Source organism: Equus asinus, chromosome 12 (genome assembly GCF_041296235.1).
Source record: "Equus asinus isolate D_3611 breed Donkey chromosome 12, EquAss-T2T_v2, whole genome shotgun sequence".
Classification (NCBI taxonomy): Eukaryota; Metazoa; Chordata; class Mammalia; order Perissodactyla; family Equidae; genus Equus; species Equus asinus.
The window spans coordinates 44,923,326-44,995,414 of NC_091801.1; the positions used below are offsets into that span (position 1 = coordinate 44,923,326).

Sequence of the window (72,089 nt, forward strand, 5' to 3'; positions counted from 1 at the left end):
AGGCCCATTCAGTGCTGGGCACATCGTTACGCCTGATGTTCAGGCTGAGGAGAATGTGGCATCTTTCCTAAGCCAGAACACTGACAGCTGCATGAGAAGGGCCACTATAGAAGATTCCATGGGAGGTCAAAGGAAGAGGACCCTAAATCCGCCAGGTCAAAAAAGAAGAGGAGAAAAGAGACTTCAAAGAAGAGACTTCTAAATGGCAGGTAAGCAGGAATTTTCCAGGTAGGCAGAGATGAAGAACATTCCAGGCTCAAAGAATCACATGGGCAGAGGCATACAGGCAGGACAAAGAGGAGACTTTATGAGCAACTGAGGGACAGCTGAGGGGCTGGGAGGCAGGGGGCAGATTCTGGAGGGTCTCTGTGACTTTTTAAAGAGTTTGGCCTTTATCCTATAGGTAATGGATGACTCAGAAAGTGTGATGATCTGATTTGCCTTTTTTTTTTAAACTGTGGAGGCTGGATTGGAATGAGTAAGAGTAGAGCCGAGGAGAATAGTTTAGCCATGTAGTAGACACTGCTCAGGATCACCCACATAGTTTCCTCTCCTTCCTGAGCCGATGTGACAGCTACGCTTCTCAGCCACCTTGCAATTGAAATAAGAGTGATGTTGTGTGTGACTTCCAGGCTGAGGCACTTAAGAGCTGGCAACCACCTCCACACTCTCCCTCATGCTGCAATGATCTTGAAAGGTCCCACTTGAAAAAGTTCTGTCACAAAATGGAGGAAGCCTAAATTCCAAGGAAAGCTCTCCAACCTCCCCCGGCCCCCCACCTACCTGCCCTTGCAAACAGCATCGGCATTTGCATGAATAAGAAATAAACTTTTGTTGTGCTAAGATATTAAGTAAAAGACTTCGGCCTACCACAAAGGACCTTGTCTGTTAGGAAGATGGGGAAAAATACTGATGAACCAATCAGAGAATAATACAAGCCAATACACAGCTGGGAGGAAAATCAGATGGATAGGTTGTCATGTGAGGAGTAGTCTGGAAGGCTTCATGGAATAGGTAGCCTCTGTTAGAACCTTGAAGAATGTCAAGTAGAACTTGAAGAGGTCACAGAGGTCATTGGGCAAGTGGTTGAAAGGAACATCACAAATATGCCTGCTTTAATTGAGAAATGCTTGACTCCTTGTAATGCAGGAATCTATAAAAGGATGGTGATAGCTCAAGTTCCATCTGATTGTTTTTCCAAGTGAGGAAGATCGAGCCTGGTTTGTTTTTTTAACAAACCATATTTTTAGTGGAGTCCATTATGAATCTTACATTTTTCAAGCTGTCTCAAAGCTTATTTTATGCTGACATATTTCAAAGCTTGCAAAATTCTTGCTCAGGCTGAGATGGGAAGTTCAAAATGAAAGGAAAGTGCATAGACAAGAGCATTACTTCATAACCCATTTAAGAAGAGAGAACTCGAGAGAGAAGTGACCATTTGTGGAATCCCTCACATTATCATCCTGCTATTTTAAAACATTCCTGTTTATAGTAGGCCTTGCTTGGTGAGAATTCATTACAGACCAGGTGGCCACCTTCTGCCCAGTCCCCTCCTCAGAACCTACTTCAAAACAAGTCACCCACTCTGTCTGCTGCTTGGCAGATCTGAAACCACGATACACAGGGAGCCCTTATGATTCCTTCACCCCAGTGTCCTATGGCCTCACGTACTACAGGGCAAAAATACATGCTCCTAGACTTGCCACAAAACTTGGCTCCTTTAGTATATTTCAGTTTCTAATACGTGATCCTAATTATTTGTTTGATGATTCATTCAACAAATGTTCAGTGACCAACTACTGTATACAAAGCACGGTGCTAAGTGCCAAAGGACAGATGGACACAAAGAAGATGTGACTCTCATCTTCAAAGAACTCAGGCTTCTCTCTTCTCTTGGCTCTGAGGTTAGGCCAGACGTTGCTCCAGATAGGTAAATTGGAGTTTTCCCTGGTGTTGTGGGAAATCAAACTACATCCTCTGATTCTGGAACTATGCCTCTCGACTAGCTATTTTTTGGGCCACAGCCAAACTGAAGTGTTGGTCAGCCAAAGTCATCACCCTCTCTTCTTTAGCCAGAGTTAGAGTGCCAGGGCAGGACCTCTAAGAGACCCAGAGACTGCTTTGAATACCAAACCTTCTCATCGAGCTGTGGAATCCATTGATCATCCCAGATTTTCACACAAAAGTAAATCAAGAACGAAGCAGTCCTCCCCTTGCTCGCCTGCTGGATGCGGTTTTACTCAACCATCAACCAAGTCAGTTAACAAAATTCATAACTAGGCTTGGCGGCCTGAACAGAAGTTACACTAAGGGAGCTCTTTGGCATCGAGAGGGAAGGAAACATTCCCCTAAAATGTGATAAGTGACAGTCTTAATTTAATAATCAGAAAGAGCAAAAGCAGTAACTCATTTCTCTTCCTCCATTTAGCTTCCAAATACACCTGGCTCTGACATTCACAGGAAGAGAGAGTGAGGTGGGACTGAAAAGTAGAAACATGCCACTATTTAAAGGCGTCAGCTACGCAAATCAAAATACTGACCATTATCTTATCACATGAAAGAACATGGGCTTTTATTCTTAGCTATTGATGTTTTCCCGAGTTCTGTAAATGCATATATAATTTTTAACGTTGCAGTAAAATACACTAATTTCACAGAAAACCTAAAGTAGGCAGTTATGGCTAAGGGAATAATGGGTGATTAGCGATGCCCTTATGCAGAATCTTCTCTCTTGGTTTTTCTAATACATTTTATTTTGCTGCTGGTTTGTTTTACGCAGTATCTGATTTATTTGTAGGCATTGTTTTCAAAAGTAGAAAACATTTATTTTGTTTTGTTTGTCAAACAACTGCCTTGCAAAATGCACTGTTGTTCTGAGGCATTTAATTGAACTGGCATCACCCTGCGTTAAAACATCATAGTGTCGAGTAAACTTGACCTGTGTCACCAAAGCACTCGTTCCTCTCCAGCTGTGCCATGCCACCAAAACGCGTTTGCACATATGTCATACCGGAACTTCTCTAGCTGAACAAGAGTAAACCTCCTCTAAAAAGTAATTAGGACCTTCTCCTCGCTTACCAAACTCTCAGAATCTTACCTCTTTTTGAAAGCAAGACTCTTGCACCAAAATATAGTATTCTATTTACTACTCCCTTGGCAAAGTATTTTCCCTGGAATGAGCTGCCAGAAGTGAGTGTCCACCAAGAGGACTGGACTCTCCTAATGAGCTGTGGGGTTATGTTAAAAATGGGGCAAAGTATTCAAGAATCCTAAGAATCAGGCAAGAAATTATGCACAAACCCATTCACTACTACATTCTTCATAATTGCAAAGGAAAAGAAAACAAAACTATCAATATTTGGGAGAGACTTGAGTAAATTATAGTGTAATTCTTATGATGGAATATTATGCATCCTTTAAAATTATGTTAGTAGGGAGTTTAGATGGCATGTGGAAATGAGCATTATATAACAAGTAAAAAAAATCAGAATGCAAAATACAGAATGGTCTCTGCTACGTGTAAAAGTAGAGGGAAAAAACTACTAAAAGTAATAAGCTGAAATGCATATCTATCATTGTGATGGAGGGGGGATGGGAATGGAGAGTGGGAGTTGAGAGTGATTATCCTGTTCTGCATTCTTTATATTTTCCACGTTTTCCACAATTGCATACATCATCTCCATGTTTGGTTGTTTATGCTTAGTAGATACTCAGGCAAAGGATGAAACAGGATCTACCATGCCTGGAACACAATCTAGTATCACCATGACCAATTTCTAGCTTATTTTAAGATACTTTTGTGATCCTAGAAATTGCACAGTAACTTATGCCTTAGAGAGAAGATTGAGTTTGGGAGGAATTTAGAGACAAAAAGTACTTTAACTTCTGTTTTTAGATACATGGGGAGTTGGAGGAGAAAGATCTAAACAGGAAACATCACAGAGAGGAAATAGGCATCGAAGTTATGAGGGCATCACGGCACAGCCTTGTGTGCGGTCAGGACAAAAGTGGCAGGTTTGGAACTCACAACTGACACCTACATGTCTAAGGAAAAAAACACATGAAACATACAGGTTTCACTCACACTCACCCAATTGTAAAGCCCTTTTTTTCCTCTTTTAGGGTAGCTGACTCCAAGATTTCCAAATGTTGATCCCCTTTACTCAATGCTTAAAGCAATCAAATAAAGCTTGACAAGCTCCCATGCTATCAATAACCCTTCCTGCCCCTCCCCTATTTAGACAGGCAAATAGACACCACCTCGCAGAGAAAATGAGCTTTGCCAGGCCTCTTTAGGGCAGTGAGAAAGCTGGGAGTAGAAGACACAATTGAGTCCCAAGCCTTGCTCAAAATACACCAAGATACATGCGAATTTCCTAAGAGTCAAAAGAATGAATGAAGAGGAGTAGATAACGATTTAAAGAGAAATGCTCTGTTCTTAAATTTGGTGCACCTCTGGGTTCTTAGGATTTAAAAAAAAAGAAAAAAGAAAAAAAGAAAGAAAAACACAGAAAAGAGCCCCTTGTGGTTACAAAAATCACATAGCTATGTTATGAGGACCAATAAAACTATTAGCTATTGGCCCAAAGCCAAGAATCCATTAATGACAGACTGGTATCTATCCAGGAATGTAAAATGTTTTACTAAATAAACACTAGAGCAGGAAACATTCAACTTCTGTCATTATGTAAAACTTAAGTGTGATTCTTTCCTGAAGTGGAACAGCAAACAGGCCAGTTCAAAAAGAAAAAAAAAAAAATGAAGCAGCAGCAGCAGGAGCAGCAGCTCTCTGGTACCAGGAGGAACCAACAAAACTTAAAATATTCTACAGTGTAACGTACAAAGCCTGCTATCTAAAGCGTACCACTCTTGTTAGAGAATGCCAACGGTGGCATTTAAAAGCGAAATGAGAGAAGGAACTTGTTTAGAAGGAAGTAGGGTTAGCCACCCTGGATAATGGTTAGTAATTAAACTATAATGACTGATTTTTACAGCTTTTCAAGGCTATACAAACAAAAGATTAAGGCTAATTGAAATATGAGATTAAAATAACAATTACTATTTGTTACTTGAGGTTAACTATAGCTTTCTCAGACATATTTACATATTTCTTCAGTGTAATGAAATCTTGTGAAAAATTGCCAATAAATAGATAACAAATTCCCTGCAAGCATAGAGTGCCCAACAAGATATTCAAGCAGAATAATGCCTCACCACTACGAAAACACTTAGGACTTTGTATGTATCCTATGCCATTTAGGATTTTTCATGCGAACTTGATCTGCGTTCTTGTAGACTACAGGGAATAGCTCTTAATCTGATTATGCTTGAATCAGCATTAGCTTTCATCGGGATTTAAAACCTTATCTCACTGAAGAATCAGTTAAGGAGATGTATGGGAATTATGCAAAATTAAGTGCCATTCAAATATTCTAAGACACATAGGGCAGCCCCAAAGAAGTCACTTTGACTAAAACAATCATATTTAACTAAAAAATACTCATCTTGCCATTTCCTCCTAACACACGCTTCTCATCTTCTGACATGAATCTGTTGTGTAACTTCTATACCCTCTGGATATCTTTCATCCTTGGGAAGCCAAAATAATGTTTTTAAAAAAATGACAAGACCCGAATTATATTCTTGAAAGCAACTCAGGCTGTCAGTCAATGATGAACCAGCTCAGACTTCTCTATTTGTAAGACAAGACCATTTTCAGGATATAGTTTTTCATCCTCAGCTGTCAGATGAAAGCACAGTCATATATTATGCAGCTCAGGGAAAAAGAAGTGTGAATTTAGGTACAGGCTTCAAACCTGAGGATATGAAATAGAACCAGAACACAGTCAGGACACCAGCTACTGCTACAACCTGACAGCCAAGTACGAGCTCCATTAAGGAGCTCAAAATTTGCGGGGTAGCTCTTTAGAATTCCAGGGTCAAGTTAGTCACGTCAGATCCTTGATCTTTACAATATTGTTACCACCTGTCCATAACACAGAGGTAGGAAAATCTCCGCATGATGACACCAACAAAGGTCACCATGGCGACAGCACTCACCCAAGTCCTTCTCCAGCACTATCTGTATTTCCATTATAAAGTCAAGTTTTAATGTTTTTTTAACAAGACACAAAAGAAATACTACAGAAAAGCTCACTTTTGAAACCTACTTACTAAAAATGCTTTTTTAATAGAGTGATAATTCAGGCAACCACTTTAACAGCAAGAATAAATTCTGGTTAGTAAAAAGTCTGAAATGATAGAATTTTAAAGTAAAATCTGTTTATTTCAAATACATAAACTGCTTGCTATAATAAATAATCTGTTTGAAATTAGAGAATCTCCGTAAACTTAGAAAACCATAATCAAAACTTCCATTTCTCTAGATCCTGTTGATTTTGTCCTTCAATCTTTACTTCTAAAGATTCTAAAGATCAACTCACAATCCCACAAGTCTGCATTAGAAAATATCTCCTAAAACTCCCGTAGACCCAATATTCTAATTATTAACATCCACTGACCTATGCAGATTTATGACCATTGTCCAGAGTAATATCCCTGAGGAAATACAATATCCATAAATTGAATACAATTATCATATTAACCAGAACAGAAAAATGGGATGTATATCTACAATGTTTAACAACAAAGAAAAAAACCTTTGTGATGAAAAAATTAAATTACTCTATCAAGATTTTACGATACATTCTCAAAAGCAGTTTGCTCTCTACACTCTGTTCTCCACGATTCTTATTATTTGCTTAGCCAACCCTTCATTTCACAGCAAGGGCATAGTTAAACCCAGTTCAGGATGAATTATGGCAAAGTCTAAATTAGGGAACTCTTAATTAACGGGTTTTTACCATATTTGGAAATCTCTACCCACAGCTTATTTTATCAAAAACTCTGCCACCTACTGCTGGTAACAATCACACCTGATTAGACGCCAAAGTCAAGAAAAACATTTTACCAAGCCTTGTATCATCGGTGTAACAATAATTAAAGAACAGATATTTCCATAACTTCAATCAGTAAGAATGATTTTTAAAAAAATAAATTCAGGAAGGGAGGAAATTTTTTTGACATGCTACAACAGTACTGAATCGACGGTAATTAGTAAAAGAGGAAAGATTAGGCTAAATCTGGAAAACCTCAGAACAAAATTGTCCAAGATTGGGAGTGGAAGCAGCTCTGCTATCTGAAACAACAAAAAGAAATAAAAGAATGGGCTGCATATTATAGATAAAGCTTGATAACCCAAATGCATAGAATTTTTTACATTCTCTAGCATTTGTGATCTAATTATTGGATAAAAAACAAAATGTGAACTAATCGAGCAATTATTTGTAGTATATACCAAGAAGCCACTAAAATAACATTATTTGAAAGGATTGCAATATACAAATTTGTTTTTTAATTATGCAAACTAAAATATACATGAAATATTTATACAAGTGCCAGAGGATAGCAATGTCCTTCTTAGGTCTTGGTATTAATACGGATACGGGGTATATGTTCATGTGTGTGCACACCAACAACTGGCAACAGTATTCCATAAACAGATAAAGGCTAACAGTAGGAAACGTGAAGGTGGAAAAGTGATAAAGTCCTTATGACTCTCTTAAATGGAGTTAAGACCTATTAGGTCAAACCCTGCTGGGTAAATAAACTGCTCCCTGGTGTAAATTAGAAACTTTTGGAGATGCATTAGCTTTTTCAGGCCCCTAAGGTACTGTTTAGTAAATTACTGTTCCAGAGAACTAAATGATACCCGAGGGGCCTGAAAGAGTTAATGCACCTTCAAAAATGAGCAATCTACTCTTGTCTCACCAGTAGGATAACACACACCTGCACACTCGTGCTTCACCAACGAGTACTTCGGGTAAGATGTATTTGTTCATTCATTCACTCGCTCAGAGACTGTTCACTGAGCTCCAGCTCTGAGCTAGACAACATTCTAGGTGCTAGGAATACAGCATTGAAAGGACAGAAAAGGCCCAACAGATCACAAAGTTGACATTCTGGCGGGGAAAGACGAACAGCAAACCAGTAAAGAAACAAGGCAGGTCAGCAGTGAAACCTGCGAGGGAGATGGGAAAACCAGGTGATGTGCTAGGAACAGACTGGGAGGCTTCTCTGCTCTTGGGGGATTTTGTTACAAATACTGCAAGCCTCAGATGCAAAGAACCAAAGGAGCCTCCTCAAAGAACAAAACAGGCAGTGCACCTTGAGCGAGAGTGGCCAGCAGGAGGCGAGGCGCCCACCACGGACGGAAACTCCTGGCCCTGGCAAGTTCACTCTTAGAAAGCAATCTGATGAGAACAAGGGAGGTGAGGGGACAACCATAATTTTTAAAAATTAGAAGAGAAAAACATCTCTGGTCTGCTCAGTAGCACTTGAACAGAGCTTTCCAGGAGGAAGGAAATAACAACCTGCAGAGGATCCTAGAGGAAAGGTTAGATGATCGCTAACAGTTTTAAAGAGATCTTGTCCTAAACTGGACAGGTTCTGTATTAGTTGGAGTTCTCCAGAGAAACAGAACCACCAGGACGTGTAACCCTCTCTCTCTCTCTGTCTATATATATATATATACACACACACACATACACGTATTTAATTATGTATTATTTTAAGGAATTGGCTCATGCAATTACGGAGGCTTGGCAAGTCCAAACTCCTCAGGGTAGGCCTGTAGGCTGCAGGCCCAGGGAAGAACTGCAGTTTGAGTCCAAAGGCAGTCAGCTAGCAGAGTTCATTCTTGCCCAAGGAGGTCAGTCTTTGTTCTGTGAAGGCCTTCAACTGATTAGATAAGGGCCACCTACATTATGGAGGGCAATTTGCTTAGCTCAAAGTCAACCAATTGAAATAGGAAGCTCACCTGAAAAATACCCTCGCAAGAACATCTACAGTAATGTTTGAGCAAATATCTGGGCACTGCAGCCCAGCCAAGTGGACATATAAAATTAACCAGAACAGGTTCACAAGAGGACAGGAGAGCAGATGATCCATGCCAGGGGTACAAGCCTACCTCCACACTTCCAGAGTCTTGAGTACCCACTTCTTGTCTTCACAGACTCCACGCCAGGCGAGAAACTGAGGGTCCTCAGGCAGCTCTGCAATGCTTCAAGGTCAGAAGAGCCCACAGCCTCTGCCATTCTCACGTGAATCTGGCTTCAGAGTCAGAAGACCTGTGCTTGAATTCTGGTTCTGTCACAGAACAGCCATATGAGCAAGCACTGTAATCTCTCTGAGCCCCACTTTCCTCATCTGTAAAAGGGGACAATAATTGTGACACCGCAGCTGAGAGTTTTTTGGCGGTGATAAAATGAGATAATACAAACTGTTCCCAGTTTATAGTAAGCAGTCAATAAATGCTAGTTTGTTTTGTTTTGTTTTTTCCTTTTCCTCCCCAAAGCCCCTCGGTACATAGTTGTATATTACATATTTTTTAGTTGTGGGTCCTTCTAGTTGTGGTGTGTGGGGTGCCACCTCAGCATGAGCCGTGCCACGTCTGCACCCAGGATCCGAACCAGCGAAACCCTGGGCCACCAAAGCAGAGCACGCGGACTTAATCGCTAGGCCACAGGGCCGGCCCCAGTAAATGCTAGTTCTGCTTGTTCACTGAAGAATCCTTCAACCCTGTCTGTTCTCAAAAAGGCTTGAATCCTTGTGCATGTTCATGTGTGTGTGTGCATGAGTGCTTTTGTGTGTGTGCACAAGTGCAAGTGTATGATGCATATGTGTGTGTGCGCACATACACAGAGATAGCAAGACAAGGATGTGTTCACAGTAGAATTTCCCTGAGCGAGTTAGGAAACCACAATTCCCAAGTGACCCAACATATTTCAACAACCAAGGAGAGAACAAGGAATTTCCTTAGGGGACACAGAGAGCAAAGGAACTCTCATTACCCTCTTCTCCTCTCTCCTTCCCCCTCCTCCTCTGAATGTTCTCAACACCCCATTTTCTCTAAAAGCTCAGGAAATTCTAAAGGCCCAAACATTTCTTTTGCATTCACCAAACTACAGTAAAGCAGGGGAAGTTTATTTTCACATGAGGACTGAAGGAATTGGCTGCAGAGTCTCTTTGACTCTCTGCAGAGAAATTGGGAGGTAAAATAACATTTTCTAAATAATTTCAAAAAGTATTTGCTAAATAATAATTCTATCTTGCTGTTAAACATCCACATGAATCAAGTATTTTATAGGCAGTATAACAATAAATCCTAATAATAACATACCTGTAAAATCAACGTCTTGCTGCTAAAATACCACCAATAAACATAATGGGTTAAACCCCTACTGTTACCTGAGATATGTCTGAGTAAGGATGAGGCCCTGGGTCTCTCCCCTCAGGTCACTCACATATTTTTCAGTAGCCAGAGCCTTAAAGGAGTGAAGCCCTTTGAATGAGGAGAGTAAATGCACCATGCAAGTTGTGTCAAGTTGGGTCAGACAGTCACATTATGTGGGACAAGCCTGGCAGCTGAGAGCATCCACATGTTGCAAGGCAAATCCTGGCCAGATTTTGTCATAATTGTTTTACTGAATGTAAGGCAGCCTATTTAGAAGCTGCTCTGCTTAATGGGACGGCTTTTTAAACAAGCCATCCCTATCTAAAAGTGAGAGGAAGAGACAATTACTCTCCAGAACTGAGTATTTAGCAATTGCCTGTGGGTAGAGCCAGTGGAAGAAAGCCAATGGACAGCAAACTCGTCACTAAGCAGAAGATAACTTGATAAGATAAAAAAAAAAAGAAAAGTATTCTGTTCCGGTCCAGTTTTTAAGGAAAAAACCAAGCAAACAGTGATTGGCATCTAGGAGCTAGTGTTCCTCGTGTACTAGTAGCCCTACTGCTCACAAGCACTTTGATGCAATTGCCAGATAGAGAGAAAGCCCTGAGATGCCAAACCAGGAATGATGCTTTGGGCTCTGAGTCTCAGCTAATTCACTAAGTTTTGTGCAACTTTGGGTCTGGTCCTGTGGCCGAGTGGTTAAGTTCACATGCTCTGCTTCGGCAACCCAGGATTTCGCCAGTTCAAATCCTGGGCGCGGACATAGCACTGTTCATTAGGCCATGCTGAGGCGGCGTTCCACATGCCACAACTAGAAGGACCCACAACTACAACATACAACTATGTACTGGGGGAGCTTTGGGGAGAAAAAGGAAAAATAAAATCTTAAAAAAAATTTTTTTTTTAATTTTGTGTGACTTTAAATATGAAGTTTAGAGAATAATATATATGGGTCAAAAATGTCAGCCTTACGTTTTCCTATTCCTTTCCTATGAAACCCCTACGATAAAGGTAGGCTAAGGGTGGTGATGCTCACTGAGTCTGCCCAAGGTCCCTCGACTGCTACACAACGGAAGCAAACTCGCAATCCTCATTCTCCAATTTCAGCGTCAGAGCTCATTCCCCTGAAGTGCACTGCAAACAGTCACACATTTTGAGGGCCAGGATCACATGTCAGCCATGTGTGAAACAGGTATGTGTGCCTGTGTGTGCCTGCGTATCCCCGTCCCATCATGTCAACAGCAAGCTATTATTGAGTGAGTGTTCTATGTTGAAGGCAGGTTTAGGATATTAATAATTGTGTAAGTGACTGTTTTAGAAGAATATTTTATGACATTGGAAAATGTGTGTAGCATTGTTAAATCAAAAATTTACACAATGATATATACAATGATTCCGATTTCGTAAGAAGCAAAATATAGGCACACGTGACTGTGACACACGTGTGAGCAGACAAGCATCTTCATAGAATGGAGGACCAGGAGACCTGCGTCAGCATGTGCACAGTGGCAATCTGCGAGTAATACGATTATAGATTATTTTTAGTTCTTTTTTGTACTTCTCTATATTTTCCAAATTTTCTAATATAAACATATTTTGTTTTTTTAATTAGAGAAAAAGGAATATATATTATTTATAAACTAGGAAATCTCTTCTTCCACTACAAAATAGTAAAGTCATCTGATGCTGATATAATGTTTAACTCTAACAATGAACTCTTATAGTGACTCATAAAAGTATACATTTCTGCAAAGCTTTTAAAAAGAAATTTGGCAATATGTATTATGAGAATTAAAATTCTTCATACCTTTTGACCAATAACCCCACTTCTGGAACTTATTTTAAACTATTCATCCTAGATGCTTGTGGCCAATGATATACACAGCATTAGTTAAAATAGCAAAAAAACTGGAAATAACCAAAATGTTTAACAATCAGGGATTGGTTAAAAAAATTATGACATCCACTCAATGAAATATTAAACCCATGTTAAAATGATGTTCGCTCAGAAATCTTGAAGATAGTGGGGAAAAAATCAGGATGTAAAATAAATCTATAGAATGGCCAACACGTACAGATTTGAGTGTACAAGCCCAAGGGTGAAAAAAATATTGTTATAGATTGATTTCCCTTTTGAGATATGTTGCTCAGGGTGCTAGAAACTTAACCTCAGAATCCAGAGCTCCTTCCTTTCTCCTGAGTATCAACAGGGCACTTGGGTATCCATGGAGAAGTCCACCCCTAAGTCTGACCATGGTCCTCATCTCCAGCCAAAGCCAACTTCCAATCATGAATGCTGCTTCCAAACCACAGCGAAGGCACAGGACGTTCAGCGTGACTCATTTAGGCTTTGTTGCCTGGACACACCCACAGGCATTTCTTCCCTGTAATTTTAACACCTCCCCAGGTCCAACGTGGAAAATAGGAACAAGCTTCTCCTCTCTCAGAAGTGACCATCTGTCTCAAGTTGTTGCCATTTTCCCGGGGATAAACCTGGAGAACAGGGCCTAAGACCCTCCTCTCTGGAATCCTCTGAACTTCCCCTATGTTTTCTTTCTCTTCTCCCAGGGGAAGTGTGTGTGCGTGCGTGTGTGTGCGTGCGTGTGTGGATGTTGGGGAAGTAGGGGGAAGGGAAGGTTGCTATACTCCTCCAACCCTGTTCTCAGAACTCTGCTCTATGACCTCTATGCGCCTAAGCCCATGGGCTTTTCAAACCCCAAAGCCAGGGAGAGATTCTCATTCGTCTGTTCTCTGCTCAGTCACATATTTTTCCTGACGCAATGGGCCCAGGACAGTCCAGCTGGTTGGGCAGTATTAATAACCTAAAATACTATGCTTATGTAATCATTAATAAATAGAAAGATATTAAGCACAGGGAAAAAAATCCACTAGAAGTAAACATGTTGAAATGTTAGTAGTGGCTATTGATTCCGGAGAATGGTCTTATGGGGAATTTGGCTTTTTATTTCTTCCCTCTTCCAAGTCTTTCAGAAATCTGAGACTATGAGGGGTGAGATATGTAGCAACCATTAGTGAAAGAAGGAAACCAAAAAGGTACATGTGCTGTGGGAAAAAAACATAACTGAGATGTTATTGAAAACATGCACAGTGCCAACTTTTACAATCTTTTTGAAGATATATTAGGCTAAGGTATAACATGCAGTGCATTAAGAATGCCACTGGGATGATATGGTAAGAAAAACTTGTTAAGCACCACTAGGTTATATATTGCACTGACTATCTCCAAATACACAGTTCAGATCTCTTAAGGCTTCATTTTACAGATAACATCTGGTTGGAAAACATGTTTATTCTACCTGGTGAACTTTGAGAATTTCTATAACATGAGTATCCAAAACACCTCCAGGTATTCTGATTGTCTGGTCAGTTAGAAGAGTTTTAACAAAATGAGAAGTTTTTAATAGGATTGACCAGAGAATGTCTCTGAAGAAGCAGGTTTGAAAGTTAAATTTATAACTGTGCTGGTATTGCTAGTTTATTAACTGCTCAACTCCATGAAGTCACCAGGATCCAAATTAGCTTTTCTTTCCTTTGGCTTTGCTTACTGTATTGTCAGTTTTACAGCATTTGTAATGTGCTGTCTAATTACATGCTGGTCTAGATGAGCTTCTACTTTTGGTCCCGCCCCCATTAAAATTAGGTGTTCTGTTTCTGACTCTTGAATAAGCAAGTTCCTATGAGGAATACTTACTTTCAGTTTGTCATTGACTGGCGGTGTGACTTGAGTACATCATTTCCACCTTCTGGAACTCAACTTTTCCTTATCTCCAAAATGCAGACGTGCGTGCTCCGTTTTGGAGCTTCTCTGCAGTCAGTGTGGGCTCTGAGCCTGTGCTTCTCAGTCTCCTGCACTAGGCCCTCCTTTTCTTTGGACTCATTAACATGAGGTCATCCTGGGTGCATTTTAGGGCTCCTCCTTTCTCTATCTACCTTCACTCTGAAGGTGACTCCTCCAGACTTATGGCTTTCAGTCTACTCTGTTCATGTACTGATGGCTCCCCAACTGACTTCTCCAGCTGGGACGTCCTCCCTGGAACTCCAGAGCCATATATCCCCTGATGTCCCTGTTGAATATGTGACCACCATCTCTGACTTAACATGTCTAAATCAAACACCCACTCTTCCCCCCAAAATCTGCTCCACCTGCCTCTCTCTCCATTTTTGCTAACAGTAACTCCATTCTTCCAGTCACTCAGGACAAAAGTCTTGGGGTCATTCTTGATTCATTTTTTCTTTCACACACGATTTCCAATTCATTAGGAAATTCAATTGGCTTTATCTTTCAGTTTTATCTAGACTCTAGCCACTTCTCCACACTTGCACTCCTCCACCTGGGTCCAATCCGCGGTACTTCTTTCATTTGGGTTGATGCAGCAGCCTCCAACTGCTCTCCTGATTTCCTTTTGTGCCCCCCACAGTCCTTTCTCAGCACAGCAGATGGAGCGACCCCACTAACACATCAGCCAGCTCTTTGCCCTCTATTCAAAGTCCTCCAGTGGCTTCGCCCTTACTCAGGATAAAAGCCAGATCCTTAGAATGGCTTCCAAAGCCCAGAATGATCTGCTACTTCTCTCCCCCATGCTCACTCAGCTCAATGCTCCCTCGGCTCCTCTCTCTCAAACATGCCAAGCCCCCTAAGGCTTCCGCCCCAGCTATACCCTCTGCCTAGAATGCTCTTCCCCCAAAGCCATGTGGCTCACTCCTTTACCATTTACAAGTCTTCACTCAAATGTCGCTGCCTCAATGAGCCTTACCCCAAAAACCTCATTTTTTAAGTGCACAACCAAGTCCATCCTACCCACCCACTCCCTGTCACATTGCTTTGTTGTCTCCGTGACGCTTACCACCTTCTAATAAAACTGCTATTTTTTGTGTTTTTATTCTTAATTGTGGTAAAACACACATACCATAAAGTTTATCATCTTAACCATTTTTAAGTGTACAGTTCAGTGACATTAAGCATTCAGTGGTATTCGCATTATTGTGCAATCAATCTCCAGAACTCTTTTTATCCTGCAAACCTCAAACTCCATACCCATTAAACAAGAGCTTTCCATGCCCCACTCCCCTCAGCCCCTGGAAACTACCATTTTATCTTCTGTTTCTATGAATTTGACTACTCTAGGTATCTCATATAAGTGGAATCATACAGTATTTGTCTTTCTGTGACTGCTTTACGTCACTGGGTATAATATCCTCAAGCTTCACCCATGTTGTAGCATATCTCAGAATTCCCTTCCTTTTTAATGCTGAATAATGTTTCATTGTACGTATACCTGCACGCCTCATTTTGTTTATCACTCGTCCACCAGTGGACACGTGGGTTGCTTCCACATTCTGGCTATTGTGAATAATGCTGCTATGAGATAGGTGTATAAAGCTCTCTGACACCATGCTTTCAATTCTTTTGTGTATCTTATGTACCTAGAAATGGAATTGCTGAGTCATTTGGTAATTCTATGCTTCCTCTTTTGAGAAACTGCCATACTGTTTCCCATAGCAGCTACACCATTTCACCTTCCCACAAGAGCATACAAAGATTCCAATTTCTCCACATCGCACAAATAGTTGTTTTCTCTCTCTCTTTTTTTTTTATAGTACCCATCCTAACGGGTGTGAGGTGGTATCTCATTGTGGTTTTGATTTGCATTTCTCTAATGATTCGTGCTGTTGAGCATCTTTTCATGTGCTTCTTGGCCAAGTGTACATCTTTTTTGAAGAAATGTTTATTCACGTCCTTTGCCCATTTTTAAATCTGGTTATTTGGGTGGTTTTTTGTTGAATTGTAGGAGTTCTTTATATATTCTGCACATTCACCCCTTATCAGATGTATGATTTGCAAAAATGTCCTCCCATTCAATAGGTTGCCTTCTTCATTCAGTTGATGGTGTCCTTTGATGCACAGAAATCATTTACTTATCATTATTCTGACTGTTTTGTTATCTGTCTCCTCCTCTAGCATGTAAGCTCCACCAGGTCAAGGCCATGTCTCTCATCCACTGCTGTATCCCCAGTGCTCAGAACAGTGCTAGGCACTTACTGCAATTTCAAAAATATTTGTCAAAGAAACAAATGAGTGAATTGACGGATCAGAGATGTGGCCCGGGCTTTTCGAAGCTCCTAAAACACACATGCATTGCAAAAGTGGATAAAATCCAAAGCATAATTAATAGTTATTAAAAGGAATAATGCTCTAAAACAATAACTTACAAATAGGTTTCCTGAATTAAGGGCTTTTAAAAATCTTCTCTCATAAGCAGCTGGTTTCCCAGGCTACCTGGAGAGCACGATTGCCTCTTGCTTTGGAATCCATTAAAGTGACAACTCTGGGTAAGTAGGAGTGCAAACCCGTGCCCTCTCTGCTCCATTTCCTTTAGCCCCATTATTGGCTCTTCCAGCCCCTACCCACCCTTTAATGCCTGGCCTCTCTCCCAGGCCCTCTCCTCTTTTCTGCGCTGCTCCCTATGGCCCTCTCTCAGATTTCAGGGCCTCGGCTGTGCCCCCATATCTGCTTTATGTCGCAGGTCCCAGCCCACTCTGTCAGGGATTACTTTGCCTCCATTGTTCCGCTGAGGACCACACACCAGGGTGGGCTCAGGTACCCTTAGCTCTAAGGATGCCTGTGGGAATCTGGGAGAAAGGACTGAAAAGGGACAATGATTGAACAGTACTTAGGAGGGAGTTGTTAAATGTCAACCCCGATTAATGATAATGGTAATTTAGAATCTGCTTATGGTTTCCATTGTTAGGCTTTGCCAAGAAGTTTCTAACGTGGTGTTTCAAAGGGTTCCAGGGCTGGCTGATGCTGTGGACCTGCTTTCTGCTGCAGGGACGTCAGCAGAGCGCGTGCATGTGGTTTCAGTGGAGTGGCATGCCCAACACAGTGTGCCCTGTCATTAACACAGGTCCTGTCCGGTCAGGTCCTCCTCATTCGTGTTCACCAGTATCCACCCATGCGCGTGCAGCCATTTAGAGACAAGAAACCTCAATTATTTTCATCATAAAAGCAAGTTGTTGAGATTGTCCCTTCTCCCTTACTCCGTCTTTTAGGTTTCTATGTTCACCGAAGGGACAAAAGAAGAAAGTAACTACAGGTCCCACCTGAGAACAATGGACTTCAGCAAGCTTTGTTGCCAGAGGAGGGTTATGAGGACGTGGTTAAGTGTAAATGCATGGGCTGCAGGCTACTGAGGTTCAGATTCTGAGCCATCTTCCTTCTAGCCTTGGATTCAGCAAGCCACTTAGTAATCTCCCCAGGATTCATTCTTCTCATCTGAAGAATGGTGACCATTGTAGAGCCTACCCTGTTGTTTGTTTTGAGAAATAAATGAGATACTGCACGAAAAACTCTAAGAACAGTGTCTGACACGTGTTAGTGCCTGACAGATGTTAGCTATTATTATCTTTGCACAATTAGTGACGGGCCAGGGGTCCCCTCCTTTGGAAGAGGGTTACTCAACCTCATCACCATCGACATTTTGGGCCTGATAATTCTTGGTCGTGGGAGGCCGGCTGCATATTGAAGGATGTTTAGCCACATCCTTGATCTTTACCTACTAGATGCCAGTAACAAACACCTCTCCTTTCCCCTGGTCCACCTCCCCACCCTACTTATGACAATCAAAAATGCCTTCAGACATTACTAAATGTCCCTGAAAAGGGGTGGGAGGAGGAAGGGCAAACCTCCCCCAGTTGAGAACCACTGCTTTAGAACAAGCAGCAAAAATTATATAAATGTGCATATCTATGGCTATGCCCACTGGGCAAAAGCAGTTTTCCTTAATCTGGGGATTTCAATACTCCCAGAAGGGCTTTGGAGAGTTACAAGGATCATAGAAAATGATCCCAACACACTTCCCATCCTTGCAGTCCTGGTTGGCCACTTTTAGCACCTCCACCCAGCCTTCATCCCTCCTCTTCACAGCGTGGCCCACCTTTCCTTAGCTCGCAGCTGGCTCAACTCCCACCAAAGAGGAGGCAAGACCGGCTGCTGCAGGTGGGGAGGTGCGTGTGTCCCTCCTTGCACGAAGCCCGGCACATCCAGGTGCTTGATGAAAGCTTACTGAATGACAGCCAAAGAGGTGCATCTGAGTGCTTTAGCTCAGTTTCTTCTTCTTCTTCTTTTTTTTTTTTTTTGGTGAGTAAGGTTGGTCCTGAGCTAACATCTGTTGCCAATGTTCCTCTTTTTTCTTGAAGAATATTGTCACAGAGCTAACATCTGTACCAATCTTCCTCTATTTTATGTGGGATGCTGCCACAGCATGGCTTGACAAGTGGTGCTATGTCCATGCCCAGGACCCGAACCCGCCAACGCCAGACCGCTGAAGCCAAGCACACAAACTTACCACTACACCACCAGGCTGGCCCTTAGTTTCTTTTCTTTTTCCATTTTCTGTTTGGTTTTGGCTGATAGAACAACATCACCTTTTCAAAAAGCAACAAATTCCACACAAAACAGAATCTGAGCCGCAGAACAGGAAAATAGGAGGCAGAGAAAAGGCCCCAGTAATGGAAGAAAAAGAGAAATTGACAAAGGAGTGATGGTGGGGTGTTCTCTGACCCCCCTCCTCCAGGGAAAAGTTTGCTCTCTTTCTAGCTGACAACACACGCCTTTCTCTATTTCAAGGATGTAATGATCAAGGGAAGAGGAAGGGGGGATCCTCCTGGAGGCTTAGACATCAAAGCAGTTTTCTCTGTCCCCCTTCCTGGCTGCCCCAAGAAAGGAGGTAAGTAGGGGGCCACCTTGACAGAGTGGCACAGTCTCCTCCAGAGGAAAGTGAGAGCTCAGAGCAGAACTCGAAGGAGAATTCGACACTGGGAAGAATAGCACCAACATCTAGCCCTGAAGCTGAGGTGGGAGAAAAAGGGAAGGGAGCATAGGGAAGCCAGGGAGACACCTGGAGATGGTCCCTGAACGAGAAAGGCAGGACTGACCCTGCAGTTCTACTTGCTGAGAGTCAATCGTCTTGGTCCTTTTTTTCGCTTGGCCGTAATCTGGGTTCAGATCAGGCCAACCAAATTGTAGCACTTGGTAGTAGACTTTTGGGTGGGAAAAAGTCCCAGATGGAAATATTTCCCTGGATTTTAATGAGGGCTAAGGAGGACTTTAGAAAGAAATACATATTTCCCTGTAAACGCAGAAATTTAGCTCTCCAAGAGAAGAAAGAGACACGTACCCACTCGCTGGTCCTCATAGCATAACAAAAAAAGACAGAAACAGAAAATAATAATTCTGAGGGGGAAAAATGGGGCGACATTGAAAGCTGAGTGACCTGAGAAGACAAAGGCAGGGGAGGGGAGTCTTCCCTTAGGTTTCCTTCCTAGCCAATTCACTAAAATGCCCCCTCTTCTTTCTTGTGCATATTGATATTGCTGACTTTCTGAGACAAAGGTGTTCTTGTTGCTCTCATCCTCTGGGAATTCCATCTCATCCATTCCTTTCTCCGTGCTCTAGCAGAGGAAGCTTTCAGACAGGATTTAGCACTGAACTGCCTAAACTAGGAGACTCCTTTGAAGAGCTCTTGGATAGTGGATTTTGCTGATGGCCACCTTGAGCCCGGGATGGAAGGTTGTAGATAATTGTCTTGTTGTCAGGAATCTATTCCTCATAACAGGGTGGGCTCTTGTTCTTCAGTTGAGCATCTGTTTACCCATTTCTTTTATAGACTTCTTCCCTCAGAACATGAGGGTGATGGTGCTAGTAACAAGACATAGGTCACATGCTGCCATCTTGTTTTGGCATCAAGGGTTTGCTGGGTGAGCTGTGGCTCAGTCAGAGCTCAGTACTACCAGTTGCCTAGGCTTGTGGGTGGGGCAAAACCTGGCATAAAGAAGTGAGATAAGAAATAGGGACTAGGCAGACCACCAGCTTGTGGAATTTAGTATTGAACTGGCCAGGGAAATGCAGACAGGCAGACAAAGATGAGGTGGCTTGGATGTCTTAGTCAATCCGAGCTTCTATAACAAAAATACCATAGATGGGTGACTTAGGCAATGAACATTAATTTATAACAGTTCTGGAGGCTGAGAAGTCCAAGATCAAGGTGCCAGCCAATTCAGTTCACAGTGAAAGCCTGCTTTCTGGTTTGCAGATGAATGCCTTCTTACTGTATCTTCACATGCGCAGGTGGGGAAGGTTGGGAGGGAGCAAGTTCTCATGTCTCCTCTTATAAGGGTACTAATCCCATCATGAGGGCTCCACTTTCATGACCAAATTACCTCCCAAAGGACCTATCTCCAAATACCATCACATTGGGGATTAGGCCTGCAACATATGGAGTTAGGGGGGACACAAACATTCAGTCCATACCATTTGGGTCACTGTCCATCAGAGTGGTTAGCTTGAAGTTTCAGGAGCAAATGAGTGCACTCCATTATTAATGATCTCCACCAGCCAGTGGACAGAGAAGATAGTATTTCGCCACAGTGTCTGAGACTTTCACTGAGGGTAACATGCTGAAGGTTATTATGAAGTGGTCAGGGTCCTGGTCACAGATCTTGCAAATGAGAAGAGTGCCCATGCCAAAGCCCATGTCTCCCACCCAGCCAATGAGTCAGGAGGAAACCCTGAAGCCTGTAACAGCTATACATCTTTATTACGATGGAGCCTTGATGGTTATCAAGATAACCTTAGATACCTTATTATGATGGAGTCTCTCATCTCTGCTTCCTCCTTTCTGTGGCCCTTGCCTGCCCCAGACTGACTAAAGACAAAGTTGTCCGGCCTGAAGATCTGGCCAAAAGGACTTGAGTAAACATATTTCATAGTCCTTGATTTATAATCATCTTAGATGACATGAGGAACAAATCAACCACCTGTAGCTTCACTGCAACACCTGGAGATCTGGTTTGGCTACAGATCACTGCTCCACGGTAAGTGCTGGCAGGCTCAACGCGGCACTCACTACAAAACACTAACTAGAACTCGGCACCCACATCATTGCCACACTGGACAGCTTGGATGGGCAAGGCTTCCCTCAGGGGGTAGAGTTTATTTTTATTACTAACCTCAAAGTATGTGGAGATCAAGAAAACTGCACTTTTTTTCTGCTTATCACACACTTTAGAAGAGCACATGGCCCAAGAAGCCGCAGCCACTACATCTGGGTCCAGAGACTCTGCTGCAGCTCTGGTTCTTCATTTATTTTTCTAATTGTTTTTGCCCATTTTAGGTTAGAAACTCCTAAAGGGTAAAGACAGTGTCTCCTCCATTCCATTAGCTGTCACTGTACCTAGAGAGTGTTCAAGGCTGGCTCAATGATTCAATAATCGTTGACTATTTAAAAGAAAAAAAACTTTGCAGACTGTCAACTTGACAGATATCTCTCATGCTCTTCATTTTTCAAACATGAAACGTGGGTGGATTTGGTCTGAAAGAAGGAGGAATTTCAGTAGTACCAGGACAGCAATTTTTCAAGGCTCCATCATATTCTGTTGCTCACTTTTCTTGTTGTCAGAACTGAAGAAGCACCAGCTACACACACATCAAGATAAGAGCTGTGCTTCCATTAATTAAAGGGGAGGGTTTGCTGGGAATCAAAGAGTTTTTTATATTGCAAATGGTAAAAGGGAATTTGTTTCAGGATCTTGTTTGGTTTTTGATCGTCTGGACAGGCTTACAGAAGGAGAAAAGTGGCATTTATTTTAAAGACAAAAATTGCTTTTTCATTTCATCAAATATATGTTGCAGCTGCTTAGATACACTGCTCTGAGAGGCAAGTAGGATGAGCCTGTTCAATCTAGGTATACAGGACAGTCAGTACACTGATTAAAAAGAAGAAGAAAAACTATACTTAATGCGTCAGGAGGACTTCCAAAATCCATATCTGACTGCCTAAATGAACGGTATCCTACAATAACCAGAGGTTAATACAGTTAATAAGCAAGTGTCCATTCACATTAAGAGAAACAGAACAGGAAAACAGAGAGACTCACTTTCATCTGGTTCCTCTTTTCCAATGTGGGACCAAGACTCCAAGAGACAACAAAGTTCACCTAGACTGCCAATGCCCAAACCAGCAGTTGTTTCAGGCATCTGTTGACTGCACAACTTTATTAACTTATGTGGCCATGTAGATACCTCTCTCTGGCTCCCTCTGAGCTCATGCTCATGGACTTATGCCCAGTCTGCTGACCACTCAGCGCTATAGTGACATCTGACTGCTGCCCCATCTCAATGAAGCACTTCTAGGGAGAAGACTATGCCTTTTCCACCTTCTGATTCCTAACATAGTGTTTTGCAAATGCTAATACATTTTTACTGAGCAAATGAGTGAATGTATGGGTTTCTATCCGTAATCCAGAATGTGATTATCATCACTACAAGTTGTTCTCTTTGTGTACACAATAGAAAAAAATTGAATCCCCAGGGCAGCTTTAATTCCTAGGCTGATGTCCATCAGTGAAATACACTCCACTCCAAAGGTGCCCTTCAGATGTTAAAAGTCTGGCCATGCCTGGTCAGGTCATCCTTTCTTTCAATCCCTATCAACCTTGTTTTTATAACCTCCAACAATCTCTTTGCCTCTACTTCTCTTCCATTCTTATACTCAATTATCTCCCTTCTTTGGTCACCTTTGTGCTTCCATAACATTCCCCCTATATCCTTTCATCAGTTGTAACTCTTTCCGTGGCAAGAAGAAAACCCAATCCAAATGTCTTAATTGGAAGAGAATTCATCTATTGTTCACATAACTGAAATTCCAGGGCTGGGGCTAGCTTCAGGTGTGGAGCTCAGATGACATCATGAAGACCCAGTTTCTCTCTCCCTTTATTAACTGTGCATCCCACTACACCATCTATATTCTCTGATAGGCTTTCCCTTGAGGTCGTACAGTGTCTGTAGCAGCTCCAGTTTATATCTTTTTATATTTAAGTCTAGCACAAAAGAAAGGGTCTTATCCCTCAACAGCTCAATAATGAACCCCAGAAGTGAGCCTCTTGAGCTATGTGCATACAATACACCAATCACTGTGCCCAGGCGATGAAATGCACTGCCCGGTTAGAACTGTGCCAAGGCTCAGGTTCCAGCGCTGGGGCTCAGTGCAATCAACTCAACGCCAAGCACTGGAGCTAAATGTTGAATAAGGATGGTTTCCTCAAAACATGCTCGGGGCATTCTCACCTCAAGAAGTGGGTATGAATGTCAGATGGCAAAAATAACAAACACCCACTACCATCCTAAACTGTCTTTTGATTTTCTTATCTTTTCTTGTGTCCTTGGCACCCACATGATTCCATGTATTACCTCTCTTCTTCTTTCCTTTTCTATCATATCTCTGTTGGTACCTTGGTCCCTGTCAAACACACCTTAGTTCCATTTTTGTCCCTGGCTGCTCTCTGCCTCTTCAGCAATGTCTCTTTTTCTGCCTTTTCCCCGGCCCCCAGTTTTCACCTGGATTTTAACTCAGCACCATCACCTTCAAGAATTGAAGTACCTGCTGAGAGTCAGCCTAGTATCAGAACTGTAACATCTGCTGGAACTGTTTGCTTTCTCTAGTGACCACAGAATCTCCCTCATTTTTCATCAGCTTTTTCCTTCTGTTTCTATAACCCTATCAAAACCAAATATACCCAGGCTTCCCCATCCATCTTAGGAAGCAAGACAAAACCACTTTCATTCAGCCTTGGCAGCATGCCTGCCCACACCCTTCTCCTTCCTGTTCTCTGTCCCCTCCCCCCATCACACTATCACCCCATCTCAACCCCTCCAGGCTTAAGCTCTCTCAACCTGTCTCTGCTTTCTTTCACCAAACTCATTTCTTACATCCCTGAAGTTCTGTTTCTAGGGCTGTCTCCTTTCACCACCCTCCCAAAGATTTCCTCATAGTCAAAATATTTGAGTCTTCTCTCTCCCTCAACTTCCACATCCAAACTGCCCTCAAGACCTTTCAAATAGACCCTGCAAGTGTCCCTTAGCTCCATCTCCACCTCTCTACTCCTCTGCCATATCAGGGATTCTCTCAGAGCTCACCCGGCTCCCTTCTTCCAGTCTCTCCATTCTTCAATCTGTCCTTCCATCTAATGCTCAGAGTTAATTTGTGAAACACTCCCCTTCGGTAACAACTTTTCATGGTGAGCCAAGGGATAAAATTTATATGCTCTAGCTTTGAATTCAAGACCGCTCACATGTCCCGTCTCTGCTGTCATAATCCTGGAGATACTCTGCAGTCCAGCTGCATCTCCCTGCAAGGGCTCACGTTGATCCCTCCACCTGGAATAATGTTCTCATCCTCCCTTCTGCCACTTCTGCAGCTGGAAAACTCCTATTCTTTCTTCAAGGCCCCCATCAACCATCTCCAACTCTGATACTGGCCTTAGCCTCTCCCCTACAGGACCCCCTCCCTACCTTGAGGCAGGATTAAGCCCTTCCTGACTGTGCTCCTCTAGCATTTATTACTCTGATTTATGACTGTTTGTGATTGTCTTCAAGTGCCAGGCCACAAACACCGTGAGAGCTGCCTCCATGTGTCACTCGTCTCTCTCCCTTCCGCCTCTGGCAGTGCCTGGCACACACTGGAACTGAGGTCTTCACCACCTCTCCATTCCCAAAGCTTCATAGGTTCCACATCTCTTCCATTCTCAAAACCATTGCCTCTAAATTTTCTCCTCTGTTCCCTTTATCTGACCCACTAGGAGCAAGAATCCACAGAGCCCCCCACACTTCTTCCTAGACCTCTTTTCCCTGGAAAATCAAATCCACTTCCAAGTGCTCACTCTCAGGCTTTGATCTCGCCCCTTCTTCACATCAAGTTCTGCTTCCTCCACCTGTGCACAATTTCATTCATCTAACTAGCATGGATTGCTTATTCAACATGTTTTAGTTAATAAATACCTTTTGTCCCTGAGGTTTTTGCTAACACATGGAACAATGTGTTGTTGCCTCGCGGACCCCTCACTGACCGCCCACTGCCCTTGGAGAGGGGATCACCAGTTAGGTCACTTTTCACATTCCAATCATCTTGCTTTTTTTTGTTTTGTAACAATCTCTCCAAAATATATCCCTTTGCCTCCATAGGCACAGTTAAGTATGTGATTTATTCCTTGACAATGAATCATATGTAATCTAAATTTAGAGTGACTATATCATTTACCAACCAACCAGGACACTTGGGCAGTGAAGACAGGAGCTATTAATAGCTTCACCTGGGCCACAGGTATACCCTGCGGCCTTCCCCGGCCAACTAGTACATCTGGCCTCCCTAACTATGGCCTTATTACTTGAATTTTCCCCCAGTAGGATCCACCACTTTAAATGCTTCCACCATTATCTGAGGTGGCCAGCACGATCTCCCAAATCTTCCTTTCCACCCCGATACTTCTCAGTAATTTCCCACTGCTTTGAGCATCACATTCATACTCCTCCTCCTGCAGTTTGCCACGAGTCAGCCTGATCAAAATTCTTTGTTCCATCTGCTGTTAAGCAGATGCTGAAGACTCTTATTCTTTTGCTCTTTTTTCTCAAGTAATTGACGCAACTTTGGGGGCAGCTTCTGCATGTTTCAAAATAAAGTTACCCAAAATGGTACCTAGGAGCTCAGAGCTACCAGGAAATATTGAAAATTTTCTGTTCTCGGTGGCATTTTTCAATTTAACAAATCCTTTTAGTCCTAACAGTCTGAGCATTTTTGGAGCTAGGTGCCCATTCTAACATGTGCCTGTGCGGCTCTCACCTTCCAATCGAAGCTGCTCCCTCTTCTGGTCAGCACTGAGGGAATGTGCTCAGGAAGGAAGCATCTCTCCCCGTCCTTTGAGCACACTGAGGTGGAGTGTGAGAAAGATGGTTCATCTTACTCTGGCAAGACAGACACAGAGATGCGAGATAGACTCGACTCAATTATCACATTTGCTTTAATCAGCTTTGTGAGGCTTTCACTCTAATCGGAGAGTCAGAAAATGCCCACCAACATTCTCAGCAAGTCCTGAGAGTGAGAACAATCACTTCCTTTCTCCTAAAAGCCTGCAGCCCTGCCAGCCTGCTGTATCGCTGGAGTTCGAGGCCCACCCCGCTCTCCGTCAGCTCCACACCAGGGAGCCCTGCCAAGCTGAAAAGGAAGGAGACGGCAGTTCAGGTCATTAGAAAGAGTTGCCAAAAAGTGCTCAGAAAATGAACAATTAATTTCGGCTGTCAAAACAGATACTAGAGGAACCCAGTTAGATTTCAAGCATTTTTTTCTCTACCAGCAAATGCAAGGCTTTGTTGGTGATAAGAGATGGGGCAGATTCCAGGGATGTTTGTGGGACAATGTTACATAGTGGTTAAGATTGCTGTGGGCCTCGGGATCAAACAGCTCGGTGTGGATCCCAGCTTTGCCTTTTCTCTGGCTGTATCCACAGGCATTTGATTTAACCTCTCTGAGCCTCGATTTTCTTATCTGTAAATTGGGGTTAGTACTAGTAGAGAGGAGGAAATGGGTAGGGGGCAGGATGCATAAAAAGCACTTAGCATTGCTCCTGTCATATTGTACATGGTCAATAAATGGTTACTGTTTTTTATTATTATTGGTGGTGGCGATATTAGCGCGCAAAACTTCCTGCTTCTCTCAGAAGTTAATAGGTTCAATTTGTTTGTTCTCTCTTCCCGAATGATTAGTGCTTTGCCCAAATTTCAGAAAATTTTCTGAAGATCGATTCCTCCCGGGAACACTCACTGGTAAGCAGCGATTTATTGACTCAGTAAAACTGTTCCACGCGAATGTAAAACCTCAAAGAAAAGAGAAATATTTTTTGTTGTTGTTCTCCCCCGGTGAGGCTGTAGCGTAGATGACACATACATAAGTAAAATGGAATTTGAAAAGCAAGAGGCAGAGTATTTTGAAAATTAAAAGTTTCTTATAAATCTTTATGAAAATGCATCTGTGTCAACACAGTAAAAATAATATCCCAGCCTACTGGTTTTCATCTTCTAGCCCTGGGTAAGCATGAACTCGTTAACCCTTCTACTACTGCTCAGGGGAAAGAAAAGCCAACTGTGGCTGCTCTTCAAGCACACAAGTAAACAGTGCACTCTCGTCTCCCATGACATGAGCCTTCTCCCCTCACTGGGTCACAATTTTGCAGATAATCCAAAAAAGCAATATCTTAAAAGTACATTGTACAACACTTAATAATATTAAAAATAAATCATCTTTATAACTGGAAAAAGTAGGCAATATTTTTCTGGTTTGTTTAAAAAAAAAGCTCACCCTACATTCCTGGCTCCTCTTCCTTTCTCTAATTCCATTAACATGTCCCAAACTACTAGAAAGAATTTATGCCACTACTCTTTTTTCCCCAGTTTGATTGAGAAACAATTGACGTACACCACTGTCTAAGTTTAAACCGTACAGCATGATGGTTTGATTTTCATATATTCTAAAATGATTACCGCGATAGGTTCAGCTGACATTCACTTCTTGTTTATTAGTGATGTTGAGCTGATTCTGACTCCAAGCGACCCCGTACACAGCAAAGTGGAGCCCTGCCCAGTCAGACAATGCTCCACTGCTGTTCATAGGGTTTTCATGGCCAGTTTTTTTCAGAAGTGGGTGGCCAGGTCCTTCTTCCTAGTCTGTCTTAGTCTAGAAGCTCCACTGAAACCTGTCCACCATGAGTGACCCTGCTGGTATTTGAAATACCGGTGGCACAGCTTTCAGCCTCACAGCAACAGGCAACTGCCACAGTGTGACAATGGACAGATAGGCGGTATGATTCCCTGACTGGGAAATGAACCCAGGCCACAACAGTGAGAGCCCCGAATCTAACCACTACACCATCAGGGCTGGTTCATCTTCTCCTATAGGTACAATAAAAAGAAAAGGAAGAACAAAAGAAAAACATTTTTCTCCTTGTGATGAGGAATTTTAGGATTAACTCAACAACTTTCGTGCATATCATACAGCAGTGCTAGCTATAGTCACCATGTTGCACATTACATCCCCAGTACTTATGTATCTTATAACTGGAAGTTTGTATCTTTTGACTACCTTCCTCCAATACCCCCTCCCCCTACCCTCCTGCCTCTGGTAACCACAGGTCTGATCTCTTTTTCTATGAGTTTGATTTTTTTGTTTTTAGTTTACACATATAAGTGAGATCATACAGTATTTGTCTTTCTCTGTCTGACTTATTTCACTTAGCATAACGCCTTCAAGGTCCATCCATATTGTCACAAATGGGAGAATTTCCTCCATTTTTATGGCTGAATAATATTCCATTGTATATACATACCACAACTTCATTATTCATTCACCCATTGATTGGCACTGATGTGTTTCCATGTCTTGGCCAATGTAAGTAATGCTGCTCGAACATGGAGTGCTGATATCTTTTCGAGTTAGTGTTTTCATTTCCTTTGGATATATTCTCAGAAGTGGAATTGCTGGATCAGATGGTAGTTCTATTTTTAATTTTTCGAGGATCCTTCATACTGTTTTCCATAGTAGTTGTACCAATTTACAATCCCACCAACAGTGCACAAACTTCCCTTTTCTCCACAACCATGCCAGAATTTGTTTTCTCTTGTCTTTTTGATGGTGGCCATTCTAGCACGTGTGAGGTAACATCTCACTGTGGTTTTAATTTGCATTTTCCTGATGACTAGTGATGTCAAGCAACTTTTCATGTACTTGTTGGCCTTCATATATCTTCTTTGGAGAAATGTCTATTCAGGTCCTTTGTCCATTTTTTAAATTGGTTTACTAGTTTTTTTGCTATTGAGTTGTATAAGTTCTTTATATATTTTGGATATTAATCCCTTATTACATATATGGTCTACAAATATTTTTTTCCATTTCCTAAGTTGTCTTTTCACTTTGTTGATGATTTCTTTTGCTGTGCAGAAGAAACCACAAATATGTAAATTTCAGGAGTGTCAACACTCTTCTTAAAAACTGTCCAGCTTGGTAATCTATACTCATGACTATTATCTCAAAGACTGCCAATATCTTCCCAATATTCACGTTCTCCCTCCTTCCATGATTACAGAACCTCAGTTTTATTTCCAGCAATAACATGCCCAAGTAAAAGACTACATTTCCCATCCTCCCTTGTAGTTAGGTGAAACTCCATGACTAAATTCTAGTCAATGAGATGTAAGTGAAAATGTTACACAAAACTTCAGAAAGCCTCCATAAAGGTGGTTGACACTGCAAGGATTGGGGGGGTGCAAGCTTTTTGTCTTTACCTTTTCCTGCTTATTGGAATATGGATGTGACAGCTGGAGCTCCAGCAGCTATATTGGACTATGTGGCACACGTGAGGATGAAAACCATATTTAAATGATGAAAATATTCTGATGACTAAGAAATAACCATATCAACCCTGAAATGCTAAATTGTGGATCTTTTTTACTTTATGAGAGAAATAAACTATCTGGTTTAAGCCACTGTTATTTGTGGCTTTCTGTTTTAAGCAGATGACACACTTATTTTTGTTTTTCTCTTTTAGCCCCAGGATGAATTCTCTGCATTGGCTCATCTGAATATCTGTTCACAGAGTTTATTCTACCTAAGACAACATAGCAAGTTTGATTACAATGTTCATTCTATAACCTTTAAGATAGCTTACTAAAATATAGAGTACAGGTGAGTTTGCCCAGCAAGGATAATAAGATGAATGTCAAAACGTTTATTCTCCAAGCCATAGTTCAGTTTAGGTAGAGAAAAAAAATTTTGTAATCACATGCTGCACACTAACTTGGCAACCTACCTCGTCAATAGGAGAGATTAACAATTAGGGTAAATAGCTCAAAAAACTCCAGGGAATGCCATTTTTGTATGAAGGAGATCCACTTCCTCCTCCTGAGCCTGGTGTTCAAATCTCTAATAATGTTTACCACATTGTGCTGCAATGATTTTAGTAAGTCTTCTCTTTCACAGAGACTTCCCTATCTGAGTCTATATTCTTAGTCCCAAGCACAGCCCCTGGAAAGTGGTAGATGCCCCCAAAAAGTCACAGCTCTTTAATGAATGGGTGATGCCCCTGAGTAGAGGCTCATTTGAACTACCATTTCTATCACCAATCAAAAATTAATGTAGCTTTCAAAAATCTATCCAAAAATAACATAACAATAGAGAGAATAATAACTAATAATTAACGAGTACTTTCTACATACTAGGTCATTTGTAAGCCTGAAAAAACTCTGTGAGAAAGCTACACACGTGTGTATTTCTATATCTATCCATGCCCACGTGCGCGCTTTCAGATCACACATACTCCCTGAAGTAGCCATGTTCTTCGCTGCCACAATCGCTGAAAGCCTCACTCTCTGCCAGCCGCCCCCACGGAACTGAGCTGGCTTCTGAATGTCTTGTTGAGCTTACCTTTTGGAAGAAAAATTTGTGCTGTAATCTACCTTTAGGGAACAAAATAACGTATGAGGTTATTGGGCACTCAAAGCTTGGTCCATGAAAGGAACTCAACTGTTGACATTCATAGAAGTCTACCATTTTCCTCATCTGTAGAATAAAGATCAAAGTGTTAAATAATGAACAATGTAGAACGTTTTAAGTGTGAGGCAAAAGATGCCATTTGAATGCATACACACTATTTGCAGGACTTCACAAAACCCCACTGGAAACATCCAAGTAGTGAAATACCACTTTTGGTTTTATTTTTTATCATAGAAAATGCTGCAAATATCAATGACACTATAATTGCTTGGAGTAACCTGGTCTTTTCATTTATCTCACTAAAGATCTTTGAGCTGGAGGCTAAGGAGGTTTTGGTTCTTAACTACGCTTAGCCTGACTAGTTCCTAGCTCTGTCCACCGACCACTGATCGGGGGCCCAGGTCAGCACTGCATTTCAGGGTAAGTATGGCTTACTGCCTACAGCTAACTGAAGTTTTTATTTATTTTCCATCATTAGTAAATGACAATAAAAGTGATATTCTTACAGCACAGATCATGGGATTACCTAAAATAAAGTAATTTGTAGCAGTGTTTTCCAGCATTTCTGGGTCCAGAGCACATGTTGAAAGTGGTCGTGTTTGTGGAACACACTGGGACAAACAGAACAGTCTACTTTCGGATAGAGGTGACCTGCTTTGGGCTTGATGGCCCGAGGCCCAATATGTCAGCATACCTGTAACCCTTTCAGGGCCCATTGGTCACAGAGCTCAGACTTATAAGACTATGTATTATACTATACATAGCACGTGGATTTTATAGAGATAGAGAATACATGAAATACTGAATATATAAAGATATATATCTATGTGTACATAGTAATAGGATTATATTTACCTTAACTTTCCTTTTGTCAGTGTTCTTACTAGGCTGTATGTGTATCTAGATATAGATTCTTATAGAGATAAATCTAATCCTGTTATTATGTACACACAGATATATATCTTTGTATATTCCGTATTCCATGTATTCTCTATCTCTATAAGGAAAGTTTCAAAATTAAAACTGAACCTCTGAGACTTTTAAGACTATCTAAACATAGACAGGTAAATCTCGCCCCATGGAGATAACTATATTAGTTTTAAAGGAAAGGAGTGAGGACATTTGGCAGTCTGTGTCCCTTTCTTCCAACAAACTGGAGCCCATCCTTTCCTTAGAACTTACAGAAGAACTCTAAAAAGTAGGGATCAAATCAAGAATTTAAAAAAAAGTTCAGGGCACAAGCAGCTGCTCTAAGTCACTTGGCATTCCCAAGGAAATCATTAGGTCTTCTGATTCTCTCTGTCCCAAAGAGGGTCACCCAAATCTGCCACTGTGGACAGCCAAATTTCTGCATCATGGATGTATCCCATTGGGTCATTGCCCTAGGTCAAGAGTAAATAATCCGGCTCAACTTATTTTAAAATTCCCTGGACACACACTGTTGTTTTCCTAGCTGTTTTGAGGAGAAAAAGTATATTAACTAATTTCAAATTCCTGCTACTGAATAACTATCTTGATTAAGAGCTCTCAAGAGAGGTGAAAGAATAATCACTTGGAAATATGAATTCTCAAAAACAAAGCTGCATCAAGAGGTTCTCATTTCCAATCACGTGATTGTTCTCAGTTACATCTGGGGAATTCTGCCTCTAGTCACAGATGACACTGATATATAATAAGTATTTATTAAATTCTCTCTTTTTAAATCAAACACATTTTATTCCAAATAAGTTTGGACTTCTTGGAAGGGTTAGCATTATACCCTTTGTGATTCTGAACATCTGAACAGTTCAGAGAACCCATGACTGCAAATGTGGCCCGTTTCCTCATCCCTCAACCCTAACCCTATTCTCCCCACTTCCTCCATAGTTATGGAGGAAGGGAGATTACGCTTTCAGAGAATTTGTGAGTTGGACAGGAAAGGAATAAGCCATAAAAAGCAGAACTGAGGTAGAGGGAGTAGCCTGCCTTTCGGAGTCTGCAAAGTCTTCAGCTCAATTTTGGAACATCCTTTATTCCAGTTCTATTTGTAAAGTTGCCCAGAGTCTCACACAGTGCCTGCCAGACTACGGGACCGGACCGAGTGACTGCCCAGTGACTGCGTGGATGAGAACGTGCTCTGGATTCTATCAGAGTAGATCCTAGCTCCTCCCCGAGCCTCTCTAAGCTTCAGTTTTCTCATCTGTAAAGCAGAGTAAGAATAACTAGAGTTTTTGTAATGATTACCTAATAAGATAATAGTAATAATGATAATATTCCTGTGAACTCTTCAAACCTAGGAATGTGTTTTCATTAGCACAACTTTAGTATTGTGACCATAGAACTAGACAAGGAACAAGGGATGTGAGTTTCCACTAGATGTCATTTTACTATCTGTAAGAGTTGTACATCTTCCAGATAGGAAGAATATAGGAAAAAATACAGAATTCTGATTACCAGAGTCTGATGATAAAGTTGAAAGATATTGCGTAAAAATTGTGTAAGGCCAGGGGCCCGCCTGGTGGCGCAGCAGTTAAGTTCGCACTTTCTGCTTCTCAGCAGCCAGGGGTTCTCCAGTTTGGATTCTGGGTGGGGACGTGGCACCACTTGTCATGCCATGCTGTGGCAGGCATCCCACATATAAAGTAGAGGAAGATGGTCACGGATGTTAGCTTAGGGCCAGTCTTCCTCAGCAAAAAGAGGAGGACTGGCAGCAGATGTTAGCTCAGGGCTAATCTTCCCTGAAAAATAAAAATAAAATAAAAGAATTGTGTATTGAATAATTCAATAAAGAGGCAGTAAAGTAATTTTAAAGCCAAAGGTGAAAAAAAGAGGTGTCCTAAGATAGTTAAAGAAATGTGGAATCCAATTAATCAGTGAAGAAAGTTAGCTACAATCTTAATGGGCAGTGTGGAATTCAATTTACTCAAATCAGGAGGAAAAATTAGTTAATGGCCTATCTTGAACCCAAGAGAGACCAACTCATAAAAGACATGGATTTAGGGTTTCTGCTGTTTCAGCGACTATTAGAGTCGGCATGCTGGTCAGTGTCCCAGGGAGAATCCATCCACTCTTTCAACTGAAGCCTCTGGTAAATTTGCAGCCACAGTCTGCTAAAATGTCCTCGTCACCTTACTGGTGACATTATAATTTTTCAGTAGTGGGTTAGTGTTTTTAACCCAAAGAAATTTTGGAATAGATTACAAAGATTAAGTAAATCAAATCTAAACTACTAACACTTTTAAGTTCAAAAATAGTGTTTTTTAAAAATCATTAAGACAATCTTTATACATTTGGTATTTAAAACTCCTGCAAGTTTTAAGAAAATGTAGTTTATTAAGGTATCCAACAAGTTAGTCTTCTGACATCAACTTAAATGGGTAATTGAGTAATTAATTTTATATTCCTAATGTTAAGTCAAAAGGTTTAAACAGTACTGGAATGCTTAATTGAACTTAAGAATCATCATCTTTAGAAGTTTATCACCATTACTTGGGGTAGTTTAAGTATATGGGAAGGTTTTTCCTGCTAGAGAAATCTGAAGAGTTCTAAAAAGAAAATTGAATATATTAAACCGATAAAAAGCAATGTACAGCATTTAAAGGCAGTTTATTTAACTGGATTTGTAACTTGAATTGTTTGATTAAGGGAAGTTGGTCCCCTCAACTTGAGTTGAAGAGACATAAATCAAAGGCTCCCTTGAAAGTGCTTGTTAAAAGTTCTAGATTTATAAGTAAAATAGGATTTGTAAATTTATTCATTCAACATATTTATTGAGTGTCTGCTATGTGTCTGGTACTATTCTGGATGCTAGAAATATAGCAATGAACAAAACAAGGGCAAAAATTCTTTATGGGGCCTACAGTCCTTAAACCTAAGAGCTTTAGGTAAAAACTAAGTTATTAAATGTTTTGCCTTAATACATTGAAGATTAATTTTAAAACAAGTTAGCTATAAATAGCCTCTTCATTTGCACAAAATTCCCCCAAGGGACACCAAAAAATTCACATTGACAAGTGTCTCCATTCATCCTTGTATCTTTAGTGCCTGGCTCACAGGCAACTCTCAAAATCACGTGGCTTCTGGAGTGCTGAATCTTCTCTACTGTCTTTCATATCATTCACGAGAAATCTGAGTTAGTCAAGATTTTTTTCTTAAAATGCAAATGTCTCCAAGCTTCAGAAGCTAGGAGATATTTACATCTTCATGTAATTCAATCAGATTGCGTTTCTCCTAACATCTGAGTAAAGGAGTAAGCTTTCTGATGGAGGGAAGAGAGGCAAATAACTTTGGAGATGGAAGCATTTGCGCAGAAAAGGGAACTATTGTGGATTGGGGACATAAAGCATAGGGCTAGGAGTCCTCAGGGCTGTTGGGAGGTTGAGGGAACTAAGCGAGGTGTATAGAAAGAGTGGTGGAAAAATGCAAAGAATTCTCAACTATTTCAAAAACAGCCTCCACCCGGGAAAGAAAAAGAGCCTCTTTTTTGCTTTCCCAGGTGATTATCTGTTCCCCAAATCCAGAGGTCAAAATTGTTTTCTTAAAAAGTTCCAATTGGGTAAATAACGCTTTTGCAAAATGCAAAAGAAACTCAAACATTGTTTCCATAGGAAAACATTTCTCAGTTCTAAACAGCCCACTTACAACCAGTCTGTTGAAACATAACCTATTTGTAAACCGATCATTATTTTGATAACCAAAACTCACAAAAATTACACCTAAGGCAGTCCCAGAAAACTGCAGAGAATCTACGGAAGCCTGGCAATAACCTAAACTATGGATTTCCCGAGGCAAGCCCTAAGCTAAGAACTCACTGAGTTTTGCAACCCATACCCATTTTTCAGTTTCCCCTATCCTAGCAGTCACAATTCACATTTTCCAAAACTGCAGGCAATGCTGGTAGCCCCTGTCACAGCTCCGCTTCTACCAGCTGGCTGCCCCCAATAATTGTGGCTAATTGCAAATTCCCCACAATGACATCTAGGGACCAATTAAAGAGCAGGTAGATGATTTGGGGGGCATAGTTGTATAGTAGTTAACTCCTCAGGCTCTAGAGTCTGAATGAACTAGTTTTGAAACCTAACTACCACTCCCTGGTTAGATAACCACTGGCAGGTTACTCAAACTCTCTGCACCTCAGTTTCCTCATCTGTAAAATGGGGATTATAATAATATGTACCTCGTGGAGCTTCTGAGACAATGCATGTACAACATTGTTCCTGACATACAGTGAGCACTGGGACTTACACTTGTCTATGGCTCCCTAATTTACAGCAAGTGAAGAAACAGAAAAACATGTCATATCTTCTGCTTCCAGCCCGCCATAAATGTAAACAGTAATTACCAACATCTCGGTTGGCTTAGGTAACTTACAGCTTTTTTTCAACGTTAAAGAAACCAAGAAATAATCCAATTCCTACTTGGGCTCTTGAGATGCTGGAATGAGTTACAGGTTTATCAACATTGTTCTAATAGTTGACAAGGATTCGGCTCTAATCTGGTGAATGAACAGTTCATGAAAAGAGAGTTATGGAGGAGTTATGATGAAAAAGTGTGATGTTCTAAACGATGGATTTCAAAACATCAGTGCCTTTTCAGACATTTGGTCCCATACTGGACCAAGATATCACCGACAATAATTCCTTCAGAAAATGATTTTTCTAAATAGATCCATATAAACCAGGCTGAGTTATTAAGGGGAAAAATGAGTTTAATAATACAGTATTAGATTGAGTAGCATCCAGGAAAAGTGTACTGTAAAAAAAGTTTTGAATATCGATTGACCTCTAGTAACTTTAGTGTTGAAAATACTTGTATTATAGTGAGGTAGACAGTTTAAAAAAACTCTCCATTAGACAGACTTAAATTTTTGTAATAATATTTAAGAAAATGATAACATTATGAAAGAATGAAATATCTGATTAATGCTTAACTTTGTACAACTCGAATATAAACTTTAAAAATATTAGAAATTATAACATTTGAGTGCATATAACGTTTTGTACATTAAGATGAATTGCATGCTGTCCATTCCCTCTTTGCACTTTCAGTCACCTTAAATAAACAAATATATACAGCCTTAACAGAACGACAGTGCATCCATAGCAAATGTGCATTTTAAATTATTTCTCCTGGCCAAGTCTTTGTTCTTACTTAGCACTTTATACTAGCATTTATTATCCTTCTCACCCTTTTTTGGACAGTTTGTAGTTCTCCGAACCAAACAACCAACAGGTTAAGATGGGAGAGAGCAAAACCACTTAGGAGAAACAAAAACTTTTTTTAATGGTTGGTGCAAGTTCCCTTGTTTAAACCATTTCATGGTCAAAGATGAGAAGGAAGCCAACTCTTCAAAGGGCCTACTTACGGGCAATGTTTGAAAATAACACTGGTGCAGGTTGGGGGAAAGTTCATGTTTTTGACAGTCTGGGAATGGGTATTTAAGTTGCGCTGTGCTCTCTCCTGCTTCCTTCCGGAAGATGAATTCCATCCCTGTCTCCTTCCTCACTGGCCTTCCTCAGCGCCCACCCCAAGCTCAATGTAACACTTTGCTCTTTTCACAGTTCCTCATTACTAAGTTTTAAAAACATTGCCTAACTGGTAATTACAATCTGAAACAATTCTTTTGGGGGAGCCCTGGGCTATTGCTGGCTGGTAATCTTCCAGGAATGTCAGAGAGAGGGGAGGGAACATAGATTTTAAAGAAACTTTGGAGACAGGGACTTGCGTCCCCTTTCATCCTTCTCTCTCCTGTTCCTGGCCTGCCCCTGCAGCCCATCTTTCCTGGGGCACACCACCTCCCCTCCCGACTCCACCCTTCTGCTTCTGGGGTCCTATCCCTCCACTGCGCCTCTTCCTTCCTCAGATAGCTCTCCACCCCTGCCCATTTTTTGTTTAACTGGGAAATCACCTTTCCCTGAATAGGGGATGTCTGAACTTTGGCAAATTCTGTTCAAAGAAATCAATTAGAAACAGACAGCAAGAAGGCTTTTTGGTGGGTTCCCTCCAGCAGGGTCTAACACACCTCAGTGTCAGCCCCCTCAGAGGCAGGCCTTGTGGTTTCTCATTATCCTTCAAGGGGTTCCATTTGGACTCATTCTTGTCATTCCATCCATACCAACACCCTTTCTCCCACCAGAAAGAGCAACAGTAAAGGTAACAACCCAAGTACCCTGGCGAGATGCAGGTTGCCAGTTTCCTCTACTCAGAGAGGGCAGGGCAGAGCCAGCTACACAAGCTAGCGCAGGCCAGCTGGGACCCACCTCTCAAAACTCTTCTAAAGGCAGGGCCCATCCTGGCTTTCCTATTCCTGGTGCCAATTCCTCTATTTTAACACATTTTGCTCAGGAGGTCACAAGGCATGGTTATGACATGACCAGAAAGACCCCACCTTCTTTGCACAGGTAGAAAACAATCAAACCAAGATGTGGTCAAGGGTGATTCTTCCTCTCACGCTGTTTCCCTTCTTAAACTATTATTTTTTTAATCCATAGAGCAGTTGAGAAACAGGTATGTGTCTCCCCTCCTCCCACCTTCTATCAAAACCTGTGAGATACACAAGGAAATCCAAAGCCACAATAATAAAGAAAAAAACTAAAGAAATCCTCCTTGGCTTGTTTTTCAAAGGTGGCCAGGCAAGGTGTGAAAATCCGTATCTCCCTCTGGGCTGACAGGTGGAAGGTTCTGGGAAGGCCGAGCTCCCTCCTCCCCCACTTGGCTGCTAGTCCAGGCTGTTTCCCCACCCTCCGCCTCCTCCAAGGCCAGCTCCTCCCCCGCCTCTCAGCAGTCAGGCCTCCCCTGCGGCCCGGGCCAAGGCGGCAGGAAAGGCGCCGCTACCTGCAGCCGCAGGACTCCACCACCATGTCCTCATACTGCTTGTAGACCACGTTATTGCCGGCGTCGATGTACAGGATGCTGATGGGAGTCAATTTGGTGGGCACGCAGCAGCTGGGCGGGGTGGAGCCGGGATCCATGGAGTTCATCAGCGTCTGGATGATGGCGTGGTTGGTGGGCTCCAGGTGCGAGCGCAGCGGGAAGTCGCACACGCCTTCGCAGTGGTAGGCCTCATACTCCAGGGGCGCGATAATCCAGTCGTCCCAGCCCAGCTCCTTGAAGTTCACGTGCAGGGGCTTCTTGCTGCAGCGCAGCCTCGACTTCTTGCCGTGCCGCTTGCCGTGGCGGCTAGCGAAGGCCGTGCGCCGCCTCCGGCGGCCGGGCGAGGGCAGCCAAGGCCCGGCGTCCGGGCTGCCCGACGGCGGCGGCCAGGAACCCTCGGCGCCCCCGCTCGGGCCCGCAACCTCGGCGGAGCCCGGCTGCTCGCGCATCTCCGCGAACAGGTTCTTGCGCTGGGATCTGGTGAACACGACGAGCAGGGCGCGCTCCTGCGGAGGCCTCACCCTCCGGCCGAAGCCCAGACTCCGCAGGTCCGGGGGCGGCGGCTGCTGGGGCCCCGGCGCGCGCGCTTCGTCCTCCCCGGCGCCCAGCTCGCCCCACGAGGCCCGCAGCTCCAAGCACAGCTGCTTCCAGGGCTGGTGGCGCAGGCCCTGCCACACGTCGAAGACTTCCCAGCCGGCCCGGGGCGCCCCCTGCGGGTCCAGGGTCCGCGCGTCCAGCTGCAGGGGCGACAGGCAGGGGAAGAGCTGCACGTGGAGTGGCCCGGCCGGCGGCCCCCAGGGCACTGCGGGCGCCTGGCGAAAGAGCCGCAGCTCCGCGCCCACCAGCTCTTCTTTGTCTGAGAGCGTGGACACATCAAACAAATACTTCTGTCTCCGGAGAGGAGTGTGCGAGAGATCGTCTGCGAGATAAAAAATAATTACAGTCAGTTTCACTTAAGGGGGAGATCAGCCCGGTGCCTTGCGGCCGCCCCAGGAGGGAAAGGGCGGGGAGCGGGGCAGGCAGGCCGGGAGGCCAGCTCGGCCAGCCCGGGGCCTGACCACCCCGGCTCCCCGCCCGGCCGGTGCTCGGCGAGGGGAGGGGGCCACCAGGGCGGGCCCCCTCCTCCCATCAGCCCCAGACTCCCAGGGCGGAAGTCGGTGGCTGCTGCAGAGGCGGCCGCGGCCGAAGCCTCCTGGGTTGTCCCCCAGGATCCTGCGTAACCACTAATGTGCCCTTTGTGGTCGCCAGCCTGGGCCGCGCCTCCCCCAGACCTCCTTCGGGCTGGCTCATTCTCATCATTCACGTCTCCTTCAAATGTCCCCTCCTCCGAGAGCCATCCTCGACCACCCTGATCTGAAGTAGCCTCCCTGGGTCACAATCGCAGGACTCTGGTTCATTATCTTCCCGGCACTTAGCACTATCTACTATGATCTCGTTCATATTTGTCTCCTTAGTGGTCCGTCTTTCCCAAGAACACCCCGCCCCCCTCCACCGGCCCGGAGGAGCTGGGACCATGTCACGTCCATCTTGCTCACCACAGCGCCTAAAGTACACGCAGCTCAACAAGTGAGAAACTTCTAGAGCAGTCATTCTCAATCTGGTTGTCTGTTGTAATCATCTAGAAAATTTAGAAATTACCAGCACCAGGGCTTACTTCAGCCAATTGAATTAATATCTGAGGACAGAGCCTGGGTATTGGGGTTTTGTTGGCTTTTCCTTAGCTTTTTTTTTTTTTTTAAGCTCCAAGGTGATTTGGTGATTTGGTGGTGCAGCCCTAGTTTAGACCCACTGGTCTGGGTGGAAGTTGCTGCCCATTAGGCAGTTTTGCTGAATCTTTTAGGCCCAACACAAAGCTGACAGAATGAATAGCTGTTGTGTGATTTTTCTTTCTTTTTTAAACCTCAGCCATAGACACACACGCACGCACACACAGTGATATTCTCCCCTCCTCCACCTACCCAGTCTGAAATCTTCTTGCTTTGCAATTAATCATGAGGACAAAATTTTTGGTTACAAGTGAGAAAAAGAAATTTGGGGCTCATGGGAGCATATAACAGGCTTTTAAAATCCAAGGCGAATTATTTGGGACCAAGGCAAAACTGGGCTTCTTTTTTGATACATTTGTGCGTGAAGCCAATGCCACTTCAGAGTGCAAGGAGGAAAGCTACCCAGATTTTCCTGGGCTGCCTTCTCATAAAATATTTACAACCCAGCAAATACAAAAATCCCCAAAGCCCCCATCTTTCCCCAGAAGCTGGTAAAGTTTGGGTCGATTTCAATAATAAAAGTGTCACTGGGTCCCAGTCCAACCCTCACTGCCTGTCCAGATGTAGCCCCAGGGCACTGGATCTGGAGCCTCAGCCACACCTAGTCCCTATTCTGAGCTGACCGCCAGCCGGCTGCCTCACTCTGCTGCACATGTCCCAACCTGAGAGGGAGCTGTGGGGAGGGTTAGAGAGGTGAAAAGGGAAAAGCTGCTGGAGGCAGTTGATTTATGGAAGCCAAGACCTTCAAACCAGCCAGGGTCATTTTAAAATCAGTGCGAATTCAGCACACTTTCTTCTCCTTTTAAGATACCTGTGTCTGACAATGCTCAGCCACCACCCAGATCTCTGGACCTTTCGCCTTAGGCCTCACTTTCCTGCCTCTCATATTTCTCTCTCCCCAAACTAAGGATGTGATGAGAGGGACAAACCTAAGGCACTTGCTGCACCAGTGAAATGTTGTGAGGGCAGACATATTTTTCATCTTTAATTCATCCACAAGCACAGAACAGTTCTGTAAGGTAGGTACTCATATTATTCCCATTTCAGATGGGAAAATCAAGGCTTGGATAAATTAAGTTAATTACCAACGTCTGGTGGCTGGTAAGTGGTGAAGTTGAGATACAAACCCAGATCTACTTAATTCCAGAATTGGAGCAGTTAGCCCCTAAGCCCCGTTGCCTCACTATTATAATCCAGGTACTGGAGTCTAAAAGCAACCAGAAGTGGCCAGGGTATAAGGTATGGGGGATGTAGTCCAAACGGTATTTGCAGGGCTTGCCAGGATTAAAACCTGTGCCCCCTTAGGAAGTTATTTCCATGTCTGCTTACATAACTCTTGAGGAAGTTTGTCATTGGCTGAAGAGCATTAGGCAGGTGTAAAGGCTAATGATTTATTTCTCTTTCATGCAACATGGAGAGATCAGCCTGCTTTTGTTTTCCTTCTTTTTTTTAAGTGTGGGCTAATAAATAGTCTGAGTCATATTTCTCCAGTCCTCAAGAGTGGTCAAAACAGAAGAAAGCATCTGTAGAAAGCGGGCTCTACTGATTCTGCAGTCTTGGGATTTCTGATGATCTTTCCAGCAAGATCAGCCCACTCTCACTCTTTCCAGGGCTCAGAGAAGAGTGCAAACGGGAGCATCAGCCCATATCCTAACTCCCTTCTCTCCGCATACCAGCTCCATCCCACAATTGGAGGGCCTCACTCCCCTGCGTGTGGACACTCTCGCCCCCAGGTCCAAGCTCCCTAGGCCTACAGGTGCACACATCAGTGGTGTGATCTACTCTTAGGAGGACAGACCCAATGAAGAAGCTGCCCAGGCCCTGGAGGTGGACTGAGGGCTATTTTGGCAAGAACTCTGTGGCTCCAGTACAATGGAGTAGTAACTCTCAAAGCCACTAAACCTAGAACAATCCCTAAATTGACATTATTAGCATCACACAGGAACTTGTTAGAAATGCAAATTCTCTTGGGCCCAGAAGTTCGTGGTGGGGCCCAGAATTTGCATTTCTAATTAGTTCCCAGGTGATGCCAATTCTGCTAGTGGAGGATCCCACTTTAAGAACCACTAATCTAGAGGAGTGTGCCCCTTTGGCTCTTCAGATTCCCCATCATGTGGGGAGAGCATCCTGGAGGCAGGACAAAACAAGGCCCTCCAAAGCTCAGGGACCAGGGCAGGGTCTAAGGTGACTGTCCCTCCCAGTCCCTTCCTACCCCTCACAGCCATCCCCACATTTTTTTAAATCTTTCCGCCACATGCACTCTCACTGGGTCTCCAGAACTTCTAACCCCTAAACAGAGGGTCCGAGAAGGTGGCCGCTCTGTGCACCTCCCCTACAGGACCACATTCCCCACCTGTCTGGACCTGCTCTGGAGCCATGCATCACAGAAATAGCCCAGAGGAGGCATTCGACCTCGGGAGTGCACAAGCCACCAGCCGCTGAGACCCTGCAGACACTTTGTCTGCTGACCTGGCATCACAAGGCCTGGCTCTGCTGCCATGGCCACCTGTGGTCAGGAAGCTGGCCCTTCATACTTACTTCTACAAGCCTCCTGTCCCATTAAGTCCTGTATAAATGAGGGCTGATATCATCAAATGACCCTCTCTCCCATGCCCTGTCTACAAACATGCACTTTTCATTTCAAAATCTATTTGTGGCACTTTCTTACATCCTGGAAGTGAATCCTAGCTTTAGACTTTTAAATTGAAATTGATCCGGAAAACATCATGAGAGCTTTTTATTTTGCTTTTAATTTGCATCAACCTGGTTTGTTACAACTTAGCTCACATCCTAGTGAACTCAGTATTTGTTGAGTATTAAACATATAGTCATTTCAAGTTACAATTGCTAGATATGTGCTTATCAACTTTCCCTGGCGGGTGGGTGGAGGAAGGAGAGGCGGAGGCAAGGAGAAGGAGCAAACCACCCGCATGTCTGAAGAGAATTCTTCATAAGTAGGTCAGCCTTTTTTGAGTTAAGAACAAGTTGGGAAAAGGCTGAGGGCACCTCAAACGTGCACTTCTGCTGTGGAAATGACAAAAAATAAAAAAGAAAGCACATAAGGGAACGAGAAAAAGAACTAACCTCTTGCAAAGTAGGGACTATAGCGCCCATTTTAAATGAGGAAACTGGCTCAGAAAAGTAGTCATCTGTGCAGGGTCACAGCACGTGGCTGGAGGAAGCTAAGAAGCAAACACCAGATTGGCTAGGAAAGGATGCCCACGGTGCCAAAGACGGGACACCGGGAACCTGAGCCCCAGCACGGCTGCCTAAATTTGGGACGCGCAGCGGCCGGTAACGCGCCTCGCCCGCCCATCTGCGCTCCTTGGCTGCTGGCTGCTCCTGGGACCATACTGTACAGGGTTTCCGAAATCCCGCAACTTGTTTTGGTTTGGGGCAGGAAGGGCCCACAGTGCATCTTTTCCAAGACACATCTGAGATATGTATGCAGCTTGAGGTCCCTGTTGGAAATCCTGGTTGGATTTTCTGTCACTCACCGGCCCCGAGGGTGCCCCGGCGGCTCCAGCTCTCCCGACCCCCAGGGCTCTTCGTGCCGCAGACTGTGGGCTCCCCAGCGCTCCTCAGAGCATCCCACTCCCATCCACCGGATTCGAGGGGACCCTGGACGGCCACTGACCAGGCTTCTGGCCGCCCCCCTGCCATCTCCCCGTCCCGCCTGCACTCGCCGCCGCGCCACGCCTTTGGCCGCTTGTCCTCTGAAGGCACAGACCCCAGCACTAGGCAGTGGCTCAGAAAGCCGAGATGACAGGGCTTTCCCACTCCCCTAGATGGGGATGAGAGGGACGGGGACAATCGCCTTTCTTTACAAAGCAAACTCCAGATGTCTTTGCCCCTAAGCCTTTCCTCCACCCCTCATTTTCGAGCCAACAGCAGCACTGAACACTTATGGGGCAGCCTTTGTGCCAGGCACTGCTCAGGGCTCTGATGGGTCTGTCCCTGAATCCTCACCGCAAGCATCCCAGGCCTGCCCGGCTCTCATGCTCATTTATAGATGAGGAAACTGGGGCTCTACGAAGTGTCTTCACTTGCCCACAGTCTTGCAATTACTAAGGGACAAGGCTCTGATGGTCTTAATTCCAAGTGAGGCCCTCAGACCTGCAGCCACGCCCTTCCAGGGTTCTGATTCGTTGGTGGAGCAAGAGGGAGGACACTGCACACACATTCCTCACCAATGCCATCAACACCAGGTGAGCTGCCTTCCCCTAGGATTTCCCTTTTTATCTTTACCAGAATGAAGAAGACCTCCAAGCAGGGAATTCATGGCTGGGTTTGGAGTCTCTTCTTTCCTAGGTCCCTTAGCTTCAGCAATGTCCTGAGGTGCCAAAGTCCACAAGTGTACTGGGTGAGTTAAAATGAGACACCAGCCCTCTCCCATGGGATGTGAAGGCCTCTGAGTAATTTGTGCTCCAGGGATTACCCTCTACTGGGACCTCCCTGGCATCCCCTGTACTCTTGTCCTGAGTCTAGCCTCTGATGAGATCTGAGCCTTGGAAACTGCTGACCTTGCTAAGCATCCTCACTGAGGTGCGGATTCAGGAGGCAGTCCACACAGTTCACCCTCTCCAGGGTACTCTTGCTTGATCACCCAGCATAACCACAGCTAACATTGGTATAGCACTTACTGTGTGTTGGGCATGATCTAAATTCTGATAATAACTCATTTACACCTCAAAACCATGTATGGGGGGGAAATCACTATTATGCTCATGTTATGGATGAGAAAACTAAAACACAGAGCTTGAGAGTGACTTGCCCAAGGTAGTAAGAGGTAAACATAGCAGTCTGCCTCCAGTATCTGTGCCACTACCCTAGGCTTCCCAGCCCTTGACCTCTGTGTCTTGTAGAAACCCGAAGTCTCCAGCTCTTTCATGCTGCCCATGCCTGGAAAAAGGGCAATAATCCCTGGCCTCCAAGAGTCATTCACTTTCGAATCAGCAGAACTGAAGGGATGCCAATAATTAGACTTTTGAAAGAGAACTTACAAGGAAACTTAATTTTCTCATCTACAAAATGAGATAATAATGCCAGCTCACAGTCACTGAGAGAGGGATGACAAATGAGAGAAAGAGTGGGAATGAAGTCAGAAGACACATGCAGATGTTGATGACTACTGACAATGTGGAATGGGAATTAGAGTCTAAAACACATAGATTTGAATCCTGACCAGTGACTTGGTGGCTGGGTCACCTTGGGTGGACTGGGTCACATAATCTCTCCCAGCTTCATATGCCTCTTCCGTAAAATAGGAAAATTACCCCTAATTTGCAAGGTCATTGTAATGGTCAGAGTCAAAGCACCCAGGACAGTGCAGGACACACTGAAGCACCCAATGAATACGGCCAGTATTACTGTAACTACCTACATCCAGGTAGGGGGAAGATGCACCTGTCCTCCCCTTGGCCTTCTCTCACAGTCCAGTGTTCTCAACAAGATTTCCAGAAGTAAGTGGAAGAAAGGTGATCAGCAGAGTGGGTGAAGAGAGAAGCAGAGGCGTCCAGTTCCTGTCCATCTGAAGTCTAGCCAAGTGCAAAGGCCCATAGGGGCTTCGGCCTTGAGCCCCCTACCCCACCCCCCACCCAACCAGGACCTGATCCTTCTCAGTCCTGCCATGCCAAATGCACACTCCAGTCCCTCTCACAATGCCAGGTGAACAATCCACCTCTGACCTAAACCTCATCATGGACAGGGCCCTCCTTGCCTGTTCCCTCCTCTGAGGGGTCAGGCCCAGTGTCAGCCCATGTGCCAACCCATCTGACTCCCGGGCTGAACAGAAGCAGCCCTGAGAGGCCTGGGGGTTGATCTCCTTACCCACTCCTATATCCCCCTTTGCCGCCTTTTTGGGGGCACGATCTGGCCACTGAGCCAATTTAGGGTCAGGATGGGGGCCACGTCCCCAATCTTCTCCACCCAGCAAAGGACCAGGCACACCTTGGAGGGGAGAGGCGTTGTAGCAGTGAATGACCCCTTGGGCTGCCGCGTGAGGCCTGGCCAGGGTCTCTAGTCCCCAGCAAAAGTCCCAGCAGTCGGTCAGTGTTCATGCCTCCTTGTCACGCACTCACCCACCCAGCTTCACTCTGGGTCTCTTGGCTTCCCCAGGGTTTTTTCCAATAGCTTGCCCTGCATTTCTCAGCTCCTTTCCTTCTCTCAAAGACCAGAGAGGCCCAAGGCCAGTTCTCCATGGAGTCTCAGAGAGGCTTTTTCCACCCTTTCTCCCAACCCATGAACCTGTGTCCTCCTCTATCCGACAGGCCTGGGCCTTATGAACTTCACGGGATTAAGCGGGTCTGGTGGCCTGCCTGGATCTAGAGGAGAATTCTCATCCTTAGCACAGCAAGCTCTGGCTCAGCATGAGGCAAACGAGTGAGGTTGTGAGGGGCAGGGAAGGGGAGCCCCGACTTCCACCTGACTGAAAACCTAATTCTGCCCACCCTCGGAACCTCAGCATAGCCTTCAGTGGCAGTCACCCCAGTTTCTGGCGGGAGACGTGGGCCAGCCCTTGTCCCTGAACACTGGGCACTAGGTATTGGTCAACCCCAGCAAGAGTCTGAAGGCGCTTCAAGGAGACTCCTTCTGTCTCTTGTCTCTCCAGAATGAAATGGATTCATTTATAGAGTATTTTCCATGAACTAAGTCGGTGCAAACTCTCCTGGCCGGCCGTTCGTTCTCAAGAGTGGCCCAAGAGCCAGAGATCCAAAACTGAGATCAGGGACGGTTCACCTGGCCATTTCCTTGAATTGCGGTCCCACCCGGGGCTCCCGACCACAGCAAATCAAATCTTAATTTGACATCACTGCAGATGAAATCCAAAGGGAAGTTTGGTACCATCCCCACACACTGAACCCTCTCTGCCCATCTTCCCGCTGTGCCTAGACGTCCTCCGCGCCATCATCCTACGCAGGTCACTGCCCTTCCCCTGGGGCCGCTGGTGCAGGGCCTGGACCAAGCTGCTCTTCTGGAGGCTGCCCTCCCTGTACCGTCCTCCAGTAGGGTCACCCGTGAACCCAGGGGAGTGACACAGGCCCTGGCCAGGGGGGAGGAGGGGGAGATTCGCAGCTTTGAAACCGTCCTCTGGACTGGAACATGATGGGACCGTTTGACTTGAGATCTTCGAGATTAAACGTAGAAGAAAAGGTTCCCACTTTATTTGGTTTCCCCTTCCGGACCACTTCTGAGATTGCGGGGGGTGGGGGTGGGTGGTTCAAATTGGTGTGTTGTGGTGGGCAGGATGTTGGACCCTCAGCGCCCAGGCGACCTGCTTAGGAGAAAACTCAGTGATGTGTTCTCTAAAGTGCTGGACCTGGACCGGGCGCAGCTTCTGAAGAATGGATTGCCGCAACTCCTCTCGGCTGCTTTCACCCTGGGCTGACTCCCGAAATAACGTCAGCAAAGTGAGATTCATAGTGGCACCCGTGGGCCATCGTCTAGCATTATTCCATTTCCCTTCCCCTAGGGAGTCGAAGCGGCAGTTGGCTGGGAAGTGGAGTGGAGGCTGGACCAATTTGCTTAAAAGTCAGACTTGGAAAGCAGGCGCACAGAATCTCTTTGGTTCCTGCGTTATTTAGGGATTGGAGGTGTGTGTGTGTAAACCCCTCCCGACCCCAAAGCCAAGCCTCCGCGCTGCCATGACTTCTGTTTTCTGCTGGGCTCCTCATGCTAACTTTGCACCAGCCTGGGCCAGAAGCCCGCCGGTCCCCCCTCCGCTACGCCGCCTGCGGGGTTCCCTGAACAGTGCCCCGCCCCCAGGCGCCCGGGCCCTTCGCTGCGCAGCGCGCGCATCTCCGGGAACGTTGGCCAGCGCCGCCCGCAGCCAGCCCCTTCCAAGCGCCAGCAGCCCCTCACCCCAAGTGGACCCAACCCTCGGCCCCCAGCAACGCTAACGGACTGTCCTGGAAGACAGAGGACGGCAGCCCTGGAACCCATTACACCAAAGAGGACCTGTTTGATTCCTGTGAACGGGGACAACATTTAACCGACATTGAGCTTAAAAATAAACAGCTATGGCTTTAAGGTGGGGGAGAAAGGCGGTAGATGCCAAGCAACGAAATGGCGTGGTGGATTCTCATTCCCGCTTTCCTCACCTCGCGGCCTCTGCTCGGACTTGGACGGATCCGGTCCAGAAAGCATCTCTTGAGCGGGGTTATCGAACTAATACCCTTTACTTTACTTAAAAGCCCCCAGGGATTATTGTTGATTTGCTCTGGCTCATTTGATGAACGCAGCAGTCCTGGCAGGAAACAAAGGTTTTCGTTCTACCCTGTTTCTGTCATACTATCTTTCCCACACCTCTCCGTCCCGTTCCCTTCTCCCTTTCCCCAAGCCTCCCCAGGAAGACGTCACCAATTTCAAGGAGGTGCGCAGCTGGAAGCCCGAGAACTCCAGCTGGGGAAAACGCATGGCGCTAGGGCCTCCATGGGCGCAACACCCTGCGTTTCCCGAAGGTTCAAGCGACAGGCGTCCTCTCTGGTCGGGGAGGGGAGCTGTCATGTCCTGATTCACTTTGCGGGAGAAGGGATTCACAAGGCCTGTCGCGGGCTGTGGCTTAGGTAATTTTATTTTTTAATGTGCAGAAACTACAGGGATGTTTGAGCACGTTTTTCGATCCCCTTCCCCCACCAGCAAGTCTACCACGCAAACTCCCAAAGCCCCAGAGCCCACCGCCCGAGGGAAAACGCGCAGTTCCTTCTCAGATTAGCCTCCCCGGCCGAGGAAGCGCACCCGCCGTTCCGGCGCAACCTGCACTGTCGATGCAGAAGACTTTAGATGTTCTTAGCTTCTAGCTAAATGACCCTTGTAAGGGTCTTGTAAGGCAGCCCGTTAAGGCCTTAGGGATGGGGGTGGCAGTAACTGTTATTTAACAATAAGCCAAGGGCTAAGGGATTGGTTTTATGGCCTTAAAAATGTTTTGCTCATTCCAACCAGAAGAGCAGAACAAAATTCTAGTTTAAAGCTTCCTTCCCTTCCCGCCGGGCTTTTTCCAGGACCTTCCAGTTCACCGTGCGGGAGGAAGACCCTGAACCTCGATGGCGACGCAAACCCTGCGCTGGCGCTCAGGCGGCCGCGCCCTCACACGCACACACTTGCACGCTCAGCAGTCCTTTTCCAAGGCTGTTCCCTCTTTCCGGGGAAATAAAGCCTAGATTGGAACCTTCTGCCGGCTTCCTCACTTGGCCGTCTGGTCTGCATTAGTGTTTTTATAAGGGACTGAAACAAATCGAATACAAGGTCACCAAATAATTAACAGTTGTGAATTCCCTCCGTCCCCATTAAAATACTTCCCTGCTTATATTTCATTTTCCGCTTGCCAACGACAACAGGGTCCGGGCAAAAGCGCTGCTGCGTTGACTACACAACTCTGCGGCCCAGGTCCACCCAGAAACTCGCTGTTTTGCATAAACATGCGGCACCAGAGGAACTTTAGTCGCGAGGGAACTGTGCAGCTCTTAGAACGCCCTTCCCGCAGCAAGGCTTTCCCCACAATCGCCCTGCCCTTCCCCCTGATCATCGCGACCCAGAAGGGAAACTAAGAAGCCAACAAGCAATGGGCTGCAAACCCTCCCGAGATTCATTTCTAGGGTGTCAAGTTCCTCAAGGATGTTCCGATCTCGTTTTGGTTTTTATCAGTTCCCTACCACCTCCTTTCTGAGAGCCCTATTGTGACAACAACAACCACCAAAAAAAATATTTTAAGAGTATTCTTATTTCAAAATCATCTGGAAACCTAACTCACAGCAGTGTTCTTAGGCTCATTTTGGTTTCCTCATCCTTGAGAGGATTTTCCCCCTTGTTGGAATTTTCTGGTATTTCTTACTACACAAATTAAAAGTCCGAGTTTTGCTTCTTTCTCTCTCCATCCCCCGCTATCTCTCAGCTTGTTGAATGCATAGAAGTTCTAATTGTCTGCCTTTCCCAGGCCCCAGAGTTGGGGGTCTAGGACTCCAGGACTAGTGGTCTTTTAATGAGTTACATCCTGTGCTAACTGTAATTTCTCTATATCCAATCTGGTCCATTCTGATCTTCAGACTGCGCCAAGACACACATGCACACAGTTTCTCACTTTATGGATCCAAAATCATTTTTAAAGCACAATATGAAAGCATTTTAAAAGATCAGGGATAACGTGACTTGTGCCTTTTACAAGGATTACAAAGAGGAAGCAAGGCACAGCACAGAATCAGGCCCTCACATCCAAGGCTCCACTCCAGCTCCTAACTGGGTCTCAAGACATTACAGAAGAATATTTGGCTAGGTGGGAAATCGGCCTTTTTTTTTTTTTTTTTTTTTACTTTTGCTTCTTGCCACCATCCTTTAGAAACTTCCTCACCCCTTACCCTATGCATATAGTGCCATAGGTAAGCATTCAGGGTCTAGAACAAGATATGAGCTACACTTCTCACTAGCTCTGTGACCTTGAGCAATTTGCTTAACCTGTCTTCCTTAATTCACCTGCAAAACAGTGATAATAGCACTTTCCCTGGAGGTTGTTGTTAGAATTAAATGAAATGATTCATGTAACAGATTTTAGCACAGAACTGGGTACACAGTAAATGCTCAACATATCTCGGTTATTATTATTACCTCTAGGTGTTTGGAGAGCAAGCTGAAAGGAAGGACACATACACAAAAAAACCAACTCGCAATAAGGTGTCCTCAGGAGATGTGGGAGAAGGTGACAGGAGGTGAGGTAGTGCAGAACGTACCCTCTTTATGGGCCTAAAGCATTCTTCATTCACTTGGGACGGAATTTATCCCTGTTCTCCCACTCTTAATCGCAAGCTTCAGGTGTAACTTTTAGGGTTTCGAAGTTCCGGGTGAGGAAGGTTTTTTACAAATACTGTGCATAAGTAGTTCATGCCTTGTGAGCCGACTTCAGGATTCCTTCCACTTTCTTTACTCCTCCCCCTGAGGGACCCCCGCTCCTCAAAGCCAAGCCTGCCACACTCGAAGGCGATTTAAACATCCCCGAGGCAAGGCGCCAAGTTAGTGGGGCTGGCCCAGCTCTAAGCTGGCTCGCTGCTCTTTCCTCCTGGCCAGGCCATCCACGGGTTGGGGGAGGGGATGTTAGAGGGTTTGGCGCGGTTAAGAGTCCCCACGTGAGAGGGGAGGAAGTCCTCGCCAGGAGCCGGGGATGCGCGGCTGGCGGGTCCCTTCCATCACGGGAGACTAGACACCGTTTGATGTGTTATGACATGAACCCTCAATTAGATCGCTGAGTTGAAACACTCCAATCAGGGGCCCGATGCTAAGCAAGCCCCGGAAGGTCCAGCCTGAGGTCACCGCCGGTGACACATCAAATCAAAATCAGTGAGAGGGAAAGTGAGGCTTTCCCTTTATCAAGCTGGGGCTGTAGCCCGCAACGTAACCCCCTCCTCTGCGCGCCCCCTCCAGCCCGCTGCTCCGCACTCCTTCGCCCCCGCGCGGTGTGGGATCAGCCACACCACCTTTCCAGTCAACTAACTGCCTTTTTTCGCTTTTTCTGCGAACCTGAGGGCGTGGAGGAGACCGCGCCTTAGAAGTTAGGGTCCAGGTGGTCAAGCCGCATCTCCTCAGATCGGGGTCTGCGCGCAGCTCCACGGCTTTCAGGAGATGAAGCCGGACGTCTGGATCTTGGTCTGGCTAGCCTGGAGACCTTGGCTCGGGAACAGAGGCCCCCCTAGCCTGGGCTCTCAGCCAGTCCTTTCCCTGCCTCCGGGGGCGCCCAGCTCGGTGCCCGAGGAGAAGCTTCAGCGCGAGCAAGGGTGAAGCGAGGCTGCGTCTGAGCTGGACCTGAAGCCCCCAGAGACCCTTCACACTTGCCTGAACGCTGCAGGCTTCGATAGACACATCCGAACAGCCTGCAGGGTCTCTTGGTCCCGTGCCAGACTCACAGTGCGCAGCGAACGAATTAGGGGTGCCTGCTTGGGGGAGGGGCAGAAATTCTTGCCACTTCCCTTCGGGGGGGGGGGGAAGAAAATGCGCGCCCAACTGCCCGCCAGCCTGGGCCTCCGGGATTTCTTCCCTTGGGGAAAGACCTCTTGGGGAATTTTCTCTGATCTTTCTTAGTCTCTCTCTCCTTCGACTAGGGCAGTAGAGAAGGCGGACGATAAGCAGATTTGGAGGGAAGGAGACAACGGAGACTGAGCCGGGGGTGGAGGGGCAGAAGTTGGCTGCGCTCCCGAGCTGCGCTGGCAGCGCAGAGGCCAGGGACCCAGTTGCTGCGCTACGGAGAAGCCACGTGTATTTGCTAAGGTACTTTAGTAGTCCTAAAATCACCATAAAATACCCGCCGTTAATTTTCCGCCCGGACCTTTCAGCAGCTCATGGACCTCGCTGACCTCTGGCTGCAGCGGCGAACCTAGCGTGGGCAGGACCCTTGTCCGCAAGAAAGGCGGCTGCAAGAGAGGAGGATGGGGGCTGGAGCCTGGGAAGAGCCCGGGGCTCAGAGCCGTTAGCCTGCTCTGAAGAGCTTCGAGGACATGCAAGTGCCCAAGGCAGCCAGGGCGGAGCAGCCCTCTCAACCCAAACCCCAGAGCTCGCGGGTTCTTGGGCCACCCAATTTTCACTGACCTGGAAGTGGGAGACCTGGAACGCGTCAAAGCCGCGGAGCTAGGTCTGGGCAGGATGGCAGAGTGGATAGCTGCCTAAATCTCTTTTATGTCCTCTTTCCTTTCTTCTTGTCCTCTTCCTCCCCTGTCCTCTTCCTCGCCTTTTTCTCCCTTCCTTTCCTGTCTCCTTCCATGTTATTGTCTCCCTTCTTTAGGAGCTGAGTTCCCGGCGCCTGTGGATCCTTCCCCAATTTCTGGAAACAGGGAGAGCGCGAGGCTCTCGAAGGCGCTCGCCAAGCTGCGGACCAATGTGGGTGGCAAGGAGGGAGCGCAGGGGTTTCCGCAGACACCCACGCATGCACCCACACCCACAGAGGGGACCAGAGACGAGGCCCCCGGTAGAAGCGCAGAGAGGAGCGCTGCCTGGCTGAGAAAGATGGATGAGCACCCCCACGCACCCGTGTGGATTGAGTAGCGACAAACCCGCAAACTTAGCTGCCTTGCCCCTGCCCCCGCCCGCCACACCAGTTGCTGCCGCTACCTCAGCAGAAATGACTTGGTTTCGGCCTCGGAGCGGCCGAGAGCGCGCTGTAGGAACAAGAACGCCCGAGGGCGCGGGGCTCCCGCCTGGCTGACGATCCCCACACCCAGCGCGGGGACGAGCCGAGAACTCGCGCAGCGGCGGGGCCAGGGCACTGCCAGACGCTGCTCGCGGACTCGATCCTCCGACCGTGGGACTCGCTTCTACCGGCTTTTCCCGGAGCGAACCGGAGCTCCGGGCTTTCCAACGCTCATTCATGCCCCAGGGCCCGCCCGCTCCGCTAAGGTAGCTCAGGCCTTAGACCGCGCACGCCGCACAACCCGGGACCCCGTGGCACGGCTTCCTTCAGTCCCCGCCGCGATCCCTCTCTAGCCCCGGTCATTTGTCTGCCACCTCCCGTCCTCCATGCTTCCTCCACCAGCCACCAGACGAGCGGCCACCACGCTGCTTTCTGCAAAAGACAAGAGGAAGAAGGAAGGAAGGGAGAGAGAAAGGAAGGAAGGGAAAGAAGGAAGCGAGGAAGGGAGGATTGCAAACTGGAATAAAATCTGCAGCCGCATTCAGAAACTTACTCTGGCTTGAAGAAAAACAATTTAAGAAAAGAAAGTGGGTGGTGTCCAGAGCGGGAAGGGAATTCACAAATGCAGCCTTCTGCCAGTGCCAGAGTAGCGCCCTGGCTGCGGAGCTCCGGGGGAAAAGGAGTCAGGCGCCTTCTTTGTCACTTACCTAGTCCCCTGTCTACAAAGCTAGTGATCGTATTAGCCGACTTGGAAGACTGGAAAAAGCTGGCATTGATGCCCAGCTTCTCTGCGATGGAGTAAGTCCTGTAGATTGACAGCATGTACTCGTGGGGCACCACGCGCGGGCCCCTGCCAGGCGACTCCTGCGCCTGGTGCTGCTTCGGCGGCCGCCTCCGCCGGGGCTCATCCTGCGGCTGTGGCTGATGCTCCTGACGCTCCAGGGGCGCCTGGGCAGTGGCACTCTCTTGCGGCGCCCGCGGCATCTTCCCTTCCCTGCGGCTTCGTATTCCCTTGGCGGAGCCCAGCTCCGCGGACGACGAGGATGAGATGGAAGCCTGTTGGAAACCGGGCAAATCCCACAGGAAACTGATGAGGAAGACGGCCGAGAGCAGGACCCTGGGAGTATCCATGGCGAGTGAGTGGCAGTCTCCCCGAGAGGCGGCGGCACAGGGCTCGAGGGGCACAGAGCGGCTGGACAGCGGCCGGGGCCCGGCTCCTCGGGCGGACTCGGAGTGCGAGGAGCCGGGTCCCAGCCACACAAACCCCGGCCCTGCCACGCCCCCTCCCGCCCCTCGCCGGGAGGGGAGGGGATGGGAGGGGAGGGAAGGGAGGGAAGCGGAGGGTGGGACGAGAGGCCGGGTGGTGCGGGCAGGAGGTGTGGGGGAGAGGGGCCGCGGTGTGCCGGTGTGGCAGGGAGACGCAGCGCCCCCGCGGGACACGCGCGGGGTTGCCGTGCGGTGCGCGCAGAGCCGGCTCCCAGCGCTGGCCGGGAAGGGCTGCCACGGCCGCCCGGCGGCCCGGAAGCCTGGGTCATCCGCAGCGCCAGAATCCCTCTAGCGCTGTCCGAAGCTCGGTCCCTTCGCAGGGCCGCGCCGACTCTTGGTCTTGTCCAGCCACCTCCACTTTCCTGGGAGCGTGCGGCCCAGGAGGAGGGAAGCTGCGGCGCCCCCCAGAGATCACTCGGTGTAGGCGCCTCTGCAGCCGACAGCGCGCTGGCTCCGGGCGGTGATACCTTCTGTCCCTGGCCCCAACCGCCAGGCCAGCCGTTTGCTCCCCTCAGGGGCCTGCCCAGCACCAGAGAAGCTTCGCCGCTTGCCATTCGCAGAGCTCAGCTCTACACAGCCCCTTTCTTTCGGTGGGGTAGCGATCTCCACAGACAGGGCATCTGGTCCCCACCCTCGAGGTCAGGCAAAGGCCACGAGTCTTTATAGTCTAGATGGATGCTAAAAGCTGCTGCGCTCCCCTGCAGGCCCCAGGCTCTGCTCTCGAAGTCCCCAACCTCTTCTAACGCTGGCTTCAGCCACTTCATTTCTCCTTCGTCGGCTCCCTGGGTCCTCTTCCCTCTGGAGGCCTGGCTCCCGCCTCCTCTGCATCCCCATTTTCCGTCTCTTCTTTTCCTCCGCCTTCAGGACTTCCTCCTTCCCCAAGTTCCTTCTGCATTCCAATCCCTCTTTCCCCAGCCTGCTTTCTTCTCACACTGCCCTCCCATCTCTCTCTGCCTTCCCACCCTCTCCCTCCTGGGCCTCCCCCCACCCCTTCCAGTGGACCCCTCCCTTTGCAGCTCTTCCCCAATCTGGTTCTCTTCAGCCCAGCCTCACCCCATCACGAGTTTCCTTTATCTGTCCCCAGATTCCCCGTGCCTATCTTCCCCGCCCACTGCCTCGCTCATTCCTGGGGCCTGGACGCTGGAAGGGGTGGAGGGCTGCTTCTCTCCCACAGTGCTCTGTACCCTGGAACGCCATGGACATAGTTTCCCTGTGCATTTATTGGGTGCTCAGCCACCAACCATGAATTCTCTCCTTTAATCATCCCAACAGCTCTGTGAGATTGTCCTTACTATTTTCACTTTTACTGCTTAAAAAAATGAGACTGAGAGCAGATAAATGACTTTTCCAAGGACACTCAGCCAAGGGATAGTGCAGCCAGGGACAGAGCCCAGGGCTCAGATCCCAAACCCAGTGTTCTTCCCACTACACTGTAGAAGAGTGGCTCCCCGGCCCAATATCTCTATTTCGTTTCTTGCCCTTTTCTTTATGGTTTTATTTGACCTCAGATGGTTTCCTCCCCTGCGCTGCTCTCTATGTGCAGGGTTCCCAGTCTCTCTACTCTCCTCCCTGTTACTTTCTTCCCCCTCCTCCCTTGGGCCTTTTCAGCCCTTTTTCTGTCCCTAAAGGGACCACTCACCTGGCAGACTGCAGGAGGAGGGAGTTTTCCGGGTTCCCTTCATTTTTTAACTTCCTTGAGGTCTGGGCTATGCCCTCTACACTGGGCACTGGCCTCCCCCAGATAATGGCAAGCACCCAAGAGAACTTGTTTATCTGACAAGGTTCTAAGCCCTTTACATATATTATTTTATTTAATCTTCAAAATAGTCTTATGAGATAAATGCTGTATATCCCTATTTTACAGACAGGGAAACTGAGGCCCAAGGTGACATGGATCCAGAGACAGGGCTCCAAACCATTGGACTATTGAGACGGCTACTCTCCTCTTGATCTGCTCTGTGGATGCCCCTTCTGGCCCTATCTCAATCCTACTTACGTCCCCTAGTTTTAGTTCATGATTGTCAAGTTCTGACACTTTAGACTCAAAGGTGCCTTAACCATAACCTTTTCTTCCTTCCCCTTTCTGTGCTTTAAAATGGTTTGTTATTATTTAATAAATTAACCATAAAAGGAAATGGAACTGAAAGAAAAAATTTTCTCAGATTTTTGCCAGTACAACAAATCAAAATGTTTTTGCTTTTATGGGTTCCCTTCCATTCCCTCTTTATTTTTTGTGCACGTCTTATTTTCAAATTGTTGCAGTTTAGGGATAGCTACTATGTTGTATCCTTCCTTTGTCACTTAACATTATACCCAAAGCATGTCTGCTGGTCCTTCTTTCCATTTCTTTGTTCGTTTTGTATTATTGTCAAGTAATTTCCTTCAACACCTCTCCTCTGCATCTTTCTGGCCCTCTCTGCAGGTCTTCACTACCCCTCTTCTGGCCTGCTCATGCCACCACTGCAAAACCAGAGAGTCAAAACTCCTCATTTCTCACTTGCAGAAGCAGCATTTCCCCTTCTGCCTCCCTGTCACCCCTGGCATGCATGTGGTCTCGTCTGGCCTGCTCAGCATCTTGTTCTGCACATCCGCCTCTCAAGTGTCATCCAGGAGAGGCTTCCTCCCATGGTCTCTCTCCATCCCTTCCCTCGGGGAAGTGAACACTTGTGGTTGTGTTATCAGTATTTTAATTTCTATCAGTATGGAGTCTGGTTAATGATGATTCAGGGTTTCAGACCCTCCATCCAATAAGAATGCTTCCTGCCTGCAACTGCAGCCCTGCATGTTCTCTCTTCATTTTGCCCACAGCAATTATTATCTACTACAAGTTATCTGTAAACAGGAAACAAAGTAATGAGCCTATTTGCTGTGGTTTAGGGTCTTTCAGCACACTAGGCGGAGTCACGTGTAAGAGTAAATGACACTGGGACAGGGACCACAGAGGATGTGGTGTGTCTTCCCAGCTTCAGGATTCCCCTGGGGCAGATATTACTCTTCTTCATTTCTACCAGCCTCAGATCTATGCAGGGGAAGTGCTGCCTGCTCTTTGCTGGAAAGGGCTGCAGAGCTCATTTCACAGGTGAGCAAACAGAGGGACAGACAAACTCAGGGGAGAGGGCCCCAGGTCACCAGCTAGTCAGAAATCTAGCCAAGAATAGAAGGTAAATCTTTCTTACTCCTAATCCAGTGCCTTTCCTGTGTTAGAAAACATTTCATACTTCAAATGTCATGGCGATGACACACAGTAGCGTAGAAAGCCTCATGTCTTCCTCCGTCAGGGGTGTGTTTCAAATAGGAATCCACCCAAATGTTAACGAGGCCATGCCAAGGCCTTTGCCATGTGTGTGTTTGTTAAAATAAAGATACAACGAGCAAACTGCAAGTCAAAATCTGCCTTTAGATCTTCTCAGAACATTTTGAGAATCTGAAATAATGAATTTAAGTTTTCAGTCTAGATTTAGATTCCCTCATAATTTAAGAATATAAAAAAGGGGGAGAGGTTCTTGAGCTGAAGCGGGAAGGTCTAGTGTAGGCACATTTGGCAGCTTAACGGGGCCATTCTTCACCTGGTTAGATTCCCCCATAAATGGAGGGAAATACAGACAACTGTGCAGTATGGTGTGTCCTGCCCCCCTGTGGCCGCTGCGGGAGTTACCTGGAGAACCAAACAGTGCTGGACAGGGGAGCGTTTACAACGCTTGAGAGCGGAGCAACGGGTAGTGACATCTATCAGCATGATTTTAAGAAATTAGAGAGTCATATATAAGATGTGTGTCCCACTTGGTAACAAAACATCCATAAATGAGAGATCTGCCTGTCCAGAAATACAGGACCCAAAGCAAACAGAATTGCCCTGATACTATCTCAAATCTGTTATTGTTTTTAAATTAGTATTTCATATTAACCCAGGAAAGATGATCCTATTAAATAAATAAAGAAGTTTATCTCTTTTATTATTTCATTTTGCATTAAAGTGTCACTTGAAAGGTAACTTTTATAAAAGTGACTGAGGAGATTTGATTTTCTGGGTCCTACCCACAGGTGAAGTAACCATTCTTTAAAGGCCCTGGAAATACATCCTAGGAAGATATTCCAGAGCCTGCAATTTGCACAAATGAAATCATGTCTTCATTTTGAAGTACTATTTCCATAAGGTCCCAGTTAAAATATAAAAATTATCAAGTAGGACCCTCATTCACATTTTACAATCATTATTACACTATTCTGAATAAACTGATAAATGAATAATCTGATAAGATTAGCTAGCTGTCACCTGTGTGGTCCAAGAGAAATGAGACTTAAGACTGGTAGATTTTGATTAAAAGAAGGCTAATGAGGGAGCCAGCCCGTGGCTGAGTGGTTAAGTTCACGCACTCCACTTCAGCGGTCCGGGTTTCGCTGGTTCAGATCCCGGGCGCAGACAGGGTACCGCTCATCAGGCCACGCTGAGGCAGCGTCCCACATGCCACAACCAGAGGCACTCACAACCAGAATATACAACTAGGTACTGGGGGGCTTTGGGGAGAAAGAAGAAGGAAAAATTGGCAACAGATGTTAGCTCAGGTGCCAATCTTAGAGAAAAAAAAAAGAAGAGGGCTAATGACAAAACAGACTAGAGTAGTGGGTTTAAAATTCTATTCGTTTGAGCTTCAAGAGCATCCAGCAAGAGAAATGAAGAGGAAACCAACCAGGTGGGGCTCACGTCGCCACATTTGCTCCAACCTGAGCAGCCCTGGTCTTGTGTTTCTGACATTTCCACAAAATTTCATCTGCAGAAAAGGTCTCTCAAAAAAGGAAAAAAAAAAAAGGATCGGGGTGGCCCCGTGGCCGAGTGGTTAAGTTCGCGCACTCCGCAGCAGGCGGCCCAGTGTTTCGTTGGTTTGAATCCTGGGCGCGGACATGGTACTGCTCATCAAACCACGCTGAGGCAGTGTCCCACATGCCACAACTAGAAGGACCCACAACGAAGAATATACAACTATGTACCCGGGGGGCTTTGGGGAGAAAAAGGAAAAAATTAAAAAATCTTTAAAAAAAAAAGATAAAAGAAAAAAAAGGAAGGAAAGCCATTGGCTTAGAGTGCTGAGCAGTGTTTCTCAAAGGGGGTCGCAGTGAAAAGGCATAGAGGCCTGAGTAGCAGGAAGGAAGGTGAGGACTCTGCTTTGGGAGGTGGAGGAAGGGGAGGAAAAAAGCCTCTTAGGGAGGAGTACAAGTAAGATAAAACTTATCCTTCACAACTTAGACTGGAACGTCCCAGCCCCATTAATTCTCTCGGCTTCTCCAATTTATATTGAGACTGATCATTCCATCTCCTTTGTTTGCTTTGGCACTCCCATTCTTTCACAGAACGATTTACAGACAAGTTACATGAAATGGAATGAAGAGTTGTACCCAATGATGTAATACTCTTACCCTCTTCAGGCTTCGGGACCCCACTCTATCAACCGAAGGGGATGTGACTTGTGCCTGTCCCATGCCTGCCACCAATATGACAGTACTGAGATTGGCAGGGAGTTCGAGTTCCAGTTCTGGATATTGAAAGAAGCATGAAGACCCACTGGGGGTATCAAATCAACCCAATCATTCCTCTCCTTTACTTGGTTGCACTGCAGGGCACATGCAACCATGTCCAACCATGTAGTAGTTTGCCAACACCAGTGGTTCTCAAAGTGTTGCCCCTGGACAGCAGCATCAGCACCACCTGGGAACTTCTTAGACATGGCAAATTGTTAGGCCTCACACCAGATCTACTGAATCAGAAACTCCGGGGCTGGGGCTCAGTGATCTACACTTAACAAGCCCTCAGGGGTTTCTGATGCCTGCTGAGGTCCAAGAACCATTGATCTACACCATGAAATAAGGGCAAACCACCTGCCAACAACTTCAAGAAATGCTTTGATTTTTAAGAGAAAGCTGTAAAGGAAATTCATAGTATGCAACTTTATTCTCAAATTAATGATTCTCATTCTTAATGAGCAAATAATTTTCCTTCTGCATGCAAACCAGATATCTTTAGTTGCCTATGGTCACACCAGGCCTAATGTGGCTAATCCAGCCAGATCTCTAAATACAAGTAGGGTTGAACCTGTTTAGAACCTGAAAGGGAGTCAGAAGCCAGAATGAAGCAGAGTGTAGACATCTTCTTATATACCATGGATACAAAATCAAAAGAGGAGGGGCTTGAAGCCGACAGTCATTTCTTCACTCTACAAACTCAAAATCTTGTAGCCTGAGTTCTGTCACCTCAAGTGAGGCGGAAATACATCCCCCTAGGTTTTTAATGTAGATTACAAACATGCAACAGCATATGTAAATTCTTATTACAGATATTAGTAAGTATGGCGATCATTAATTACTCAACCACCTGGGTTTTTTAAATATCAAATAATTCTCTGTTAATTTTAGTAGTGCTCAATCTTTATACTTTTGCTCTGGAATTATATTTTAAAACTTCAATTTAACTAGCTTTCACATCCTCTTAAGAATTTCTTTTTGTTAGGTAACTTCTCTAAAAAGGCAAAATTTGTTTGACATAGTGAGCTTTTACTGTATTTCACTGTGAATTTGTGGCAACACTTTTCTTCTGTAATGATTCAACATGTTTTATGTTTGTCCAAATATTCTAGATTAAAAAAACATTGCAGTTTGCTAATAGGTATTAGGATACTTAAATTCAGCAGATAAAGTGCCTTCTCAATTGAGAGTATAGGATGCTTATGAGAATAAAGATGATTAAATTCTAGGAATGATTTGATCCTTGCCAAATCTTGCATAGAAAATTACAATTACATAGGAAATTGTCTTTCCTGTTTAGGATCAGATTTGGTTTTAAAAATTACTACCAACTTTGTAAACATTAAAGTAGAAGTAATAAAGATGTGAAATTTCACACAGGGGATCGACAATATTTGAGTAATTATAAGCATATGGCTACTTTACATGAGATCTCTATTAAAAGTGTATTTACTGGGGCTCTGGGAAAACAGGGGTTCTCAAATTCAGGGGTTATTTGCATGCACTGAGAATGTCACATTTACTATCAATTTATCAGAATCTATTTTTGCTTCAGAATTCTAAACAGTATTAGCTAAATGATTGCAGTGTCTGTTGTTTATTTCCCTATCATCTATTTGTTAATAACCAGATTTTACTTGTAAAAGAAATCACAGAGAACAATTAACCACTTCATTGAAAGTGGTGAGTGCTTTCTCATTTTAGAAACAATTTCATATATTTTTTGTTAATTTTTAGGGCATAAGCCTACACTGACTAGTTTCAATATGTTCTAGTCAAAGAGAAATGATTGAAGTAACTATTATTTTTATGTACTTTTTAAAAATAATGCTTCAATGTATCTGTTCCTAGGAATCACTAAAAATACAAATTTGTTGCTTATTTGTTTAGAATTGATAACAATATGGGTGTATTTAATGCCACTGTAGTGTACACTTAAAAATGGCTAAAGCAGGGGTCAGCCCCAGGGCACAGCGGTTAAGTTCTGGTGCTCCACTTTGGTGGCCCAGGGTTCACAGGCGCGGACCTGTGCACGCTTATCAAGCCATGCTGTGGCAGGCATCCCACATATAAACCAGGGGAAGATGGACATGGATCTTAGCTCAGGGCCAATCTTCCTGAAAAAAAAAAAAAATGGCTAAAGCAGGGGCCAGCCCCTGGCTGAGTGGTCAAGTTCCCATGCTCCACTTTGGCTGCCCAGGGTTTCGCCGGTTTGGACCCTGGGCGCAGACATGGCACTGTTTATCAAGCCGTCTTTTTGTTTTGTTTGTTTGTTTGTTTGTTTGTTTGAGGAAGATTAGCCCTGAGCTAACATTTGCCACCAATCCTCCTCTTTTTGCTGAGGAAGACTGGCCCTGAGCTAACATCCGTGCCCATCTTCCTCTACTTCATATGTGGGACGCCTGCCACAGCATGGCTTGAGGAGCAGTGCATAGGTCCCCACCCAGGATCCCAGCTGGTGAACCCTGGGCCACCAAAGTGGAACATGCAAACTTAACTGCTGCGCCACCAGGCCAGCCCCTCACCAAGCCATGTTGGGACAGCGTCCCACACAGCACAACCAGAAGGACCTACAACTAGAATATACAACTATGTATAGGGGGTTTTGGGGAGAAGAAGAAGAAAAAAAAAGAAGATTGGCAACAGGTGTTAGCTCAGGTGCCAATCTTAAAAGAAAAAAAAAATGGCTAAAGTGGTCAATTTTATGTTGTGTATATTTTACCACAATAAAAAAGTACAAAGATTTAATAAAACAATTGAAGAAATGCCAATTTGTAAAATAATATGCTTGAAGACAGAACTTTCTAGATAGCTGTGTTGACAATTTTGCCTTTTTAACCTCTTTGCTCAGAGTCTGTTAACAAGCATAACTGGAGGTGAATTTATACTTCTCTACACAAATGTCAAGTGAAAAATTTGCATTAGTCCCTTTGGGATTAAGATCCAGCTCTTCTTCGCCTCTCCATCTGTACTGTGAGAACCACCCTCAACTGCTCTTCTTATTGTTTCTCCTTAGGAGCTCATTTCAGTTTGTCCTCAGTTACTTCCACTTCCCTGACCCCTCGAGACTTTCTGATTGCAGTCTCTCTCGTTGTATGCTCTTTCTGCTCAGCTCAGCGACTGGCTCTCATCGTCCCCACTGCTGGTCCATTATCCTCTCTCTTAGCATTGCTGCTGTCTCCTCTTTCTCCTGCCTTTCCTCCGTCTCTTCCTCATTCCATCACTCTTTCTAGTCTTCTCCTTTAACTAGCCAGAATTTACAACTGGTGCACATTTAAAAACTTTCCTTCCACATTGATCCTAATTGAAGCACCAAATGAATTGAACCTTATATTTTCCTCTTAAAAAAAAAAATCCAGTAGTGCAGTGGTTAAGTGCGCACGTTCCACTTCGGTGGCCTGGGTTTGACGGTTATGATCCGGGGTGTGTTGACCTAAGCACTGCTCATCAAGCCATGCTGTGGCAGGCGTCCCACATATAAAGTAGAGGAAGATGGGCACAGATGTTAGCTCAGGGCCAGTCTTCCTCAGCAAAAAGAGGAGGATTGGCAACAGATGTTAGCTCAGGGCTAATCTTCCTCAAAAAAAAAAATCCTACCAGTTGAAACTAATCTAATTTTCCTTTTGTTTAAATGTGTCCCTTGATAGATTTATTTCCCCACAGTGGCCCTGAAAGGGGGGAAAACCCCTTATCTCCCATGTAAGGGTTTTATTATTTGATATTTGTTTAAATACAGCATCAAATAGATGCTCATTCCTTCCCTGTGTGGTGCATTTTTACGATTGGGTGGAGCCAACACTACAATTCCCTTGCTGCATTTTTTTGAAGGTTCAAATGGCTGCCATGGGTAGTTTGACCCTCTCTTAGAAGTCAGCTCATATTTTAGCAATATTAGGCACTACTCAACTTGCCAAGAATATCACTTTAGGAGTGTAGCACAATATTGTCTGAAATTATCGTTTTATGATAAATCTCTCCTCAATCAGCATTTTGGCTTCTTCTGGCATTCAAGATCTGCCACATTCCAGCCATAACTTTGTCTCCCATTGCCCCTGAGCACGCACCGGGCAGCCGTGTTGCCACATGGTGTCCTGAATCCCTCGGACCTGCCTGTGTGTTCTCACCTTCTACTCCTGCGCATGCATGTGCCTTACCTGGAAGGCCAGGCTGCCCGAATCCGCTCCACATCTGCTCTTAACTGTCGTAGACGTGTTTTATGGTGCCTGACTCTACCACCACTCTTGATGTGTCCTGCAGGGGTTAAGTGTGTGGCTATGAAAAAAACTGCCTTGGGTGATTTTACCAGCTTTCCTGCCTTCCGTGTTTTCTGACCTGCTCCACACATACACACACCTCTTAAGAAACATTGGTTGGGGTTTGTCTTATAGAAGCAATAATTCTCTAGGGCCATACATCACAGAATGTTCCTGAAGAACCACAGGAAGGATAATTTGATGAGACTCACTCTTTTTTTTTTTTTTTTTTAAGAGGAAGGTGGGCTGGCTAAGGACCTCACCATATGAGGGATGACACAGCTGTGAGTTTCTTTCCCTTTTTTATGCTTTTTTGGTGAGGAAGATTGGCCCTGAGCTAACATCTGTTGCCAATCTTCCTCTTTTTTTTTCCTCCCCAAAGCCCCAGGACATAGTTATATATCTTAGTTGTAAGTCCTTCTAGTTCTTCTGTGTGGGATGCTGCCACAGCATGGCTTGATGAGCGGTATGTAGGTCAACGCCCAGGATCTGAACCGGTGAACCCTGGGCCCCTGAAGCTGAGTACACAAACTTAACCACTATGCCACCAGGCCAGTCCGAGACGCACTCTTGAGAACTCCCAACAACCATGACAAGGAGAATCATAGAAAGTCAGATTTAAGAAAGGCCTAGGAGATCAGCCAGTTTAATTGGCCCAAAATAGGCAGGATAGAAAATAGTACAGGTTACCTGGGCACAGATCCTGGCTCTTCCATGGCAGGTCTACAGCCTTGGCATATTACCTCGCCTTGCCTGGCCTTGCCTTCTTCAGCTATAGCATGGAGTCGACACAGCCTCTATCTCACAGGACTGCAGTGAGGATTAAATGAACTAATGCATGTAAAACACTTGGAATACTCGCTGGCACAGAGAAATATCTTAACTCTTAATATTTACAGATGAGAGAAGTGAGGCTGCGTTGGGTCTTGTGCAGGGTCTCACAGTCAGTGGCAGAGCGTGGACAAGAGCGGGATTGAGAAACGATGTCCTGACTCCCATTCAACCAGGTGAGAGAAGGGTGGATGCCCCTTTGTGAAGTTCATAATGATTTTTTTAAGGATGATTAAATAGATCAGAAAGAGGACTGACCAGAGAGCAGAGATTCCTACTAATGCCATCTTCCTTTTTTTTTTAAGATTGGCACCTGAGCTAACATCTGTTGCCAATCTTTTTTTTCTTTTCTTCTTCTTCTCCACAAAGCCCCCCAGTACATAGTTGTATATTCTAGTTGTAGGTCCTTCTAGTTGTGGCATGTGGGACGCCGCCTCAGCATGGCCTGATGAGCAGTACCATGTCCACGCCCAGGATCCGAACTGGCGAAACCCTAGACCGCCAAAGCAGAGTGCACAGACTTAACCAGTGGGCCAAGGGGCCGGCCCCTAATGCCATCTTCTAATCACTTTCCAGACATGCTGGGTTAAAAACAAGTGGACACTTTTAATATTGTGACCCAATGCCAAATGCTCTAGATTACGGTGTTTTACTGACTATGGGTTGTGACACGTTAGTGGGTTATGACATCAGAATATTGAGTAATGACCAGCAGTTTTTTAATTGAAAGAATGGGGTGGAATAAAATAGAAATAGAATAGAAAATATCAGACTGCCTTGTGCATAGAACAAATATTCTCCTGGAAAACATTTATTTGAGGGGGGGGTGTGTGTGTTATGGGTTGCCCTTATACGATTCTAAGGGCTGTGGTTAACTATTTTTTCCAAAAAAACAGTTCTTTAGAAAGATTCCCTAACACTTCTCAGCATGGCATATAGCTAGAAAATAAGAAATCAGTAAGGAACAACAACCTCCTTAATTCCTTTGGAATAAATAACTCCATCCGCAAGGACCTTTCCTCTTAATTCCTTTGCCTAGGTGCTCACCTCTTTCACTGATGCTAGTCATTCCAGGCAAAAGAACCAGGAGAAAAGAGGAGTAGAGAGCAGTGGGGCTGCAGGAGGGGGCTCCTCAAGGCTGCCTTTCCCCAGAAAACCATCCCTCAGGCCAGCCAGGCCCACAGCCTTGCCCACAGCCTCCAATTTCCACTGGAACAGGTTGCTTTGGCCACAAGATTGATGGCTGAAAAAATATTAAAGTCATCAGCTCAAATGAAAGAAGGATTAAGAGCTGAGTCAGTGTCTCTCAGGACAGAGCTCATCCAAGGAAGCCTGTTAAACAAGCTGATGTTTCCTTAAAAGTTGTCTGCAAAATGTGCAAACTGACAAAATGTTTACAGAATCTCTACTAGTACACCAGCTAGGGTTACCTTTAACAAGTCACTCTGATTACTCCATAATTACCACAGTCCTGTGGTTATCTTTCTTACATGGCTTGAGATGCAAGAAAACCAACAACTGGGGCCGATTCATTCAGGCTGCCATTCTCCCCCACAAGGAGCGGAAGGAGATCTTCACAGCAACCCTTCACTGTAATTATTTCATCTGAGACTCCCTTTTACAAAATTCAAAGACATAGACAGCAAACTTAACCGGGGTATTCCTCACCCTCTTCCTTGCACCCACCAAATCACTGTTTTTGAAGTTTATTAATTTAGAAAAACTCAATCCATGCTCTTTATCCTCAGGGCACACTAACACACTTGTGGCCAGGTATTTGAACATCTATAGGGAATTAATGAAGAAGCCTGTGGGAAATCCTAGCAGAGGACCTGAGAGATAGTAGTGTGACTCCAGGGCAAACCACCTGGATGCTGGTAAACTTGCTGCCTTGTAGGGGCATCCTTTCTTTAAGAATTAACTTTAAAATGTCTGGAACCTACATCCCACATAGGGTGGGAAAACCAGCATCTTCCCTGTTCCTGATATTTCTGGGAATTCTTGGAGGAGTATGTTTCCTCCAGATCCATCTTATTCCAAGATCTTGTTTATGCTGAATTCTCACCTTCTTCTGTCCTTCTGTGACTGTCTCTCCTTGCCACCTTGCCTTAAATGTAGCTATTATCCTTTTGATCTCTGGTTCCCCGCGGCACCCGAGGACGTCACACCTGGCAGGCTGGTACTGAAGGTGTAGTGAAGTTAGACTGCCACGTGGCCCGGAAGGTGACTTAAAAGGCAACATTAGATGTCTTTGTTCTTAAACAGTCCTCATCGCCTCATTGTGGCCCACCTCTGAGACTTTCTCCCTGGCCGTCTCTACTCCCCGTCCCCTGGCTTCTACCATGTTTCCTCATCCCCCACTTTCTCTGTATATTGTCCAGGGAATCTCAAAATCCCACTTCTTTGTTATATAAATCAAATCAGCTCCTGCTTCTTCCCCTACTGGGGCTCCAAAGGCATTAGGCCGGTTACAGTGCCTTGCCAAAAAACAGAGTCAACCACGACGGCCAGCCTCAGCCCACTGCATATAGAAGCCTGCAAACATGTTGAAATTTAAAGCTTATTTTTTCTTTGAATCAGACTAAATTCTTGGGTAATGCATGCTTACTCTGATCTGGAATATGCTGCCCAATCTTCAAAAGTAGAAACATACAAGAGTTTGTAAAAATTTGTTTCTAACAGCATTTTTCCTTTTCTCACTATTATGGATATTTAATAAGCCATTTTGACTCAGAAACTAATTTTTAAAACATATGACATTTAGAGTTTGTACAAACCAACCATGCTGAAGGAATTTTCTGAGCAAAAAATAGTATGTATTCAGACTTCCAGGACTCTTCAGTGCAACATTTTGTTGCTGTTGTTGTTAACACACACTAGCCAGTGCACAGCCAGCCCAGCCCCATCTCCAGCATGAAGTTCAATGTAATTAAATGGGTGAGTTCACCTTGGCTCAAGGAAAATTCCCAAACCAACAGCTTTGGCTGAGTCTATAAGCCTTTAGCTAAATTAGTCACGATTTGGCTGGCCTGATTCCTGCAAGGCAAAAAGTGAAAACTGAACAGGACCATGTGTTCTAGGACATGTACACACATAACCTAAGCAGAATGCCAGTATAGATACCCCAATTTCTCTGCATCTATTCTCGAATTGTCCTGACTAGATATTTTAGAGTAAGGATTAGGAGACTTGGTTCAGAGTTTAGTCTCTGTTTAATTATATGTGGTCCATAAGGAGAGAACTCAACAGGTAATAGCAGTTTTTTCACAATAGTTGTGTTCGTATAACATGGCATTAAAATCCCCAGAGGCACTACTTTACATTCCATATTGGAAATCTTATTCTGGAAAAATAATCATTTTTAAAGTTCATGCTCTAAATCTTAGGCAGACTATAAGTCTCTTTTTTATTATGGGTTCATAATTTTACCCATTTCGATGTTTCTGGTATGAACCACCTTATCAGCATGATGTCCAAATAAGGTCTCATCTTTTTTTAATAATCAAGTAATCCTCTGATGTTAACAGAGCATCCCATTTCCCTTGTTCTCTACTCTTACCTCCTTGCCACCTCCAGGTGAATGGTTCAAGAACCTCAGAGACTTACTGAATCCAAAAGACCCAGTCTTTCCCTCTCCCTTCTGAATTTTACTCTCAACCAAGGATGCTCCACACTTGGGTTCCTGGTTGAAGTTTTTATGTTTGTGCCTTGGCATTATTCCCAACTCTGCCCTTTCTCACAGGATGTCAAGATCAAGAATGACTTCCAGACTCAAATATACACTGGATGCCCCCTTTTCCTTCAGTGAGTTCTCTTCGAGGGCCTTTGGGATCCTTTCTGCCACAGACTTTAGTTGAGATCATCTCAGTCCATCAAAAAAATTCTAATCAGAAAGGAAGGGCTCTGGCTCTTGATTTCTTCTCCTCTTAGGAAACTCCTTTCCACTTGTGTGTATTTCCCGTCCTCCTCCAAACGTGCCAGATCTACTAATTAAGGAGTGTTGGGAAAAGCATCTTTGCTTGGCCACAGAACAATCCAATTATACCTACACCTCCACCCAAGGCCAATGAGTGCCCCCTTCTATTTACACATGTGAGGGCTATCCAAGCAACGTTTCCCTGCAAAAGAAGATATGCTCCTCAGTGACAACCCACAAGAGGTAATAAGCAAGTTCTCTTGCTGAACAAACAAACCATAGTCATAGTAAAAGTTAACAGTGAAATTCCTGCTTGTCATGCTATGCTTTTAAAAACGTGTTTGTAAAGTCTTTATTGTTGCTCTCCTTCTTCCTGTAGGACCAACTAAAGCCCACATTAGAGCTTTGGGAAAGAAATTCATAATAAAATAAATTTTGGGTTCAATACAAATGTTAATGCGTTTGTCTGACACTTAATTAAACTTTGTAAATTTCCTCCCCGATCTATTCCTCTCATAGCGGTCCTTCGGTTTTTATTGGTCCAGTGCCCTTTACCCCTTCTTCTGGTAACAGGACCTTCATTCTTTTGGGACATCTGTGTTTCCCAACTCCAACCATCTCTCCCCCCAGCCCTGGGGAGGGACAGGACCAAGGCTGGGCCAGTCATGGGACTCCGCCTGCCCCCGGCCTCTGTGATTGGTCTAGGGTTGAAGAAACACAGGTGCTGAGCCAATCGGGAGCCTTCACCAAGTTTTTGCTGAATGGAGTTGGGCAAGATGACCCCTTTTTGCTCTACTAGTGAAGTTCAAAAGAGGTCAGCAAAGAACTGCCCGCAAGTTTGGTTCTAGCCCCTCAGAGAAGACTGGCACTCGCAGGAGAGAGTGGAGGCCCCATCCCGGAGACGCTAAGTGAGAGGGGGTCCTGACGGTGTGGAGTCTCCAGTCCGTCCCTCTGTCACTCATCCCTGCCCTGTGTGGCCTAAATTGGTTTCAGTTGGGTTTCTGTCGCTTGTGACCAAAGGAGTCTTGGCTAGTATAGAAGTTGCTTCTAGCCACTGAGGTCGCAAGATCTAATCCCAAAGCTAGCACGGTCAGACGTTCTTTCGATTTGGTAAGCGTACCAAGCGCCATTCCAACAAATCCCAATTTCAGTTTAAGCTTGTTCAAGGTGGATTTCTGAAACTTGAGTTTGACTTTGCTGGATTCATTTCCCCTTTCCTCAGTTTCTCTATGGGTCATGGCCCTCAGGAAGAGAAAACTTTTCTGCTCCTCTAGAGACAGATGACCCATTCAGTTCCATGAATACGGTCAAGGAGAGAAAAAGAAACACCTCTCTCAGGTCAAAAGAAAAGAAGGAAGTAACAGCTCCAGGCGGGCAGGAAGAGTGTCCCTGAAGTTTCTCCTCAGTATGGGACTTGTCCCACTCGTGCGTCTTGGCTGGTTAGTTTTGAGAGCTTATAGAGACCTTATAATGGGTCCCTTTGCAGTTGCCTGCTATTGGAGTGTGCTCACTGCCTCACAGGGCCTGGTACCCAGACACTACGTGACTATTATGTGTGGAATGAATGAGTACACAATTAGGTACAGAATTACTGAAGGAGAAAGGCACCATTACCCCTCCATACTGAGTTGTTCTCTTCCCATATGCCAAGAGCACTGTTTACATGCCAGTACTTACCCTACTGTACATATATTTATCTCCCACAAGACAACAAACAGCCTCAGAGAAAAGGGCCACACCTAGTTCATCTCCAGATGGGGCACCTGTGGGACCTGGTGGCAAATAGCCAGTGTTTAAAAAGTAATTGATTGGATGGTAGACGAATGAACAGAGACCCTGAATTATGGATTTTTAAAAATGTGTTTTATCATTCTGAAAACTATAACCGCTACCAGTGCTTCCAAGTGAATGCCCTGCTGAGAACAGCTCCCACGGCACTGGGAGACTCCTTGATAGGTTCAATCTGTTTACACACAACAATAAAGCCGTGGACCAAAAGCTTTGCTCACCCCGCTGAGACCCTCTTTGCAGTTTTCATTTGCAGAGCAAGTGCTTTCTCCACAAGCCTAGTCTGGATCAGGCCCATTTCAAAAAGAAGACAGACTCCCAATGGAAGGGCCCTGACGGCTGCTCATGGCCCCTATGGTGGGCTACCTGCAAAGGGAAGCTCTGGGAACTATTGGACGGGGGTGGCCTGATGCGAACTGTGTCTCCACAGAGCAAGCAAGAGGCTCTGCTGCTTGGCTTTGAGAGGAGTGAGGAGGCAGAGCCTGGAAAAACTTCTCGCTGAAATTATGTAAAACACTTCCTCACCCTCCATGGGAGGTTCTGTGCTTCTCGTGTCCAGAATCACTATTAATTACCCCTGTGCCTGGAGTTATCAGTTCCTTGGAAACCGTTTAAACCAGCCTTGTGTTACTTATTCATCTCGAGATTGGACAGAAAGGAATCAAGGAGGTTCTGCCCTATCTTGCTGTTGGTGACCTTAATTCACAGCAAAGAGCCAACTACCGGCTCTAAAACGGATCTAAAATATGGGGTTTTATTTCTTGGTGTTTCACCTGTCAGGTTCTTACTCTGATCAGAGCAGCGGCAGGAGTCCAGAAACCAGGCTAAGGGCGCCCTCTGGTGTTCAGACAGCAACCTGAGCCTTGTCGATCCTGGAAGCTGGAGGCAGCAGGGGCAGGAGCCCAGGATATAATTTAAGGCCGCCAGGAGAGCAAGGCTTCGATACAGCCTGATTGTCCTGTTCTTGTCTGAGGTGGAAAGGGTCCCACCCTGCTGCCCTGGAAACTCAGCTTGGGAGCCCAGCACCACCCTGGAGATCTGCTGGCTGTGAGGGGTTTGGTCAAACCAACCTCCTTTTATGTTTAAAAATATAGAATGTCGCTGTCCTCCACCTGTTG

At 45.3% G+C, this 72,089-nt stretch overlaps 1 protein-coding gene across 1 annotated transcript; it reads right to left on the reverse strand.

Annotated features, from left to right (window-relative positions):
• Positions 1-36,360: 36,360 nt before the first annotated feature.
• GDF6 (growth differentiation factor 6) lies at positions 36,361-55,579 on the reverse strand. Its single transcript, XM_014847754.3, has 2 exons — positions 54,111-55,579; positions 36,361-39,454 (listed from the first exon to the last, which is right to left on the reverse strand). Exons 1-2 carry the CDS (start codon positions 54,532-54,534, stop codon positions 38,493-38,495), a joined length of 1,386 nt encoding a protein of 461 aa, XP_014703240.3. The 5' UTR covers positions 54,535-55,579; the 3' UTR covers positions 36,361-38,492.
• Positions 55,580-72,089: the final 16,510 nt, after the last annotated feature.

Bases quoted from the DNA above. Each gene is read 5' to 3' on its own strand.
- GDF6 (XM_014847754.3), bottom strand. From the start codon at position 54,534: ATGGATACTCCCAGGGTCCTGCTCTCGGCCGTCTTCCTCATCAGTTTC. The intron at 39,455-54,110 runs GTAAGTGACAAA...TTTATCTCGCAG, and splicing joins CTTTGTAGACAGGGGACTAG to ACGATCTCTCGCACACTCCT.